The 60,948-nt window shown below is 38.9% G+C and overlaps 2 protein-coding genes across 8 annotated transcripts; both read left to right on the forward strand.

Moving 5' to 3' along the window:
- Nucleotides 1-539: 539 nt before the first annotated feature.
- On the forward strand, nucleotides 540-28,569 carry RBM25 (RNA binding motif protein 25). 2 transcript variants are annotated; one of them, XM_009948874.2, is made up of 19 exons: nucleotides 540-620; nucleotides 1,586-1,706; nucleotides 5,145-5,194; nucleotides 6,653-6,823; nucleotides 7,109-7,166; nucleotides 8,340-8,500; nucleotides 11,069-11,251; nucleotides 13,458-13,511; nucleotides 13,768-13,851; nucleotides 17,450-17,730; nucleotides 18,662-18,878; nucleotides 19,194-19,283; nucleotides 21,053-21,126; nucleotides 21,852-22,002; nucleotides 22,356-22,680; nucleotides 23,679-23,953; nucleotides 24,402-24,500; nucleotides 25,788-25,835; nucleotides 26,940-28,569. In XM_009948874.2, exons 1-19 carry the CDS (start codon nucleotides 585-587, stop codon nucleotides 27,030-27,032), a joined length of 2,571 nt encoding a protein of 856 aa, XP_009947176.2. In that variant the 5' UTR covers nucleotides 540-584; the 3' UTR covers nucleotides 27,033-28,569. The 2 variants fall into 2 exon arrangements, with proteins under 2 accessions (XP_009947176.2, XP_009947177.2); XM_009948875.2 differs by lacking the exon at nucleotides 13,458-13,511 and having other exon boundaries at nucleotides 541-620.
- A 2,672-nt stretch (nucleotides 28,570-31,241) lies between these two features.
- On the forward strand, nucleotides 31,242-60,706 carry PSEN1 (presenilin 1). 6 transcript variants are annotated; one of them, XM_086462032.1, is made up of 12 exons: nucleotides 31,242-31,280; nucleotides 34,021-34,164; nucleotides 36,013-36,051; nucleotides 40,119-40,375; nucleotides 41,699-41,840; nucleotides 45,557-45,624; nucleotides 47,383-47,603; nucleotides 49,885-49,983; nucleotides 52,824-52,910; nucleotides 53,783-53,956; nucleotides 56,034-56,152; nucleotides 56,476-58,487. In XM_086462032.1, exons 2-12 carry the CDS (start codon nucleotides 34,081-34,083, stop codon nucleotides 56,629-56,631), a joined length of 1,446 nt encoding a protein of 481 aa, XP_086318158.1. In that variant the 5' UTR covers nucleotides 31,242-31,280; nucleotides 34,021-34,080; the 3' UTR covers nucleotides 56,632-58,487. The 6 variants fall into 6 exon arrangements, with proteins under 6 accessions (XP_086318158.1, XP_086318161.1, XP_086318159.1 ...); XM_086462035.1 differs by lacking the exons at nucleotides 36,013-36,051; nucleotides 56,476-58,487 and adding an exon at nucleotides 59,943-60,706; XM_086462033.1 differs by lacking the exon at nucleotides 36,013-36,051.
- Nucleotides 60,707-60,948: the final 242 nt, after the last annotated feature.

A 60,948-nucleotide genomic window follows, 5' to 3' on the forward strand; every position in this document is an offset into this window, starting at 1 on the left:
CTTTTGTCATTTATGTAGTTGTAAGTGTTACTGTGAATGAATTATGCTATAGGCTCATATGTGTGTTCTTACACCAGAATAAATAAGTGGGTTTCACTTTCATCCTCTCCAGTCTGCTATATACATTTATCTCTTATAGTTGTTTCCAGACACTTTGGGAATAAAGTTCTGCTACGTGACGCTTTTACATTTGAAGGAGCTAAAAAATAATAGTATCTACTATTATGGTAGTATGATATTAGCTCTTACTTCTCGTATTTAAGACTTTCATTAACTGCTTGCTCTTGTACATGTATGGAAGGCACACCTGCCTCCAGCAAAGCTCCTTTCCTGTTTCTTGTGTGTTCAGTGCCAGGCAGCTGGGGAAAGCATCTTATAATTTACAGATCTGTTGTACATATCAGAATTTTGCTTGTCATAACCCTTTTTCTCAAGGCCACCTGCTTTGGTTTTAACTTGTGGTTGCCCATTTGGAAAACAGTTGCAGTGGAGATGCAGTACTGTAGGCTGTGAAGCGGTCTGGACAGTCCGTTGACAAACACAGATGTTTGCGCCAACACTGAACTGGGCTCCTGTCACTTGTGATGTGGTGTCTTTGGGATTCATATCCACCCAATGTGGTATGTTTGAAGTTCTGCTAGAGCTTCCTCACTGCAGTGTGAATGTACCTACATGCTCAGCATAGGTGACCAATTTTGGTTTTTTTAGAATTGAGGGCCAACTGTTTTGAAGACTCGACTGTGTAAGGTTGCTGAGAGAATACTGGAAGGAAGAATACATGCCTCGTTGGTTGTGTTGAGTGATCTTGAGTTTTTTGTTATTGGGTAGTGTTTTATCATTGGGATGTTACAGGGTCAGTAAGACGCACATAATAATAACCATCTGAATAGCAAATGATGTTACAACAATCTTTACTCTTCATGGTGTCAGTATGTCTCCATATTGACTCTCAGCTCACGGGCTGTCATCCAAGTTAAGCTCTAGAAGATGAGTGAACTGGGAAGTTAAAAATAGATCAGAGAACCCTCTTCCAAGCTTTTAACTGTCTCTGTGCTGGAATTTGGTGATGTCCCCAATGTCGTCTTAAATACAGTTCCCATTAACGCTGAGCATTGGGCTGTCCCAGTTCTTCCTCTTGTCTTGTTCCACAGTTGTATTGTGAATGATCATTTCTTGTACAAGAGAATTACTTGCCATATTGAAAATTAATTACAAGATCAGTTCTGTTTTCAGATACTGCAAAGATAGCTTTATTTTAAAGAAACCGTACAAATTCTTATATACGGTTTAATTCACACTGCTTATAAACCATTGTTATGAGGAGTCAGATATAGTTTTGGTTTTCACTTCATTCTGGAATAGTTTTGTAGAAGGGCTGTTTTTCATTGGGAAAGAAAATGTCTACTACATTTGTAACTTACTGAGTAGCTGGAGGGGGGAAAAAGAGTTAAAAATATTTTTAGCTTGCAGTTGAATGTCCATATAAAGATTTAAAATCCTTATGGACACTTATCATTTGTACTGCTTTTGTAATTCATGTTTGGGAACTGATTAGTACAAGTTTCCTTTTCTATCTTTCTGACAGATTGTGACTGGAAGAATGTCTTTTCCACCTCATTTGAATCGCCCGCCTATGGGAATCCCAACACTTCCCCCAGGGATCCCACCTCCACAGTTCCCTGGCTTTCCTCCACCTGTACCTCCTGGTAAGTTATGTTAGTATGTGGAAGTGTCGTAGAAATACATTTCCTTATATTATTCTGAATTTTATTATTTAGAAAAGTTACTGGCTCTTAATGTATTTTGGTAACTCTGATTCTTGTACATTGCAATGGAGTTTCTAGTTTACCCACAGATCTTGTCCTGTGAGCAAGCTCCTTTTGGTTTACCAAAAGCTGCTTATTTCAAATCATTAGAGACAATACTGGCCTTTGCCTTGGACCTTTCTTTCAAGGCTGAAGCTAGGTAGTGATTTCTGTTGAAGTTAGGTATTCCAAGAGCCACTCTTTAGACAGAGGACTATGATTTTCAGTTCCTTTCAAATAAGCTGTTGCAGTAGCCTTGGGAAACACTTGGATACACTGAGTAAGTGTGGTGTGAAAATACAGGAGTAACTTTCAGAGAAGCTCCAACTTCTTGCACTGTTTTTAGCCACTCTGTAAGTCCCACTTTCTTTTATTCTCCTTCTTACATACTTCCCTCCACACATCTTGAAAACTTACTGTTACATTCCTCATTCCTTTTAATCTTCCCAAAATTAATCCCACCTTTTTTTCTTTGTTCATCTGTAAGATCAGCCTCTGTGTTTTGCGTTCAGGCTTTAATTTGTTGATCTGGAGCCACCTTCTTTTGGTACATTGCCGGTATGGATACAGTGACTGGAGGCAGGAGACCACAGAGTGAGTGGGAGAGGGGAATACATCAGAGAATTACCCCTTTAAAATTCATCACAAGGGCTGCAGAAAATAACTCCTGTCTGTATGGTCTTAAGCTGTGTTGTTCACAAGTGTTTTGTAGACAATAAAGGTGTTCAAAAACCAGATGGCTGAACTTAAGAGTGGTTTATGCACATCCATTCATCAGGCTAATCCTTACTTGCATTAATTTTTCTAAACTTTTTTCCCTGAGATCCATGAGATGTTACCTATTTTCTCTCTACCTAAAGGCAGAGTTCTTCATTAAGTAGCATTCTGCCATCAATTATTTCAGGTTAAATTTTAAAACCATACCTCTTATCTTCACTGGCTCCAGTTTATATGTATTAGTGTGAAAAACACCAGATACTTTTAAAAATAACTTTCTGAAGAATATTTTAAAATGCCCGATACAAGTTTCTGCTCTGAACGTTTGCTTCTTAATATGTGTGACAAAGATCTTTTTGTTCTCTTGCTGTGTTTGACTTTTATATAAATAGTCTTGTTTCAGTATTAGTAATCCAGACATGTAGAGTGGAGGAGCCTGGTATTAGGCAAGAATTAAACTTTTCTCTGCACACCAGAAACATGATTTGCTCACCTGTGCAGATAACCTGTTTCAACCTGTAGAGGATGTGGATCTCTCATTTCTTAGCACAAGTGTATCAATAGAGTTGAGAACACTGAAAATGCCAGAGTGACTTTATGAAAGTCTACTCTGAAGTTGCTCCATATGTAAGATCACAATTTTAGTAGCTTGTAATGTTATCTGTAGTTGGCTGTTTGCCCAAAATTTCATGTTCTAGTTACCTTAGCCTATAATTTTTTGAAATGTTTCAGCTACAGTGGTTTGCTTGTGTGAGAATGAAATTAGGAAAAGTGTTTTGCTTTGCTTAAAAATATGGCTGTTAAGAAATTTTTTAACCTGCTGATACTATCCATTTCCACTGTCAGCTCTTGCACCAAATTTGAGAAGTTCATTAAACCACTGTGTAAAGTGCTAATTTCTTATGTCTGTGTTTAAACTCATTGCTTAGTGTTCCCCTCCTGCCCCAGTTCTGATGTAGGAGTTATGTTTTGTGGTTTTGTACACCTCAGTCATGTTCTGTGCCTTGCAAACCTCCACTGTTGGAAGAGTCTCAGCGTGTAGAGTCTTTCCTAATAAAGCAGCTGTTTCAACATTTAAGTCACGTAGTTGCTCTTTAAGGCTGCGTGTTGTTTTTGGGTTGCAGAGACCAGGTCTGTAGGCAGTAGTCAACATATAGGTGCACCAGGTTTTTGTATAGCAGCTAAATGATCGGTCTTGATCATCGGTATGTTTGCTGATGATACCCAACATTTTAGTGCGTTTTTTTTGGCTTCTGCTAAGCATTGGGCTGATAGTTTCAGAGAACTGTCAGTGATAACACAAGTATCTTTGCTGAGTTGTTACTTGAAAATCCAAGTTCGGCATCATGGTAATTGTAATAGTTATAGGGCTGCACAACCAGAGTTTTGGTTTGGAGTAGTTTCTCCAGTCTGTGAGATGCTGTGGTACATTAAAACTGAGAACATGGGAGAGCGATACACCTTTTTTATTCTCTGAATGGTTTGGAGGGATAGGAGGTGGTACGACTTTAATATGAAGGTATTAACATGAGGAAGAGGATTGAGTGATGGAGAAAATAGATGATGGAATCAAAGCAAAACGAGAGTGGATGAGGAGAAAGCTGGAGAAGGTGTCTGAGCAGAAGTGTTGTTTCAGGACTAATCACTCCCCCACTGGAGAAAGTGGGGGAACAAGTCCAGGAGCAGTAGGTTGCAGAAGTTTGATTAGGATTTTATGAATACAGCAGTAAGAAAGGTGGAAAAGGGAAGGATCAGAAGGGAAGGATTGAGAGCAAAAGACAAAGTTTTTTGTAGAATGAAAAAAAAAAAAAAAAGTCTAGGATCCCTAGAAGGTATTTCACTGAAGAACATGATGTTGACTTCATTGTTGAGTGTCAGTGTCTTTACTGACAGTAGTTTTGAAGGCAGCAAGTAGTTTTGAAATCCATTCACTGAATATCTTTAACCTCCTCTAGCAGTTGGCATGGAAAGATAAAGAGTCTTTATTACAATCACATGATAGTATTTAAAGTTGCCAGTGGATTTGGTGGTGGGAAAGAGGGTATTGCATGGTTTAACCTGATTAAATGTTGTTTTAAATTAAGTTTTAGAGACTGCCACGTCAAGTATTCAGCAGGTAGGAAGCTTCTGGGATGAGGAGTTCTATGCTACTTTTATTAAGCTATTCCATAAATAGTGACATGAAGCCTGGTGGCATTCTCTCTAGGACCTTATCCCTAAGCTGTATGAATTGATTGTGCTATGAGAATTGAGCAAGTCAGGAATCAGGTTATCCCATGTAGGACTTCAGCGCCTTTTGCTCTCTGTTTATGGGATTCACTGACTCGTTTATCACACGGCCATCTTCTAGAACAAAACTGTAGTTTGAATGTGCTTTGAAAATAGATTTGTGATGAACAAAGCTGAAATGGTAATATGATAAAAGTGACCAGGATGCACCCGGTATGTTAGCATACTCAGGCTGTGCTTGAATGCTTAAGGAATTACTGGTAATCAGTACGGTGAAATTCTTATTTGACCAAAATTGCTGTCAGGTTTGGAAATGATGTCTGCGATCAGTTCATTTGTATTCATCAGTAGTCTCAACGGGGCAGACTAATATTAATGTCTTGTCTTCCTCAGGAACCCCTATGATTCCTGTACCAATGGGCATTATGGCTCCTGCTCCAACTGTAAGTATTACAGCAGGGATGAGATGATAGCAAAATAAAATGGAGAGTAAAACTTAATAGGTGTCAACAGTATTTTTGTTTTGCTCTATTCCATCAGAATTCATGCTGTGAAAGGAGATGCTTTGCTTAAATGCAACTATTATGCAAATATTATGCTAATTTCTGACCTAGATAAAATTTGCAGTAATGTCTGGAGCTGCTAGCTGCAAAGGTGGAGCGATTACTGTTCTTGCCAGAAGATGTACTTCTCTCAAATACAATGATTTAGGCTTTGCTTTTGAGTCATGCATGGTCTTGCTATGCAGTACAGTTAGATCCGTTACATTCCGGGTCTCTGCTTTTGAGTTTGTTGGCCCAGCAGATTGCTCTGGAGGCATTACCTCATCCAGGCAGTGCTGCTGGGTTGGCCAGAAAGGTGTGCATTAACAAACTTACAAACAAGCTCCCTTTCCCCATGGTGCAGGGGAAGGAATAGTTGCATGTAATATGAGTCTATGGAACAGCATATAAGAGAAAGAGGTCTCTTTGTCTGTCTTACTAAGTTCTAGTTGGAAGGGAAGTTTTATGATACACGGGGTGGAAAAAAGCACTCTTTAAAATATAAAGGCTCCTCCTTGGTTTCAAGGTGAATTACCATTTCTACGATTTTGCAAAAGTGAAATCTCCCAAAAATACTGAATTTTTTGATAACTTGTGTTATCTGTTACAGGGGGATATGTTCGTGGTAACCAGTGTATTTAAGACAAAGATACTGGAACAAACACATTATTCAGTTTCCTGATTAAAATAATTTTTATTAAGTGGCACTTACAGAAGAGCGTTTTGAGAAGAGGGAGTCAGTGCATACATACTGTTAAATCTTAGGTGGAAGGAGAGGTGCTGCAAAATGGAACAGGTGATCATACCTATCTCTGCACCCAGAGAGGCTTTGGGTTGTTTATTGATTAAATAAAGCAGTAGTGTTTATTCACTTTGTGAAAAATTTAGGATCTGTCATGTGTTCCATTGGAGCATTTTGAGTCAGAGTTCCTTTTCTATTTGCAGCTTGCATTTTATGCTGTTAGGTAAGGTACTTCGACTTGCAGTGACTCAAATGTGACAAATTAGTTATTTGTAGAAGGAATAATACCTAATGTTACTGTATGCTTACCTTGACACCTTCCAGTAGCCATGTTCAGGTACACCTTGTTTTTCTGTCTGTCTTTGCCAGAAAATGTCAGTCTCTTTTGTGTTGTATAAAGTGTTAAAGCCTGAACTAGTTACTGGTGTCTCACTCTGTAAGCCTAACTAAGATTCGTATGAAAATTAGTTTTCAAATATATGTGCATCCCTAACTCTCCTGTCTTACGGCTTTAAATAAATTAAAAAAAAAAAAACAAAAACAAAAAACAACAACAAAAAAAAACAACGAACAACGAAAACCCCACTTTATTTTACACCCTCTCCTCCTCTTTCTAGGTATTGGTTCCTACCACAGTGTCTATGGTTGGAAAACATTTGGGAGCCAGAAAAGAACATCCTGGCTTAAAGAACAAAGAAAACGATGAAAACAGCGGTCCCACTACCACCGTTTTTGTAGGCAACATTTCTGAGAAGGCCTCGGACATGCTCATACGGCAGCTTCTAGCAGTAAGTACAGTGGGCTGCTTGTTAAATTTCATCCCTGGCTGATGAGTGAAGTAATGACCCACAGGCAGTGGATTGAAAGTGGAATAGTAGTCCATTACACTTGAGTTTAAAGTCAGTGTGTGAAGAGTACAGCATTCTTAAGCCGTAGATGTCAGGGAACGTAGACATATTTTTAGTAGTGGTTACCATTTTTACATGTCATCTTTTGCAAACGGTGGTTAAGTTTTTGTAATGTTTTGAACATAAACAGTAACATTTAATTAATAATATTTATCTTTAATGCAGAAATGTGGCTTGGTTTTGAGTTGGAAGAGAGTACAAGGGGCATCTGGAAAACTTCAAGGTAATTATTCATACTTTACAAAGTCTCTAGTCAGACTCTTGTTTTTATTATCTGACAGCTTTTCAAATGTCTGACACATTGCTTTTCTTAATATTTTTACATTTTAAGATTCTGTATATGATACTTAACTGCTAAATCCTTCCTACTAAAGGGCTGGTATTTCCTGTCCTTGGAATCAAGACAGAATGAAAAAAAAAAAAACCAACCAAAATTGAGAACGATTAAATGGGAAGATGTCTTGGAAGGGCCTAAGTTTGCTCACCTTTCTGTTCTGACACGGAGTCAGGAGTTTATAGACCATCCCTTTGGACTTAGCCTCCAAAGGAGCGTATTTGCGACACTGATAAGTCTCTTCTATTACTATGTATTATCCTTCTCTGTTATGGAGGTTTTCCTGATATAAAATTTATCATCTTTCCCAATCATCAAATTGAACTGATTTAATATTTCTTGTGACCCTTCTCCAGTGGATACAGGAAACAATTTTGGTTACTATTTTTTTGCTGTTAGTGTCTTCGTATCTTCCCTATGTTGTGGTTTTTTTTTTTTAAAGAAGTAATTCAGTTTTTGAGCTTTCTTACATATCATACTTTGTTTATTTTGCTCTCATAAGGTATTTTTCTCATTTTACAACTTTCTGTAACTGTTGTGAAGAATGTAGTTTGAAATACCCCTCCCTCTAAGTGAGCAGTGAGCTGTTGATTGATGTCCTTCATCTTCAGACAGTTGCAGATCCACCTGAGATGTCTTCATGTAGCTGGCATTCCTTAGTTAAGACAGACATGTCAAAAGATTTACAAACACAATCATAGAATAGTTTGGGTTGGAAGGGACCTTTAAAGGTCATCTAATCTGACCCCCCTGCAGTGAGCAGGGACATCTTCAACTAGATCAGGTTGCTCAGAGCCCCATCCACCCTGACCTTTAATGTTTCCAGGGGTGGGGCTTCTACAGTATATGCACATTGCTTTCACCTTGTTCACTGGGCCGTTAGTTATATCAGACTAGGGCAGTGAATGATCTTTCTGATTTTCTATGATTTGTGCTTCTGGTTTTAAAAAGAGAAGCACCTAAGTTCCAAGTTTATCAATTTAAAACACTTTTTTTTTTGACAATGTAAGTTACCTGAAGAGCTTTAACACTTCTACTTTCCATTTCAATTATCCATTTCAGCCTTTGGATTTTGTGAGTACAAAGAACCAGAATCCACACTACGAGCACTGAGACTACTCCATGACCTCCAGATTGGAGAGAAGAAGCTGCTAGTCAAAGTCGATGCAAAGACAAAGGCTCAGCTAGATGAATGGAAAGCAAAGAAAAAGGCTTCTAATGGGGTATGTATATAAGTGTGACTTGTGTTATTTTGGCAGGAGGGCAATGTAATGTACTTGCTAGATCAGATTGTGAGTGTTTCTCTTAGTTTCTATTCTTGCCTCTGCCCTTAATTCATTTTAGGAATTTGCCAGAATCACATTAGTGAGTCTGAAGATATGTTGAAAGGCAGTGAATTGTAAGCTCTTAATTCAACAGTATTCAGACTTATCTGTAAGCCACAACTGAATCTCTAGAATCAGTTCCATAATTCATTCTGAAGTGTAGCAATAGGTGCTATACCTTCTGATTCAGTTGCTTCATTTTTGTTTAGAAACTCTTGAAAGTGTGTAAACTCTAGAAGTAATTGTTACTCTGTCTGAGTCTGTAAATCAGCTGTCTGAGGAGAACTGGAGTTTCTTTCCCCTCCACTGATGATCTTCTAGAACAAATTAATGAAAAGAAAAGTAGATGATAATTCAGTAGATGATCCAGTTACCAGACAGTGGGCAGTGTACAGACATTTAGTTGATGGGGAAATTGGTTTTGTACCATTCTTTTCTAGAGCTAAGCACCAGTTCTGGAATAATTGCAGGTATTAGGTGTGTTGAATTCATGTGAGATACAAAGATACTTAACTGACAAATTTGTGTTAAAATGAATTTTATCTATTTTTTTTGCTAAAATAATAGATTTCACATCACAATTAATCATTTGGCTTGGTCTTTAACTGTTTTAAAGTTCTGCCTATGCCTTAAGATAGTACTTAAAACAATTATTTTCTGTACAATGAAAGTGAGAAGAGGCTGTTGTTCAGAAAACTGAAAGTACTAATCACAATGTAGCAGGTAAATTTTTAAAATTCCAATTTGGAATTGTTCTTCAAGGTATGTAAAACACAGTGGGAACCCAAGTATTTTTACTTAATTTTATTTAACCAGAACTAGAGGCATAATGATGACTTGACACATTTTTGACTGTGTACCCAGTGTGTGGGTTTAAATGCGATGGCTCAATAAAGCAGAATGATAACTTCATGGGTTTTGAATGGAGTAGCGTACTAGCTGTTAACCTAGATAAGGGTTTGGTTTGACTGCCCCTTCCATTCCATACTTCCTAGTTTCCTGTTGGCATCACTGATACTGTCCTTCACAGTTGATACTATAAACAAGCTTAAAGTATCAGTAGAGTTCTTGTGCATCTCTCGCATGAATTTTGATTTCTGTGAGCTCCTATGGGTTACAGTCAGTCCTGGGAGATTGATTGTAATAAAGCAGAGGGTGCTGTTTGTGGCTTTGGTGAAGATAGCAGTATGTGCTGATTCTGTTGAACTGTAGTGAGGTTAGCTCCAAATGTTTTGGGTTTTTTTATTTGTGGTGATGCAAAGAAAGTCTGTGAATTGACGAGGAATATTGATGAAGGATTTTGTAATCATACTGCGTGCGGTTGCTTTCATACCATCATTGTGGTGTGCCGGTGCCACTCAGATCCAAAACTTGCAACTTTTTTCTTTAATCTTTTTCATTAAGAAATCAAACATGTACACTACAACACAATTACTTATAGAGACACACCAAGCAAACCTTTATCTAATTAGCTCCTCTCCCTGGTCATTTCCTCTCCCTGGACCTCTTCAATTCCACTCCCTGTCACTGCCTTCTAGCTCTTTTCAGCCTGCTCCTTCTTGGCCTGGCAGCCTCTTCAGCTCCAACTGAGTCCTCCCTTCCCCCTCATTCTTAGCTGCTGCTCCATCAGACCCTTCCCTCCCCCTCACTCCACCCACCACCTATCGCTTGACCGGATACCCAGCTGGATTCTCAGGTGAGATTCCTTTTTTTCTAAAAGGTTCAGGGGATCAAGAGGCAAGCTACTTTGTCCAGGATGGAGATCACTGTTCTACCCTTTCATGTAACGTTTGGTGAAATGCACTTCTTTGTGTGTGTTCCCTTTCCCCTCTACAAGGTGGAAAGGGGCGAAAATATGAGGAACTACGAAGTAATTGATCAACAATAATAAGAAAATGTTTGCTGTGCAAGGAATGTTTTCCCTAACAATGATTCTTTAATATAGTACTCCCATTGTAGGTTGCAGCTTGAAAGGTCTAGGTAGACATTTGTATTGCATGGCACTTAAGTAGAAGGCTTTGAGGAAGTGATGTTGAAATGACTTGTTCTGGAGGATATAAGGCAGGAACTTTTGAGAGTTGGGAGCTGGACTATAGTGATTGCCTTTCTGTAAGCGTGTGTGCGCTTTCTCATTTCCTGTCTACCACCTTAGTCACCATTTATCTGTTCTACTTCATTATGCAATCCTACACTTGACCTCTGCAGTCGTACTACATGTAAAACTGTGTGGTCCCTATGGTGTTGCCAGTGTGAAAAGGTCTGACTAAAATAATGTGATTTATAACTACTTGTAGGTATTGTTGGGTTTTGTGGTTTGTGTATTGAGGGTTTTTTTGTTGTTTTGGTTTTTTGGTTTTCTGTAAATGCTGTAGGGGCATGAATGTTATAATCAAAGCTGAACTTCTGAAATAAAACTAATATTATTCTCAATTTATTGATTCCTGTTAATTTGCCATTTTTCCTTAGAACTCCAGACCAGAGACAACAAATGATGACGATGAAGCACTGGATGAGGAAACGAAGAGAAGAGATCAAATAATTAAAGGGGCCATTGAAGTCTTAATACGAGAATATTCCAGCGAGCTCAATGCCCCCTCCCAGGAATCTGACTCTCACCCCAGGAAGAAGAAAAAGGAAAAGAAGGAGGACGTATGTGTTTTGATTTTGGACAAAACAGATTTTTCTTCAACTTACCTTTATATAGTGGCCAAACCTTGTGCAAATACTTTAAACCTAAACTTCTGTTGAGAAAACAAATCAACAAGCATTGATGTCAGCAGCAGTTTTATTTTTTTAAGCTGAAAGCTAGTCAGTTATAGACACTGTCCCTTCAGGGATGGTTTAGGCATCTAAGCACGTAGACTGCTTGGAACAACAGGTTTGAATCTGGGCAGGATTGAACTGACCTTTCATCCCTCTGAAGGTGGAAATACTGAATTTAGTACAGTTTAATCTGTATGTGCATGCAGGGTTTTTCAGATGAGAACTTAACTGTAAAGAGTTCCTGCATACTGTCCATTTCCATTAAAAGATGCCAGGGCGCTTTTGTAATGGCAGGAATTAGCTCTGGTAGATTTTGCCAAAATTATTCTTCTCTCTATGTAAAGCATGCATTCTTGTAGTACACCTTGATCCAGCTGGTTGCAGCTGTCTCCCTGGATGTGGAAGCACTTCATTAGTTGTATATATGTATACCTCACAAACCTTGGAGGGATCCTTCAGGGATGAAAGGCGTATTGTAATCTTCCTGCCTTACAAAATCACTTTTAGATGCATGTCTCAATTTGGCTGGATTTGATCAGCTGGTTTTCATATACTGTGTAATGCAAAAAAAACCCAAACCCTGCTAAGCAGGAATGAATGTTCTTGTTTAGACCTGCTTCTGTGGATGACCTTTTCATGGATTAAAACAAACTGGAGAAGGGGGAATAAGAATGAGCAAACTCAGACTTAGCTTTTCCAGCCCAGTTTTTAACCATGGGAAAACGGGCTTTCACACCTACCAATCTGCACCTAATACGAAAGAGATCGGAAAATTGTTTGACCAAGATTTTTACCCACTTAAGTCTTCTGCAAAGTACCTATTCCAAGGCAGTAATGCACTTCAAATGCTGATGGAGTTTTAAGTGTGGTACAAGAAGCAACATCTCTCTCAGGGAAGCGAGTATATCTTCCCCACAACATTGTTAGTCATGGCTGGCCTGAGGTATAAGTGTGCTGAGCTGAGAATTTGTTTTTCTTTCCTCTCCCTCCTTTTGGGAGAAGATGCTGTCTTGGATGAGAATTTACAAATGAGTCACTGTCTAATGCTGTCAGCTGTATTTTTTTTTTTTTTTTGTTACAAGCATTGTTACAATATGTATTGTCCTGTGGGTACCTATATATATATATGTATATATATATATGGCCAAATAATGCCAGGTAGTTAAACATTGTAAGAGACCATTGCAGTCTTGGAAGAGCTGGGTGCTGAATATGTCCCTAGGACAGAGGGGTATTCTGCTAGCTCTGTATGATGTAGAACTTAACCAGTCTGAGCTAGTCAAGTAGACAAATAGTGCTTGTGGGTTGAAATTACACCCCATCATCCCTCCCATACTGGGAAGGAGAAAAGAAACTTGGAAGTTGCTATCCTTAGCCTGTGTGGATAGAGGTGGGAGTGAAGAGATGGTCCTAGCTCATTGCTCTCTTGTCCTTAAAGGAGAGGGGAGAGGAGGACTGTGGAGGGTGGGGGGAGAGGGAAGATGGATGCAGATATATGGTTGGGGGGTGGGGGGAACTTGCCAGCTTTGGGGCTGTTGTCCCCTGAAGAGCTTGGTGTGAAGACTCCTTCTGGTGTTAGCAGCAGAGTCTGTTAGTTCTTCTGGATGAAGGCATGACTGATGTGGGGGAGTTGAAAATGTGTGCGGGCAACTGAGAGTGAGTGGCATCTGGTTTTCAATTTCAAGCACGGGGGAACCTCGCTAATTCGCACTAACTAGTAGTTAGTAGGTGCAATCTACCAAATTTGCGAATTAGCGAGTAAATAAAATAAAGACATACCCACTGCAAATATACTGATCATTTACATTGGCAAGTGTAGCTTAGTCTTGTTTATGATGCTACTGTAGCATACTAATATCCTGCAGTACACTTGTAATTCAGTGAAGTCTTACTAATATGAGACGTCACTATGTATTTTAAGTAGTTCAGAGAAGGGAGAATTAGCGAGGTTCTTCTGTAATTTTGTTGAATCAAAGAAATGAGATCACAGCAATACAATATTGCTTTGTAGTACAAACATACAAAACATTGTTTTTCAGAGTAGTGTGCAATCTATTTTTAAAAAAAAAAATCTCCGTGGATTTTTCCGCAGATTTTCCGCAGATTTCCAGTGGCCCCACTGATACCTTATCCACTCATCACCAAGGTTCGTTTACATTGTAGGTTTTGACAATGACTATGTTTACTGCTAGTTGCCAGATTTGTGACTCTTGTCCATCTGATTTTTTTTTTTTTTTTTTTCACTCATTAACATCAGACTGTCAGGTTTGGTACTGCAGAAGGACTTTATTTATCTCTTACAAGACTGGTTGAAAACTTCTAACCTTCAGCTTTTCTCTTGTTCTCCTGTGTCTGTACAGATGGCTCTTAATGCTTTTCCTCCTGTCCCACTTGTTTTTTAGGAGGATATAAATGCTATAGAAATGGAGGAAGACAAAAGAGACCTGATATCAAGAGAGATCAGTAAATTCAGAGACACACACAAGGTAGTATTCTTGTTTTTGCACTTGATACAAATTAGGCTTTTTCAAAATCCAAAAAAACCACTATTATAAAATTTAGCAGTGCATTGCAATATCACTTAAAATTATGTTTATATTAGGTTTAATATACATATAGCTCTTTACAAGTCAAAAAAGACAGCTACCACGTTAAAGTGGCCCTTGACATCTTTATGCTAAGACTTTGATTGCTACTGAGTATTTTGCAGTCTTCTCACTTTAACATGAATAAAGGCAACTTAAGTTTCTACACATACATTAAGTCAAGATATTTATAACTAAAGGCTAAACGGGGCTGCAGTATAAGACATACACTTGAGTGTGTTTCTGTAGGTAGATTTGTAACATATTCCAAGATTTTATGAAGAGTTGAAGTTTGAATTAAATTTAAGTCTTTTATTTTAATAGTTCTAAGTTAAGAGTGGGGGAAGATTAAAACTAGGTCAGTGGTTACCAGACTTACCAAACTTTAGATGCATGGAAGAACTGTAAATTCCCATAAAGCTAATCTATTCATTGACCCCCACCATTATGATAGAGATCATATGGTGACTAATGCAAGATGAAACTCACAGCTTGGAAAGTAACATGGAATAGGATGTAAGTATGAGCTTCTGTTTTTTATTATACTTATGGATGCCCCCTCAGAAAAATATGCAAAGGGGTAACTGGCTTGGAAATGTTTGTACACGTCAAGTCCCACCTCAGGGTTCCCACTTAAAGAAGTTTCCACTAATGCTAGTGCATCTGTGAATGTTTCTGCTTTGTAAAATCATACTTGCGGATAGTAAAGCACAGCTATGCATGTAATGTTCTTATTTTAATGTTTAGCTTAAAGTTGGTATTACTTTTTCCCCAACAAGACTGGAATGGTCGTTGGCCTAGGGAATTATCGGCAAGCTCCTCTTTTGAGTGCACACTTTTATTTCAAAATACCCCCAAATCAACGTTAAAGAAAATGTTGACAGTAGAGAAAGGGGAAGTATGCCCGTGTTATTCAGCTTTACCACATGCAGTCACTGGGGTTGGTACCATGTTTTCACACAACTGTATCGTTGTAAACGCAAGTGACTACACGCTGTTGTATGTACATGTATTCAGTTTTTCTCTTGACTGAAGTTGTTGGAGATAAAAACCTGGGAAAAAATTTTAGAAGAAATCACCTGGAGAAGCTCAGCAATTGAACGTGAAACTGGTCAGTGGTGAAACTTCAGTAGAATTGTGTTCAATTCCGAGCCCCAAGTCGTCACTGGTACTATGATGCAAACAAGTAATAAGTTCTTTAAAAAAACAACAAACAAAACAAGCAGACAAAACCCATGCTTCATTGTTTCAGAAGCTGTTGGGCATTTTACTGCCTTTAATCTGTATTATTGGGGGGGTATTTTGGGTTTCTTAACGTTAAATTCAACTGAAAGTAGTCATTGTATATATTGGATATGTTTAAAAGGCGCTGTTGAATCTTTAGCAGCTGGCTAGTGAGCACAGTGAACCTTTGCATGTTTTTGGTATGAGTTTATGAAACAATAACCACAGACTGTCAGGGTATCAGCATTGCAGGGGGCGTCCATTTACAGCACGGACGAGTCTGAAGAGAGCTCAAGGTAAGATTTATAATTCTTCTACCTGTTCATTTCTGTTCATTACTTCAATTTATCTGAGACTGTTCCCATCCCATTACCCTTTCAGATCCTCTTACTTAGGCTGATAGAAGTTGATGAGGTCAGATTTTGATTACAAAATAGACCAATTTATTTTTTCAATTGGATTTTAAGAAAGTGGACCTATAAAATGGTTTTTAATACACCAAGACTTGTGTGTGTGTGTATATCTACACTTGCGTGAATATATTAAAAAAAACCAAAAAACCAACAAAAAACCCACTCTCTTGAGAAATCTCGCCATGAACAAAGTTTCTGAGAGTGGCAAAAAAGCAGGCGTTCAACCAAAGAAATTTCTATTGGAACATCTAAGATAACCTGTAAGTATCAACCACTTCAGTATGTAAACTTTTCTTTAAAAGTATTATGAAATTTGAGGTAAGTTGGATTTTGAAAAGTTGATGACCTAGTTTAATGTCCGACTGTACTGGGATTTAATTCTGTAAAGCTCCTGTAAAATACAGTCCTTTAGAAATTAGTTCTCAGCCAAGTGTATATTGTAGAATCTAAGTTTTGTTTTTTCATATCAGTTTTCTACCAATTCCTACCATTTTTAGTCCCTTTTTCCTTTTGTGATTTCAATGTATCCAGCATTGGTTTGCCTGTATTGTGCTATCAATGCAGCATAGTTCCACTGGATACATTAATCACTAGTGAATTAGCTTTATTTCTGTAATCCTTTGTTGGTTCTCTGGTCCCTGTGCCTATGGCAGAAGAACACTTATCAGGTAAGATTGCTTTTTAAAGTTGTCTTAAATGCTTTGTTTAAAAGAAAAGAAAAAAAAAAACCAAACCAGAGAAAATGCTGTTTCATTGTTCCAGTTTTTAATTTCATTTCAGTGATGGTAAATGTGGAGCCAAAGGGGATAAACCTGTTTATTCTGCTCAGTATTTGTTCAAAAAAAGTGGTATTCTGGCATCCATCAGGTTGAAATTTGGTATATTTGGTTGTTATTTGGTGTATTTGTGAACCGTGTACTTGCTCTTCCTCCCAGAAACATAGCTTATAGGCAAGGTTAATCCAGTGTTGGCGGTCCATGTCCTAGCACAGCATCTGTAAGTTAACACAAAACAATTGCTTCCAAGGATGGATTTATCTATCATTCTGTTGATGTATTTTCTATTGTCTTATAGGAATTCTGGTCATAGGAACTGTTTCTAATTGAAAAAAAAAAAAGTCGCAATTTTGTACAATTTTTAGTAAAACTGTAGCAGGTAACCCTTTAGTTTCTGTGTTTCAAAAGAGCTATTTCCAACCTTTTTTAACTCTCTCCATCTTGCAGTGGTGGAAGTTAAGGATTCCATTCTGCAGAGTCCAGTTCTTACCAATGAACTGTTAGAACTTTTTTAGGGAGGGAAAAGGGGAAAGGTTGCAGCTCTCTTCACTGTTTAACCACATGCACCACGTGTAAGTGGATAAATTTCTTTACCCAAGTTTTCATATAGGACGGTTTTGGTCTGACAAGACTTTTTGGGAAACAACTCGCTCTCCCAGTAAGCATTCCACTGAAATATATTGTCCTAGTTGAACAGAATTAATTTTATCAGCTAGAAGTTCACTTTGGTTGTACCCAAGTGGCTTACAGGGCCATTGGAATTTGTGGCCCACCTGAATCATGACTGGCAGTGCACTGTATATGTGCAGTTTACTCAGCTTATAATACGAGGCCAGCCCTACTCTGCTAAGGTTGGAGATTGCTGGTCTGTGTAGATCTATGCTTTTGCACGAAACTTAGTCTTGTGATTGCTGCATTTTGATTTCATACTTACGAGTTCCAAAAAATACCCACCAAACCCTATTTAATATTTTTAAATCAGTGGCGGTTTTGGTATTTCCATTACCAGCCTTGTGTGTTGCGCCGGGAATATCCAGTTTCTGTAATTGCAAAATTAACTATGAAAGTTCTCTTGTTGGTTTTTAGAAACTGGAGGAGGAAAAAGGCAAAAAGGAGAAAGAAAGACAGGAAATTGAAAAAGAACGCAGAGAAAGAGAAAGGGAACGGGAGCGTGAACGAGAAAGGAGGGAGCGTGAAAGAGAGAGGGAGCGTGAACGAGAGAAGGAGAAGGAACGGGAGCGTGAACGAGAGCGAGATAGGGATCGTGACCGAACTAAGGACCGAGACAGAGACCGCGAGCGAGACAGAGATCGTGACAGAGACCGTGAAAGGAGTTCAGATCGCAACAAGGATCGCAGCAGATCAAGGTAAATGCACTTGAGTTGCTGTTGACTTCGGTTTTAAATAGTGCTGTCTCCTAAGTGCGTGTAGTTCAGCAGATCAGCTGCCATTCAAAAGAGAATGGTCCTTTTGGAAGATCAGAGTGGAAACAGGAAACAAAAATTTTAGAAAATGTTGTACTTACACAAATTGGAAGAATACTTGATTCCCTCCACTGCAATAAGGACTGCAATGTGCAGTAAGAACCACCCATGACTTAAGCATACTGGTTTTGTTTCAAATTGTTCTTATTTTTTTATGGGTAGCTTTATTCCTACCTGAGGTTCTCTTACGTCTGCGGTATCTTTGACTTGAAGTAGGTTTTACCTTTTCCTTTGTTATGTGGGGGTTGGGGTTTTTTTGGTTATTTTTGTTTGTGTTTTCATTTTGGGGTCTTGTGTGTTTGTTTTTTTAATAAATGCAAGGGATTCCTCTCTCATTCTTAAACTGTGACTCTAGATGCTGCTCTTTTCCTCTTCATCATAGAAAAAACAGATGTTTCACTTTAAATCGTCTTATCAGTAGGGTTCAAATTGTCTGTAAGTCATGTCACACAAAAGATTTATGAAACGTACCCTTTGTTTGTGGGGGTTTTAGCTCCCTGTTTAGGAAGAACTACTAGGACATTCTGATAAGAATTGCCATGTGCTCACGCTTAGTTTCTGTAGATACCACTATTTAATGGTTAGTGCTCAAACAACTACTTTTAGGTAAATGGGCTTTTGAAAATACTCGAAGTATTGATCTATGCCCATTGCTAATCACTATGCTTAGCATATCAACTAATCGTCTTGTACAATTGCAGAAGAATAACTTGCAAGACGCTATAAATACTGCATTACACATTTGAAGATAAAGAATTTTCTTGAGTGGAAAGGAAGGCTCTGTACTTAACTTCAGACCTTTTCCTTCCTTCAGAGAAAAAAGCAGAGACAGGGAAAGAGAACGGGAACGGGAAAGAGAACGAGAACGAGAGAGGGAAAGAGAACGAGAGCGGGAACGGGAAAGAGAACGCGAGCGGGAGCGAGAACGGGAGAAGGATAAGAAGAGAGACCGAGAAGAAGATGAAGAAGATGCCTACGAGCGCCGAAAACTAGAGAGGAAACTGCGGGAAAAAGAAGCTGCATATCAGGAGGTAGGTTGGAATTTTTAAGATTCCCTGAGGAAAAAAATTGTTTCTGAGGGGTGATAAGCCTTAGACTGTAAAATACATCATTCCTTCTTCCTCTCCTTTTCCTATATACATTTTTAATTCTTTGACTACGTGAATTGGGGTGGACACTGTCAGAACAACTTTGGACTTTTTATTCTGGAGTTCTAGATTATAAATAAATAATTTGCTTAATTTTAATGCAATTGGTTTTAAACAATAATCCAAACCAACTTCACAGTAGTACCACTGTTCTTCATGTTCTTGAGATTGGAATGTGTGTGTTTTCTTCTGTTGTAGCGTCTTAAAAACTGGGAAATCAGAGAACGGAAAAAAAGTCGAGAATATGAAAAAGAGGCTGAAAGGGAAGAAGAAAGAAGAAGAGAAATGGTAAGGCTTATAGTTCTGCTTGTAATTTTTCCCTCTTATTCTTTGGGTCCCATTTAGAATGGAACTTTATATTGCTGTCTTTATGGATAGTGATAGAGCTCTTGTTTTGTATAAACACCATGTATGTTTTTATACAAAGAAGAAGACTTAATAGACTTGAAACAGAAGGATGTCTAATAAGTGGGAGTACTATTGAGAGTCTGGAAAATAAAGCGTAGTGGCTTGGTCTTGCGAAGGCAAAAGAATGAGAAGTAGGCAGATGCAAAATACTGTAGTTTGATCCTCATGCAGTATTACATCTGTAACCTGCATTTGTGTTAGATTTGTAGCAAAACCTACTATATGTTCTATGTCATGCAGGTGGAACTAGACCAGTCTTTTTACTTCCAACCTGCTCATGTGCCTGAACCTTCTATAATATAATATTCTGTACTATATCTACACACTTTGTAAATGTCTGTCTTTAGTTCATCAGTTGTGAAATTATCACAGTTATCAATGTAACACTTGGAAGTATTGTCCAAAAAGACACATCTGAAAGATAGATAATCGTGTAATCTCATAGTCTTGAGCTAAAGCATAAAGAAGTTATTTTAAGTTATGGTGATGTTCTTTCTTGTCATAATTCTCCCAAAGAAGGAGATAAGATATTAGAGAGTTCTAAGAAAGAAATGGGTTGATAATTGTATCAAAGCAAAATGTTCAGAGACACACAGGAAAGAAAAAAACAAAACAAACAAAAAAACCACCAAAAAACCCCAAACAAACCCAAAACAAAAAAAACCCCACCACAAAACAACAACAAAAATCCCACCATAGAAAATTAGAAAATACGTTGTTTTATGTGGAATCTAATTCTTCCCCCCGCTTGAGGCGGGGGGATGGGGAAAAATGGCTCAAGGACATTTTCTATTAATGATCCTTCTGGACGCTGGCTGTGGGTGGTAGTTGTGGAGAGCAGTGTTAAATTTTGTGCTGAATTTACAACCATAATCGTAATTCGTTTCTTGAAGTCATTAGCATAGAAATACCTTATTGTTGGTTTAAAGATATTACTTAGATACAGATTAGAATCTCCTAATTTATATTCTCCTTAAAGAACTGGCTGTTGGGGGGTTTTTTGTTTTTTTTTTGGTTTTTTTTCATTTCATCAGAAGGTGGGGGTGGGGGCAGAAATCTTCTCTCCACCCCGCTTGCCCCCTTCGGTTTTAGGCCTGTGCATTAGTACAGTGCCGCATGGTTTGGATTAGTAACACAGCAGGAGAGTGCTTATCCTAGAAGTATCCATTAGATTTGTTTCTGTGCATGACTGAATCTTTTTAAAAAACACAGCTCTTGAAACAGAACAATACCAATAATATACACTTAAGCTGCCATGTTGAAATATCCAATACCAGACTTATGATATACAGGAACTTTGATCCTCTGCTGTGATGTTAAAAAAAAAAAAAAAAAAAAAAAAAAAAAAAAAAAAGAGGGGAGTATGTTTGAAAACTCTTCGAAATGCTAATAACAGAACAGTAGTCTGCCAATCAGAGGCGTGGTCCCAGTGGACATAATGGATGTACCGTCTACTGTTGAACATATGATAGCAAGTTGAGAGATTCCTGAAATTCCAAAACCTTTCATTTTCTGTCTGGAACAGTATTTTTTACTTGAAGCACAGTAGATATAAAATTAACTTACTAATAATATTACTAAATTTTAAGTTCTTGGAAAGAAAATCAGAAATCATTTTATAATATTACTTATGTTTCAATTTCTTGCAGGCAAAAGAAGCCAAACGGTTGAAAGAATTCTTAGAAGATTACGATGATGACAGAGATGATCCAAAATACTACAGGTATGTCTTTGCACTGATTCCTAACAATAAAATCTTGATTGTTTGTTTGAACACAACTGTGGCGTTTGTTGGCAGAGGCTTACGGAGTTTTTATTTGACTGATTATGTGCAGTGTAAGGGTTATGTAAGTATTTAAATTATTTCAGTGTCACTTAAGTGCTAGAGGGAAAAGGGAAACTCCTTAGTGCTATTTGTTAATGCTTGGGAGTAGCTGCTCCTTCCTATCAGTTAGCTGGTGGGTGAGGCAGAGTAGAGGTCAGTGTAATGCCAAAATAAGGTGGTGGGGCCAGGGAGGAAGGGGTCAAGCATGCCTCTAGCAAAAGTTGCTGCAAGGAAGCTGTAAGTCGTACAGAGAACAAGCTTGTTAACTCTATGAAGGATGGGGAAGATCCTTCATCATGGGACTCACTAAAATTTGCATCGAATTAATTTAGCAGAACTGGTTCTTTTCAAGTAAAAACCTATAAAATAATTTGATTCTTTTTCTAAGAAGATTGGCAGTCACATTCTGTACATCTGTTTAGTGTGATGGTGTAAATTCTGTGTAGTAAGGTTGGAACTGCTATCTTAGATTCTTACGTTACAAAAAGAGAGGACACCAGATGCTCTTATGAATCTTATTTTCGTTTAGTGGAGGATAACATCTGTATCAGCCATTTCTTGTATTGTGGTACAAGGTTCTCACTGGAATGTTCTTTGAAGTACAACATCCATATCTTTTGTAGGGGTAGTGCTCTTCAGAAGCGGCTACGAGACAGGGAGAAAGAGATGGAAGCAGATGAACGGGATAGGAAAAGAGAAAAGGAAGAATTAGAAGAAATTAGGCAGCGCCTTCTGGCAGAAGGACACCCAGATCCAGATGCAGAACTCCAGAGGGTAAGTAGCTGTTATTCTGACAGGAAAAAAAAAAAAGAGCCCTTGATATTCTGGTGGTATTGAGCAAAATTGTGTAAGAGATTTGATAGTTAATATTTGCTCTGTGCACTCTTTCTTAAAAAGAAGTCCAAATAAGGATTAAGAACACTGGAAACAAAAAATAATTTTCCAGATATATGTTTGGATGGAGTTCAAAAACAAACTTGTACTAGTTAGTATTTCTGGTCATAATGGCTGTCGTTGCATCTATTTGTTCTTGACTAACAGAGACTTCTTTAGGAAACAGAGGATCTCTTCAAACAGTGCTGGTTTTGAGAAGGCTTTTTTTTTGCTAATGGTCTGTTTCATTGTAGATGGAGCAGGAGGCTGAGCGGCGTAGGCAGCCACAAATAAAACAAGAGCCAGAGTCTGAGGAGGAAGAGGAAGAAAAGGCAGAAAAAGAGGAAAAAAGAGAAGAGCCAGAGGAAGAGGAGGAGGAGCCTGAACAAAAGCCCTGCCTTAAACCAACTTTAAGACCCATCAGTTCTGCCCCATCTGTTTCTTCTGCTAGTGGAAATGCAACCCCTAACACACCTGGTGATGAATCTCCCTGTGGCATTATTATCCCTCATGAAAATTCACCTGATCAACAGCAGCCTGAGGAACATCGGCCCAAAATAGGACTTAGCCTCAAATTAGGCAAGTTTATGTTTTGTTTTAATGTTCTGTATGGGATCAGAATGAAAAAAATGCCGAGCTGAGTAGCCACGCAGTTTTCCAAATATATTATATGTATTGATGTACCTATATCAAGCTGTTGTGCTTGATTTCTCCTGTCCAGAAGATATGTTTTATAGATCTCTCTCTTCCAAAATCTGGAGGGGAAAAAGGAAGGGAAGCTTTGGCATCCTTAAGCCTTAATTTTTTAGGAGTGCTCTGAGCTGGGATTAGTTATTTCCACGTGCTTTTTCACCTTAATAGATCTCTAAATATCTCTCTTAAAACTCATTGCTACTTCTAGTTGATGCAAGAATACGTTAGATTTAACCCTAGATAATTATTTGGTTTATTCACTTGAGACCCTTTTGAAAGAAGAAAATAGAGAATTAGGTTACTTTTTCTTCCTCAGAGTAGCACAATTGATGACAATTGCAAATGGAACGAGTGTAGAGCTCCTTAGTACTTTAGCAATTTCCTGATGTTTCTAAAAAAATTTTGTTCTGAGCAGCACAACTAAGGATATTTGTGTTCCAGAAGGTCTGTGCGTTTATTTTTTTGATTAAATTATACTGTGGCTGCAGTTTGAGCTCAAACTGTGTTGAATCTTGAATGACGAGAGACTCTGTGGTATTAGGCTGATGAACGCTTTTCCTACAGCTAGGTTCATTGCAGCCTTTCACTTCTGTGCTCTGCCCCTGCTAAGGTTTGAACTCATGCTGTAGTCCACCCTCAGGGAGGGTGCTAATTGGTTTCAGGGCAGAGAAAGAAGACCCTGTTTTTCAAAAATCTCAAACAAACTCTGAGCTCTTTACCTCTTTTGCCATTTTTATAAAGAGTTTGAGAGATTAAAACAGTGATGCTAGGTGTTCACAGGTGTTTCTATAACATACAAATCAATATTCCTCAGGAAATGTGTGAAGAGCAAACTAGCTTCAGTTGCAGTTTAAGAATATGTTATTCTGTCTTTTGGGTTGTAGGTGCCTGCAATAGTCCTAATCAGCCCAATGCTGTAAAAAGGAAGAAGCTTGCTGTGGATAGTGTTTTCAATAAATTTGATGATGAAGACAGCGATGATGTGCCCCGGAAGAGGAAACTTGTGCCCCTGGATTATGGAGAAGAAGATAAAAGCAATATCAAAGGCAGTGTCAATACAGAAGAAAAACGCAAACATATTAAGAGTCTCATTGAGAAGATTCCCACAGCAAAACCAGAGCTCTTTGCTTATCCTCTTGACTGGTCAATTGTGGATTCAGTAAGTTGATTTCTTTTAACCGTTCACAAAAAGGCGTAATTTTTCCAAAAAAACCCTTGGAATTGCATAGAAAAACAGTGTTCCTGAGGCCCCAGTAGATTGGAGCGTTTTCATCAAAAGGAATCAAACTTGAGTACTGTATTTCTTGTCAATGCGGAATACTTATTCTAAGTATGCCTGCTTATTTTTGTTTGTTCTCTACTGAATTGGTTCTACAAATTGTCTAGCAGTTTTATGTAAGGAGGAAAAAAGGTCCTGTAAAAACATATTTGAATGGCTGTCAGAAATACTTGAAGATGTCAAATTGTTAAGGGTTATCTCATTGATAGCAAAATGTATCTTCTGCTAAATAGTTGTTTGGGTCTTCTAGTGGCCTAGCTGGCAGTATTGTTTCAAGACAGTAAAGTTTATGGAAATTATGTTTTTTGTTTTTTCTTTCTTTTTCCAGACACTAATGGAACGTCGAATTAGACCGTGGATCAACAAGAAAATAATAGAATATATTGGTGAAGAAGAAGCCACGCTAGTTGACTTTGTGTGTTCTAAGGTTAGTATCTTCCACTTCCTTCGTGAAGTTTGGGTTTTGCTCCCTATTTAAGCTGCAGCACTGACTGCAGTATCTGTATTTGTAGGCAATCTGGTCTTAGCTTCTCTGTCATATACGATACTGGCCAACAGAGACAGTTGGTGTTCTTGGAATCAATATCTACCCTAATGTTTTACAAGTTATCTCCTTCAGTACTTATGCACAATAAATATGTACAAGCTAGATGCTCTTTGTTGTATCTTGGATAAACATATGGAAGTGGATAAAAATGAGCAGTTGGCAAGAGCAGCTGTTTTAATTGATAGTTTTATCATTAGATTTCAGAGTTAATATCTCATTGGCCAGTAACATCTTTAACTTAAAAACAGGATTTGTGTGAATTCAGGAGGAAGAAAGCCAGTAGCTTGGTTTTACATATGTTTTTGGATTAACTAGATTAACTTCTTAAAAAGCTTTTTAGATGCTGTTGTAGCATTAGTAGTAAGCAAATACCGAGGTTTTGGAGTTAGCATTAGAAGTCATTCTGCTATACCTTTTAGCCATTGCATCACTGTTTAAACTAAACTGCGTAGCTTCTTCCATCAAATTACAGACTAAATTCTAATAACTTGCCTTTTAAATCTGTCCTGACAACTCTCTGGCTTTTCATCAATGGGGTATTTAAAAAAATCTTTCAGCTTTCATGGTACTCATGTTCATAATGGCTTGTCTCGGTTTATCTTTTAAGGCTACTTTTTGAGAGGCAAAGCAAGTGACAGTTTCATGGCACAGGTGGTTAGCAGACAGTCAAAAGCAGAAGGTGAATATTTGCCAAGCTTAGATTTTTATATATATATAAAAAAGCCCATTTTCTGGTATTGAAAGATGATTTATTTGGTTCTGAAAAAAAAAATTGGAATACTTGACGGATGGAAAATTCAGTTATACAGGGAGAATTTTGCCTTTGTCTTCCATTAGGAATTCACTGTTGAAAGAAGGGGAGCTTATTCCTTAAATTAGGAGAGCTTAATTGAATATGCAAGAATAGCCAGGAAATAGAGGACCTGTTGAATGGAGCTTCCTGGAACTTGTTCCTGAATAACTAGCCATAACCCAGCACTGACTATGATGGAATCCGATGTAGTTTAATACTGATTTTTGCCCTGACTGATACTGGGAACTAATGAACTGCAAATACTTTTTGCATGTGCAAAGCATTCAGAATCCTTGAAAAGTAACTGGTTTTTGTCCAAAGATGTTTATGTGGTTTCTCTGAGTTTTCGGTCTGAAAACGTTTGTTTCTTCCAGGTTATGGCTCACAGCTCGCCACAGAGCATACTGGATGATGTTGCCATGGTAAGCAGAAATTGTGTAAATGATACCCTCTCTACTTTACACTGAAATAATAGTCAGTTCTGCAAAATAGTAGGAGTCCATAGCAGAAGTACTTGGCATTCGTAGAACGTGCGTAGAAAACATGCATTAGATACGAAGGCTGTTTTAATTAAGCAGATCCTGCCAGCCCAGGCATGATCTTGCAGTTACAGCATCTAGGTAGAAATTACTGATCCCTGTCCAGAATTACTCAGTATTCAGAAATGTGGAACAAAGATTCCTGACAGTAGAGGTAAGAATCAACAGTAACAGAACTGGATCAGAAATACAAACTTTTACTCCTCATTCTTATAACTAGATTTTTATAATTAGTGGTTTAGTGGGTCTGTTCCTAATTAATGAGAAAAAGGTGATTTTTCTCTAGAAGAGTAAATGCTCTTTTTTGCCTAGTGTTGGAAGAGAGAAACTTTATAAAATAATGCTGCTGTTTCACCATGTTTTCATACACTGAAAGGTGAATAAAAACTAATTGTTCACTCTCTTCAATAAGGAAACTTGGAAGCAAAGTTGGTAGAAGCCAGATTCATAGCAGAAGTTAGTAGGCTGTTCTTGGTGTGACTAGTGGGTGATCTGGGGAACTTCCTGAGAGATGTTGTGCATGCTAAAAGTTTGCATATATTCAGAAAAAGCCTGGATAATAAGTTCAAGGAAGAGAAATTTTTTGAGAGATTACTTAATAAATATCCAAGGAAGTTCCAAGCTGAAAATGAGCAGAGCCTAGGAGAGAAGTAAAGGAAAATACCACACGCATATGTCCTGTTCTTCCGTCTTCCGAAGTCTGCCATTTCTCTGCCTCTTTCTAGGCCACTTTTGGAGACTAGCATACTGATACTTTTATCTGTTAGTGCTCAGGAGCTGCATTTACAAGTGTATAATTAAAGCCTGGTCAAGTCGGGTGATAAATGCAGGACAGACAAATTCACCAACTTTTATCCAGTGCCTCCCTCAAAGGCTTAACTTGGATTACACTACCTCCACTTCATAGTTGTGGTGTGTCTAGAATTAGTCGTTATAACTGAAATGCCTAACCTGAAAAATAATCTATAAAATGTGTATTTCCTACAGGTACTAGATGAAGAAGCTGAAGTTTTCATAGTGAAAATGTGGAGGTTGTTGATATACGAGACAGAAGCGAAGAAGATTGGTCTAGTGAAATAAAGCATTCTCCTTGCTTCTAGGATTCCATTTCAATTTTGGGCTTTTTTTTTTCCCCTCATCGTTCAAAGACTTCAAATTTTCTCTGTTCTCAGAGACTTGAGACCTGTATTTTTTTATGTAGAAAATGTGAATTTTTTTGTCCTCTGCTCTGAGGCCCCATTTACCCTTTGCAGTTAGTTACCGAATCCTGCATTGGTTCTCTTTATAATTCACAAGGTACAACTACCGGTATGTTTTATAAGCTGCAGCTACTGTACATGCTCTCTGGTAATTTTGTTATGTTACTCTGATTCTTGTAAATATTAAGAAAAAAAAAAAAGCCCCTGTTTTGCAAAACATTTGCACTTAATGTGGAACTATATCATTGGTTGCTTGGGTTTTTTTGCATACTTTCCCTCTTTTTATTTAAGGAATGATCAGAATACAATTTAAAAATAAGTGTCTTGAGCTGCTTTCACAGAACAGCTTTGTGTGTTCATTTGGTTCCCTCATCTGACTCTGGAAAAAGAGTTCCCTCAGGCTTCTCATTCTGATGTGAACCAGCAGTAATTGCGGTACTTTGTTGCCCATTTAGAATTAATAATGAAGGTGGGAACTTAATCTCTTGCAGATGCTTTGCTTCTTTCCTAGCAAGTGCAAATTGCAGGAAGCTTTTCTTTCTTTGCTCAGTTAAAACAAGAGCAGGACCTCAATTCAGTAAATGCTATTTAATGATTTTTTTTTTTTTTTTAAACCTAGGGTATCTTCTGCTCAATTTCATTTTAGCCCTTCCCTATTACCCTGCCTTCAAAATAATCACATGGATTTTTTTTAAAAGAAATTATTTTTTAAAACATTTTTTAGTATTTAGGGGAAAAAAAAACCCTCTTTGGATGTAACTGACCATAGCAGTTGACAGAAACTAAACCATAAGTTTTCAAACAAAGCCGAAGTCTTGTTTTTATCCATCCTGTTAAACTAGCCCCAACTTTTGTTTTCTACTGTAAGCAGTCAATTGTCCACAAAAAGAGGGTGATATTTTCCTGCCTTGTTTGTATGGGTTTTTATAAATAGGCTGATATGGTATAAATGATGAGATGTACTGTAAACTGCATTTTTTATCTCATACCTGGGTAAGACAAATTGATAATGTGCTACGAGCTGTTTCGACTGCAGGAGGACTGTGTTCCAGGGAGCAAACTGTCTCAAAAACATTTTTAATTTTTAAACACAATTCTTAATAGCAAACAAATTAAGTAAAGGTGTTCCAGTATCTCTATATTGTATTTAACTGAAGGATACAGGTTGACCTGTTCAGAAAACATAACTGTGACCTTGAGTTACTCGTTCTTTGTGTCTGGAGAGGACACTTGAAAACACTGTTCTTAACAAACGGGATTGTGTAAAGGTTCCACCATGTAAATATTTCAGATATTAAAAATGTATATATTTGATTTAAGGGCTGACATTCTTTTGGAGTCTTGTGCAGCATGCAATTATATTTAACACTGCTTTCTGAATCAACAAGTGTTCCCAAATAAAGGGTGGGTTGTTTGTTTTTGGTTTTTTTTTTTTTTTTTTTAGACTACCTGCTGCTTTGTCAGGTCGCTAGAAGCCTACAGATGCAGATGTGATCCCAATATGTTCTTTCTCATCCCTGTAATACTACACACCACAGAATGTTCTTTTTTAACTTGAAGTGTAATGCTCCGATGTTACTGTTCTGTTTTGCTTGACTTTGCCTGAGAATGTTTTGTTTTACATACTTACATGCTACAACCTTCCTCTTTTTTCTGCAACTTGATGTTACCCTAAGAAATTACTTCCCCATTCTCCCCATACAGTTTTGCATCAGCACTTACTAAAAATTCTCCAAATTCGAAATAAATTCAAAACTTCCTGTTTGTAAGTAAATACAGAGAAGAAAGAGAGTGAACTTCATGAGTGCTTTTTGTCCTGATACGGCATTCTCTCTCTGTCATTAGTAGTAGTTAAACAGGCCAAATGCAACAAATGGGTTCTGACACCACTAAGTGACAGATTGCCTAATGTCCTTGTGGAGACTCTTCAGTGACAGCTCAAGCTGTGAAACTTGCGCTTATTTTCTTCTGCCCTGCACTAAAGCTGTATATTCGTCTAGTATATTTTTTATGCATTGGACATAAGCTTGTACTCTTCCTAAGGAGACCGAAGGTGTCTGGGTGAGGAAGACATCTAAAATTTAAGCTGGAGTGTTAAATATCTCAGGTAAGTAAAGTATTTAGAAGCAGTTGTGACATACTAAAAAGAATTAATTCTATGGAAGTCGAGTTTTTCTTCAGCAGTGTAAGGAGGAAGGAATGTTTGCTGTAGCATTGGCTTGGCTTGGGCAAGTACTTCAACGTTCAGTTTTCCTCTTTCGGAATGGAAAAATGTTGCTTTATGAAGTCACTTCTAGTGTTTACATCTTACTCAAATTAGTGCTACTACTTCTCAGTGATAACAATGTATTTTGTGTCTGTGATGCTGGGGGTAGAACACTAAGTACTGCTGAGAGGCTCTTAATATAGAAAGAACTATGTGTGTTACGTTAGTGAGCGTATTGAGAACGAGACCCATTAGCAAAGTGTGTGTGTTGCCACTGGGTACTCAGTGCAGCATGCTGCAGTATGATCCCTTCTGTGACGGAAGGGTACTTCAAAGGTTACACACAGTGCATGGAAGGCGGGGGGTGTGTTTAAATCAGTATTTTTACAGCAGAATGGGATATACTAGTCGTTGATCTGGACTTTACTGTGGAACAAGGCATTACACCTTAACCTGACACACGGCCTTAGTCTCCTGATAATCATTCTGCGTAACTGCCATTCATATTTGGAGTATGTGAGTACAAAATATGAAGTATCATTGTTTTCATTAGTGTGCGCAGAAAAGAAATGAGAAACCATGAACAAGTGAGATCCATTACCAAGAATGATATATTTTTATGTTACTGTTAATTTGATGAGAGACTTATTTTGTTCTTGGACTGTTTAATCTGTTCACATACCAATTTGGTTTTCTAATTTTGGGAATTTCCTTTCTCCCTTCTCTTTAAGCAGGAGCCTGCACTGCAAATAACCATCTAGCTAGATGATTATGGCTAGATGTGGGCAGGGGGAAGGCCCCAAACATAAGTTTAGTTTCTTTCTGAATTCTTATGTCTTGCTATTAATGCTTTCCTGTTAACTGAGAAGAGAGCACTAGATGTTTCATGCTATTACTAAATGGAGTTACTAGATAGGTGCTTTCAGGAGTAGCACTTCAGAAAGTGGATACACTTAAAACTGGAAGCTGCTGGCTTTTATATTACAGTAGGGTCACACTTTTTCATATCCTATACGTTTTCCTGTGTAGGAACATTGGATGTCATACCTGCACTTACGAATTGGTACCCAGCCATGTAGTGTGAGCAGTGCAAGGTGGTGTTAAACTGGCATTTCATCCTGCATCAAACTGATACCAGTAATATAAATAAGAGAATAGTCTGGTACAGCTCTTTGTCTGTATTTTGTTTTTTCCTCTTAAAATAACATTGTTTTATTTGGTTAATGGTTTGGCATCGCTTTCGGTTTAAAAATACCTTCTTTTAAATGCACTTCCCATGCATATGACCTACTGAAACTTGTGGTTTTTTCTGTCAAAATGCTTATGGGAAACCTAACTTTTATGTGCAATACTCTTGTGCCACTTCCCTTTCCCCATAGACCTTCCTGTAGCGTAGTTGAGTAGTGAAATACACCATGTTTCAAACATGCAGAATTACATGGTCCCTCAGAGATTTTACTTTTGTATTTTGGATGATTACACCTATCATAGCATTTCCTCTATGTTAGTAACTCAAGAGGGTTATGCATTTTGAAAGAGAAATTGTGCGTCACTCTTCCAACTATCATGGACAGCAAGGTAAAGCTCAGGTTTCTACAAACGAGAGGCTTCCTGAAAGGATGCCCCGCTGACTTTAAGTTTTAATATTGTTTTTATTTTAAAACGCAAAGATCCCATCAAGTTATTTTCATAAGGTACCGAAACGGCCCGCCGCCGCTTTGAGGGTTTGGGCCGGTGCCCCGAGGACGGCCGAGGGGAGGCCTGGCCGCTCGGGATATCGCCGCCGGTTCTCCCGTGCTGCCGGCCGCCACCGTCGGAAGTGAGATCGCGGAGGAGGGCGGGGCCCCGGCCGGAAGCGAGCGGGGCCGGGCTGCGGGGCGGCGAGGAGCCGGTGGCGGAGCCCGCGAGAGGGCAGCTGCGCAGGTCGGTCTGGCAGCGGTCGTGCGAGGGGGGCTCAGCTCGGGGCGGGTAGCGCGCCGGGCTGCGGTGGGGCGGTGACGGGCCGGCAGCTTCGGGGGCGGCCGGGTCCGGTGTTTGTGCGAGCTCTGCGCCACACGCCCGCGGACCGGGCGGGGTGCCTGGCCGCTTCCCCCGGCTGGGCGGAGCGGGGCTGGGGTGGACACGAGGCGGGCCGCGGCCGGTCAGGCTGCATCGCGCCCGGGGAGCTGGCCCGACCCCTCACCCCCACCGCCGCGGGGGGCCTCCGCGCCCTGTAGCCGGCTGCGGAGCCACTCGCCCCGCCTGGGACCCGGTGCGGGCTCGCCTGCGGCCGGGGGAGAGCGGGGCCCACGGCTGCGGCGGGGCGGCTCCGGGCCGGGGCTGGGCTGGGGGCGAGCTCGGTGGGGCCCGGGTGTTCCCTCAGGAAAGCAGCGGCTGCTGTTGTCGCTCACTGGAGAGATAGAGCGCGGCTTAACCGGGCCGCACCGCGTTCGCTGTGGCCGATCGACACTGGCTTTTCATTCTTCGCCGAGTAGGGGAAGCATTATAGAGCTCACTTGTGTGTTACCCCTGTTTGTTCGGCTCGATGTAAACGCATGAAAACTGCAGTTGTAACTCCGGCTGATCTTATGAAGGAAAGCCAAAGGAAGCAAGGAAGAACTTTTTTAGACGGGCTATTTTAATATTAACAGCTTCATTAGAAAAAATGTTTTGGTGAGTCCCTTGTCAGGTAAAAGAAGTAAGCATTTCATGTGTGTCTGTTTATGCACAGTTCACTTCTAGATCTCATTCATTCATAGTTAAATTTCAAACTTGGGAGTGTTCATTTATTTAAAAATAGAAAATAAAGCTGTTTGGGAAGATGTCCTGAATCCATTTTCTGAGCTCTTGAGTCCTCAGAAGGGATTGTTTGAACAAACTCTGAGTTTTGAGGCCCGTTAGACACTGTCATTCAAACTTTGGTGCAACTCTGCTGTCAGTTACTCCTCCCTGTCTTCGGTTTCCCTCTGCTCCTTAGTAACTGTTGTTCTGTTTGGTGAGTTTGTGGTGGTTTTCCTTGATGGTCTTTAAATAGGATTTTGCAGATTGGTGTTTTGAGTGGGGTAGTTTTTTTCCCTTCTGTAATTTAATTAGAATTTTGATATGCCACTATGTGAAAAATCTCATTCTGATACTTCTCATTTCGGTAAAAATACTAATTTTTTTTTTGTCTGTGGTGGCCCTGTCACTGAGAATTTCTACTAATAGCAGCCTTAAAACATTGTTTATATTCTTTAGCTCAACCAAATAATTAGAGCAAAAACTTTAAAAGTAAAAGCAGCATAATGCCTATTTATTTTAATCTAATCTTACATTTCATTATATTTTAAATTGGATGCACTTTATTTTTAATTACAAACGTAGAAGAGAGCCATTCTAGTGAATACTACATTGTCTTTCTTTTTTCAGTCAGCTTGCGTGCTCCCACTAGACTTGTTAAATTGGTGTTGCTTTCTAATGGCTCTTCAGTGTAAGCTACCTCCCTGCCGAGGTTAGTAAGCACTGTGCATGTCTTGTAAGATATGTTTGTATTTGTAAGTCAAGAAACAGCTTCTGCATCTTAATATGTGTGAAAATATGCTTAACTCTCTCTGTAAGTAAGCTGCTGTCTTGCAGCGCTTGTGGCTTGCTGCTGCCAAAAGTGAGAGGCCTTTCTTTGTGATGTGCTCCCTTGTATGAATTTTTTGAGATCCCTCCGTACATTAGTTGAGTATACTAAACCAGCAGAAAAATACTCTTGCTTTCTTTTCCTGGATTTGCTTTCTTCCATTTTAGTGAGTAAAAATTACTGTAAAGAGGACTGATGAGTGCTGGAGTTGGCACAAGGTAGGAGTAGGAGTCACTTGGGATGGAAGTGGGGACTAGCACTCTGCCCTTGAGGCACTGGTTTATTCACTTACCTATGTTTTGTGTAACCAAGCTGGTGATTTATCTCAGCCTACTCATTGTTTCCTAATATTATGTTTTTTTTTCTGAACCTTACATAGTTACATCACCCTTCTTCCTCTTCCCGCTACATTTCTGTATCCTCCTTTGTTACGCAGCACATGGTTTATTCAAGTTTGCATAGGAAAATTTTAGTGTGTGACTTTTTTAATGGAAGAATGTGTAAGGTTGTTCCAGGCATATGGCGGGTTTACGTACGTTTAGCTGGTACATCAAACCTACCACTGGGGGAAGTGAATGCACATTAGTTCTTGAGACTCAGATGAAATGCTGTTTCATGTAGCTCTAGGTCGCTCTTAGGGCATTACAGTATTGAATATATATCCAGGTTTTAAATGATCAGGTGTAACACAGTCATCTTTCCTTGAAGATTCCCCTTGAGCTTACTTGCAATCCAAAACCGAACAACTTGGAGCAATTGTACTCTGAGTTAAAAACTTACAAGTTGTGCTCTGAGAGATCGTGCAGTGCTTCTCATTTATTGCACAAGAAGGAATGGAGAACTGTTTTGAATGATTAGTCCGTTGCTGGCTTACTTCCGTGATTGATGAACTAATTTGATAACACCTAGACACTCTTATTTTTATGCTGGAAAATCCCTATTATGACCTCTTAGTAGATGTCATACAGTTTGGTGTCATGGTGTAGGTAGAAGATGGTTGTCTTTGGTCTGTGAACTCTAAAAATTGAACCTGGTCATGTAAGAACAAAGGCTTTTTACACATCTTTTTCCTTTCAGCATCTCAAGACGAAAGATCCGCTTTGTGTAGAAATAAGTGATTTCCAGAGGACAGCCCCAATGACAGAACTGTCTGCACATTTACCCCAGTTTCAGCATGGGCAGCTGACAGAAAACTTCCCTGATAACCACCTCAGCAACACCGTATGTAACAAAAAATTTTATTACCTGGTAGCAGTTAAATCAAGATGAATGATGAGTGTGGATGAAAATACAGTTCAGACCTCTGGAAATCTGTTTGCTGGGAGTCATTTTCTCTGTCTGGACTGTTGTGGTGATAAGCAGTGCCAAAAGAAATATTCTCTAAAATATCTGATGTTCTAAACTCATTTTTATATGCAGATGAGACTTCCACCAATTTAAAGTGGTGTTGGAGTGACCAAGCCCTCCAGAAAAATAAGAAAATGGGGTGGGATGCTCCCATGTCAAACATTGACCTTTAGAGGATTTAGTGAGCTCTCTCGATTTAGCCTGGCTGTGATCTGCTTGATTCACAGGTTTCTCAGTCACAGAGTTAAATTTTAGTCTAGTTAGAGCTTGAAGCCTGGGGTTTGTTGTTGCTGTTGCTGGAGGACTACTCTTGTGCAGGAAGAGCAGCACTGCCTTGTTTTGTGAGTAATTGTCAAGGTGCTCTCAGAGTTCTTGAGGTTTTGTGGGTGAGGAGGAACTCAAACCATAAAGTTTTGTATGATTGATTTGAAAGACCTAAGCATGTAATTGTCAGTAAAACTGTACTGGTTTTAATGCATGTGGCTGGGTAAAACCAAGTTTAGATGATCTGCTTGGGTGTGGTGCTCAGGCTCTTGGATTTGTCACGCTCAGTTCTTTGTTCCTGCTATAGCTCTTGAATATCAGGTTTCCTTGTGACACAGAAATGCCATTGTGAGGCTGGGCCACTTGTAAGTCGTGCTTATGGCAGTGATTCATGAGCATGTTTTGATCCCTGCTCCAACTCTTCTATACAATCCAGCAGTTTAAGTAGAATTATGAAAAATCTTTGTCTTTATCTCAGATCAGCATCCTGCTATATCAGTAAAACTATAAAACATTTGAAAGTTTATTTTTAAATTAAGAAGTCAGTCTGACTTAAGACCTTACTGATTATAGAAACTTAATAAAAATAGGAAAGTAGAAACTTTCCTGCTCCATCCTTTGTGTTTTTACTTCAGAGGGCATGAAAAAGGTTTCTTTTCATCTTGGACAGGTGACAGATTAACTTTTATTGAACACTTCTGCCAGATTAAAAAGGCAGAATTCAGTGATAAACTCGCCATCCTTACAGATAACTTGATGGTGTGCCTTCCCAGCAATGGGGGATGGATGGTTCTATTTACTTCTCGCTAACAGACTGTACTGATGAATAAGTACTACTGCTGCTTTTTCTTTCGATGTTTAAGTGTAACTCTAGGTGTAGTTTTAATATTCAGTTGTAATGATTTTTCTCCCCTGCACACATCCAGTTTGGTTTTGTGCATATGTTCAAAAATCCTTCCCTGCTTAAGCATATCTGGCTTCTGTGGCTAACAGTCAGCATGTGAAATCACTAAGTGCTATCATTTGCCATCTCTTCTTCCAGTCACACACCAAGAGTTCAGCCCAGTCTTCAATATCTGTCGCTGCAGAATGACCTTTGTTTATAAATGGTGTGTGTGAAAACTAGTGAAGTTTGTGCACAGTCAGGCAAGGGGGTCTGCTCCTGATGTATAAATGTGGATTTAATGAATAAAAACTGTGTATCAAATATGCTCATTTTTTATCTCTTGGCTCAGCGGCATTGCTCTAGGTTTGCTATTAACTATTTTCCTGATACGAAAAAAAAAAACCCACAATCATTTGCTTTTGATATTGCTTATTCACCTGAAAGCGCGTAGTTCATGACTTACGTTTGCTTACGGTGTTACAACAGGTGTTACTGACTTTTTAGCTTCAGAATTTTCACTTTTAACTATGTCTGAGGAAGGTGAAGAGTCTGTTCCTTTGCTTCTACTTCAGCAAGAGTCCATGGCCTCTGCTCTGTTTAATGCTGATCAGGTAGGATATGAGTGCACTTTGTTCTTTTAAGCAGCGGGGCACGCGCATGTCACATTTAGCTACACTTTAGTTGCCTGAAAGGACAATGTTATTCTCTCATTGGCTGTTAAAACTAGAAAAAGTCTTAAAACTCTTTTGAAGCTGATCTGGTTTTCGTGCACTGTCTTTTAGTATGTGAAGACATTTTGTGATTGTGTCTTTGTTCCTAACTAGTGAAGGGAATAAAATGGCCCATATTGGTCTAATTTCTTAAATTTTTCTCTCTATGTTTGATTTTGCAGATTTTTGTAGCTGTGTGCTAGTTAATCAGGCTTTTCCTTTGGCTGTTTTTGTGTTTGCTTTGCAAAGCTGTAAATTTTTATTTTAGTTTTTATATTTCTGTGCCTAAGATAGGGGTAAGTGCTCGCTCGTGCAGGACTACAGCAGAGGAAGAGCAACGTGTTCTGCAAGTGTGCAGAAACCTAAATACCAGGTCTGCTTTACTTGTGAAGTGTTCCAAGGCTCTGATCATCTCCAATGTAGTGTTACTTATGATCATCTTAGGCAGTTTATTTAGACAAGTAAGCTTATTATGGTCTTGTGTTAGAATGAGAGAAATGGACTCTTTTACTATCAAAGTAAAAAATGTTACATTTGAGCTATAGTCTGTACAGAAAGAGGTTCAGTTGCAGCCAGCATTTCAAAATAATTGAACATGACCTCTTTATTTTCATTCTCCCATATTCCTGATTCTCTCTGACTTTTGATAGTTGTATGTGAGGACTTCGTGCAAAATGCAAAGTGATTTATAATGAATCTTTCATTTAGTAAGAAATAATATTGAACCCATGATGTTTTTCAGGACATACTTTAAGTTAATGATGCTAAATTCAAATTAAGGTTAAAACCTTCAATTCTAAAAATTTGGTTTCCTGCTAGTTTTAATTGTTTAATTCAGATAGTTTTAGATAATTTTTTTCTTCACCTTATGTTCAGTTTCTGTTTTTGAAAAAATAAAGCTGATTTTCTTAGAGGGTGATTCTTGAAACCCTGAGCCTGAGGATACCACAAAAAAAGAAGTAACTACACAAAGAGTTTCGTGTGTGTTGTTACTTTGTAATGTTTGGTAAAAGCAAATTTTTCATTAGTTGGGGAAGTTGTAAAGCTTCAATCAAAGTTTTAGCAGTGTCAGTATTTGCAGTCCGGAGTCCAGGGACTTGTACTCCTTAATCACGTTAAGTGCTTTTGAAAACCTCACTGTGAGTTCCTGGGTGGATACTTAACATCATACCTTTTCTGAGGGTGGGGCTGGGAAAATTGTGTATAAAGAATCTCCAAAATTACTGATTTATGAAAAAACAGCAGTGAGTTAGTGAGATACAAGTCAGCAGTTATGTTTGGAAGTGCTATTAAGAACAGGTAATGAGATTTTAACATTGTGTGTTTGAGGAAAAAGTTACCTGCATAAGAATACTTAAGCAGAAATTCATTAGGTTATTTTCAATGCCCTATCTTATGTCTACAGAAATAACTGAGTGATATTTTAAAAGTATTTTAAAAGTATTGCAAAAGGTATCTTCCTTCAGTTTATCGTACGTTTTAATCTAAAGCTGCTTTAGTGCATTTACTCAAACTGAACTGTTTGTAAATGAACTAATTCTGAAGTGAGATTGATTTTGTAAGGAATCAAAAATCTTTGTATTACATCTCTTTTATGTCAAACCTCTTGAGTGGAGGGAATGGGAACAGTACAGTGTTGACTTTGGGCATGGTAATACAGTAAAAAAAAAAATAGTAGTCTGCGTAAACTGTTGCATTTTAGGGCTTGATTAGAGTGACCTGTAACCATTAAGTGGTTTTGTTTCTTTGTAGTCCAGAACAGGTGGATCACAGCTCACTCTCCTGTTGTGTTCTCTGTATGTGCACACAGCATATAAAAAGCTGAAAAGGCCCCTGCTGACAGGGCTTTTTGGAGAGGGGACAAAAGGTTTGTGATCCCAGGTGGAGTGCAGGCCAGATCATTTACTTGCAGGTGTTCCCGGTTTGTGTTTTTGCTTGTGGTTAATTCTGTTGAAAGTTTACTGCTGTCCTTGTGTTTGAATTATACCCTTGATGTTTCAAGTAGCAGTATCAGGAAGGCTAGCAGGCTCTTTCATATTTGTTGACAAGAATGGTGGAATTCCATGAGTCAGCAATGTGCCCTGTGGCCAAGAAGGCCAATGGCATCCTGGGGTGTATTATAAGGGCTGTGGTCAGTAGGTGGAGAGAGGTTCTCCTCCCCCTCTACTCTGCCCTGGTGAGACCCCATCTGGAATAGTGTGTCCCGTTCTGGGCCCCTCAGTTCAAGAAGGACAGGGAACTGCTTGGAAGAGTCCAGCACAGAGCCACAAAGGTGATGGAGGGGGTGGAACATCTCCCTTATGATGAAAGGCTGAGGGAGCTGGGTCTCCTGAGCTTGGAGAAGAGGAGACTGAAGGGTGACCTCGTTGACAATTATAAATACGTAAAGGGTGAGTGTCAGGAGGATGGAGCCGGGATCTTCTCAGTGATGGCCAATGATAGGAGAAGGGGCAACGGGTGCAAGCTGGAGCACAGGATGTCCACATTGACATAAGGAAGAACTTTTTCACTGTGAGGGTGACAGAGCACTGGAACAGGCTTCCCAGAGAGGCTGTGGAGTCTCCTTCTCTGGAGACATTCAAAACCTGCCTGGATGCATTCCTGTGTGATCTGCTCACTCTAGGGAGGTGATCATTCCCCTGTACTTGGCTTTGGTGAGGCCACACCTTGTGTACTGTGTCCGGTTTTGGGCCCCTCTCTAGAAGAAGGACTTTGAGGTGCTGGCGAGGGTACAGAGGCGGGCTACCAAGCTAGTAAAGGATTTGGAGCATGTCTCCTATGAGGAATGGCTGAGGAGGCTATTTAGCCTGGAGAAGAGAAGGCTGAGGAGAGACCTTGTCGCTCTCTACAACTACCTGAAAGGAGAATGTGGCGAGGCGGGATCTGTCTGTTCTCCCTAGTAACAAGCAATAGAACAAGGGGAAATGGCCTTAAGTTGCACCAGGGGAGGTTCAGGCTGGGTATTAGGAAGAATTTCTTGACTGAAAGGGTTGTCAGGCATTGGAACAGCCTGCCCAGGGAGGTGCTGGAGTCGCCATCCCTGGGGGTGTTAAGAGACGGGTAAATGTACTTAGGGACATGGTTTAGTGGTGTTGGTAGAGCTAGGACAAAGGTTGGCCTCGATGATCTTGAAGGTCTCTTCCAACCAAAACTGTTCTATGATTCTACTCTAGGTGATCCTGCTCTGGCAGGGAGGTTGGACTAGAAAATCTTTCAAGGTCCCTTCCAACCCCTAACATTCTGTGATTCTGTGAATTTTTTCAATGTCGGTGGAAGTATGTGGCAGTAGTATCCTTGGAAAAGGAGAGAAAGAATCTGCACATGGTGCTCATCACACTAAAACTTTGGGATCAAATCTCAGCATAAAGACTGAGAATTACCGGCGTTTGATCACCAGTTCTGTGTCGTTCTTCTTGCTAAAAATGTGGGAACACAATACCTCATGAAACTCCATTTTAAGATATGTTCTAGTTAGTGTACTGTAGTGGGAGTAACATGGTAGAGAAAGTAGAAATTTTCTTGGGATTTTCATGCAGTTAGGGTAATAAATGTCTGTTTGGCATTATTTCTAGGAACAGATATAGTTAATAGTTGTCAAGCTGTGAGTAATCTACTGTCATGCACCCTTTTATTAGCTGTAGTTTGGACCAAGGGACAAAGCTGTCTGTCTTTATTCAGCTTTTTAAATGCTATTTAAAGGAAAGGGAACATAGGCAGTTAGATGCAACCAGCCTACTTTCAGATGCTGCTGTTTTTAATATAAATGCTTCTAACAGAACCCTGTGCTCCTGTTCTTTTGATAACTACGTGGTGCAGTTGATTACTAGTGTTTTAAGTTCTGGCTGCAGCAAGTGTTCTTGACAGTAAATATTACCTTACACGTTTTTCCCCTTGAGATCATCTTTAGCTTAGTGTACAAGAAGGCAATTATGGTTAGTTACTTAGGAAACTTTTTTTATGTATTGCAGAATGACAACAGCGAAAGACGTCGCCATGATAATAGTGAGCGCAGAAGAAATGACAATCCTGAGTCTGAGACCAATGGGCAGCCACAAAACAACATTCAGCAAGTGGTGGAACAAGATGAAGAAGAAGATGAGGAGCTGACACTGAAATATGGGGCAAAACACGTGATTATGTTGTTTGTACCTGTCACACTTTGCATGGTGGTCGTTGTTGCAACCATCAAGTCTGTCAGCTTTTATACACGCAAGGATGGACAGCTGTATGTATCAATTTTTTTCCCCTGACTTTTCAATGGATTCACTTAGATAATTTTCTTTAATCTCCATTTCTTCAGGAGTCTAATTGAAGCAGTGAACTCCCTCTTGCCTCCCTTTTCCCCTCCACCAGTCCAATGATAGTTTTGTTTTATTCCTTCTGGAAACCAGGCTCTGTATTCGTGGTACTGTTGACATTTGTTGTCTGTCTGGTGACCAGTCAGATTAATATCTTGGTTGTTACTTCTTGATTCAAATCCTAGTCCCCATTTTAATACTTCATTGTACCCTGCCCTGTGGTATTTGTAAAATAAACTCAATCCTGAGCCAAAGCCTTTTCAGTTGTACTCTGCTAGAATACGAAGATTTTGGAAAAGGAAAAAAAAAAATTCTAATTTAAATGAAGTGACATATATGCCAAATTCTGGTTTGCCTATGCCGTTTGATAAAGAAACACAAATGAGGAAGATAGCTTTATGAGGTTCACTTCTGTTGCAGTTACAGAAATCTTCCTGTCAGGTTTCCTGTATAGATTTTATTTTTATTTTTATTTTTTTTGCAAAATACTAATGTTGCCAAAAAAAAAGCAATATCAGTGAAAGCTGATTTGAGAGAAAGGAGGTAAAGGAAGAACACTGAGCCTTTCAGAGCTTGCAGCAAATCAGCCTGAATGTTCCACTGTGAAAATGTTTAACAAAATGATTCAAAGTGTTCTTGGCTTTGAAATGTTTGTATAATACAAGCATGCCATAAAATGTTTCAATAAAACAAAAAGCTTTTTTTCCACTATCAAAGTTGTTGATCAAAGAATTATTTTTCTTGAGATTTTATTTATGGTAAGTGCTTTCCCCTGCCCTCCCACACACCCCCCAGTGAAGTGAGTTTTTTCCCCAGGTGGCTGGCTGTCTTTAAGAAAAAGAGAATTGAGCCCATACACTGAAATGACAGGGGATCCTTGTATTGTAAATCCACTAGATGGTGTGCTTATAAAGGTCTAGCTGCAGTGATAGTCTAATGATTCATAGCATGTGAGTAGTTGTATCAAACAACGTGGAGTGCTGATTTTGTTTGTTTTACAAAGTAGAGAATAGCAGTAATCTAAGAATGTGAGAAAGGAAAGTCTCCTAAGGAAAATTTTTTTTTTTTTTTTAAAAATTAGAGTTTGGCTAATGTGATACTATGCTGCCATTCAGATTTTGCCTGAGTAGAAAATAGCTGTTGCTTTTACAGCTCTCATCTGAGAGTACTGCAGTTTCATTTGATGTTGGTCTCATATCAGAAACATCTGTATATTCAGTGGCATTTCAGTTGACTCTTTGTTGTCGTAGCATCTACACTCCTTTCACAGAAGAGACAGAGACAGTAGGACAGAGAGCCCTGAATTCGATTCTCAACGCGGCCATCATGATCAGCGTTATCATTGTCATGACCATACTCCTGGTCGTGCTTTACAAATACAGGTGCTACAAGGTGAGTATAAATAGAACTGGCTTGAGTAATTGTGCTAGCTTTGTTAGTACAGATTATCAAGAATGGAACAAAATGAAGGTTTATCAAGGATGAGTGAGCAAAAGTAGTAAATTGGTGAATCAATTCACTGTCTCAGTTTTGTGGCTTCTGTTCCTTTGACACAATGGGGAAGCAAAGGCCCAGCGCTAAGACTGCTGGGTGTTTGTCAGTTAGAATTAGGGTATGAAATGTACCATATAGTGAGGTCTTTCTGTGGGCAAGAACTACGAAGTACAGACCTGGTTATACAATTTGAAATCTGTTCAGGGCTTCAGGGGCTTTTCAAGGGTTCCCCTTGCCCCACCCTGCCCCCGGTGTAGAAGTCTCCCAACAGTGCAATGTGTGCATGGCTGTACACACCAGGCATTGTCCCCATAGCAAGCACAGAGACTTCAGGGCTCTTTTGTGAACGACTTCAATCATACAGTGATGTAATCTAAGCAAGTCCAGGCTTAGCATAAATAATTGCAATGTCACCTGCCTGGGAGAGGTTGTTCATGAAAATTCCTGGTTGTCTTTTGGTCTGAATGACCCATTTGACAAAGCTTGGCTAATAAAACTTCCCAGTGTGCAGCCAGAACCTTGAATTCTGTTTCACAGTTGTAAAACTGGCAGTGGAAATCACTGGCACAAAGCTTTGCTCCGCTTTATTTTGTTTTCAAAAGGGAAAAATGTCTGTGGGTAAAACCCCTTTACAAAGTGTCTGTGTAGCAACCGGGGAAGTTATTTTTGCCTGACTCTGCATACAGCTTGGAATAGTGTTTTTTAAAGTATGGACCTTTTGTTTTATCACAGTGTGGTGTTAAATCTGAGCGGACAAAAGTTTTCTTTTTGAACTGTCAGTTGTGTTCATTCTAATGAAGTCAAATAACTGACGTACTTCAGCTAGATTCCTTAGCAGCCAGTTGGTTCTCCTCAGGTGCTAAAGGCATCAACTAGTTTTTACTGAGCTTTTCACATTTCTGGCTTCCCTCTTGACCTTACAAAGCGCTGCATGTTCTCCTTACAAAAATAACTGTTGTACTAGAAAATTAGAATGATTAGACAACAGAAATTTCCTGTAGTTATGCTTTATGCTAATTGAAAGAATAATTAACTTATTTTTAGAATTGCTAACAGAGTATTTCTATGCCGCTATACCAGAATGCTGTAAAATGCAGTTACCTGTCCATTGAATTCTATTTTATGTGCAGTTCTGCATGTAGAACGTAGTCCAGATTACAGGGAATAGAACTTATAATGAAAGAATGTTAGGCCTCCAGCTGGTAGTGATAATTTGCTTATCTTCACAAGATTTTTATCTGAAAACGCCTTTGAAGAAAGGAAATATTATTTCAGCTTTACTGCTGTTAGTTTCCTGTATTTCTTCTGTATGTCATACGTTAAGCATGGGCTTGATTCTAGCTCCTGAATCTAACCAGAAACAGCATCTTCAAAGGTGGCTGTATTTGGCTAGCTTTTTTTGCTTTAACACATTTTATTATGCTCTGCATTCTTCATTGTTGTAGTCTGCCTAACCAAAATCTGTCTGCTATAGCTCATTTTAATTCTCTGCATTCTGCAATGCTTAGTTTACATTGAATTTGTAGCAGTCAAAGCCAACTCTATACCAGCAATCAATTAGTGTTGAAGCTGTTGTCAAGTGAAGAATGAAAATTCTCTGATCAGAAGGCAGCAAACCTGTCATGGTATCCTTCTAGGAAAACGCTGGCCAAAACTTACAAGAAATACTTTAGAAAAATCGTTTGTATGAAAAGAGGCCGGTGATCTGGAAAACGCTATAGCGAATGAGATACATGTGGAGAATAAAAGAAACACTTGTGTGTAAAATATTGCCTTACATCAACTCTTGAAACTACCTCCTTGAGTACTGTTGATAGTAGTTATGAGAAGCGTGTGTAAGCATTTGCTGGACTGTGGCCTTGGTGTTTGACATTGTTAGTATTTTACTAGAATGAAACTTTAGTGTTCACATTATTTTCTTCAGTGGTAAGAAAGTTTTAGAGCTTATACTACAATTAGGAAAACTACAGATAGAAGTCATGTTATTATTAAAAGAAATGACTCAGCTTGCTTTGCCGTTTTCTTAAAATAGTTGCAACTAGTTTTACAGAGAAATAAAATTACTCTTGTTGGGTCACTGATTAGATCTATAGGTAGCTTTACAATGTGTTTAAAATGTGGATTCCCTTTCAGGTACCTATCAGTCTTCTGCTTCTACTGTGGTTTTTTTTTTCCTCCACTTGCTATGAATGGTGACAGTTTGACGGACAAGACAGATACTTTGGCAGTTTTTCTGCAGCATCTTTATAGGCACTGTGCTTATTCCATGTGGAAAATTCTTAAATCTTTTTGAGAATACATTAGCAAGTATGGAAAGCCAATCTGTTAGATTAGCAAGTTAAATGACAGGTTTTATTAGGTTGAAGGTTAAATTTGAATCTCATTTGAAAGATAGTGTGAAGGAGGAGAATGAATGTTTCAAAAATTGCTGAGAATTTTAAAAATGCTTATGAAAAATTTAGTAGACAATTTACTAAATTACTAACTGTGATAGCTAGATACTTAATTTGCTGGAAAGTCCTGGTTGCTTCATGTAAACGTGATTCCTTTAGTCTGTGTGCATATGGGCTTTACTTTTAAATTAACTTTTGTAAAATATTAAAAAAACTGTGATATAAGATGCATTCTGCTACATATCTTTCAGAAGATGAGAAATGGATAACAAAATTTCTAAACAGTTTCTGAATACTTTGATCTGGTGTACATATATAGCTAATTTAACCAGTTAATTCTCCACTGAGCATGTCTAGTCAAAGCAGGATTTCTTATGCAGCTTGAATCTCAAGCTTATTGCTTCTGACTGTTTATCTACTTGCAATGTTGGTGTCTGGTTTTATATACAAGATTCTGTGGTGGGAATTTGACAAATACATGTTTTGTTCTTAGTTCAGAGATTGCCAAAGTTACGAGGCTCTTCAATCTTAGTTTTTAACTTTGCTCGGTAATATACAAGAGTGGTATGCACAGTGTAAAGTCTGAGTGCCTGTCATTTTCAAGTTTAAATCTATGCATGTCCATGCTGAGTCCGACCCTGAACTGTTTTGGTTTGGTTTTTGTTTTTTAAATTGTTGGGCATGTATATCTGTTCTCATATCAATTATGTCTATAGGTGATTGATAGGGAATATAGAAATCCTCAGATAGTCAGGCATCGATGACATGCCAATTCTGAATTCTAACAGATAAGCTCTGAAGGTTTTTCTGTGTTCCAGCATTTAATTCTATAACTGTATTCTGAAAATTATTTGGAATCAGAGCAGGCTTTTTAATTGTGCAAAAATGAATCATGTTTTCCATCTGCGTTATGCTGGATACTTCTGCTATGTTGTAATGCCACTGTTACCAAAATGGCTTAAAAATATATAAACAGTGGTTTTTGTTGAATAGAACCTGTACTGAAAGGCCACAAAGCACTTAAAGTTCGTAAGTGTAAATTGAAATCAATAATGTGTGTAGACTAAGTATGAATTTAGCAACAACCAAAGAGAGAGATAATCTGAATATCATTTTCTTGCTTTAATCAAAAGGGAAAATAACATTAAAAGCATTTAAAAATAAATATTAATTTTAAGATAACAAATATAAAAAAAACCTTTATTGATACCTTTTCTCTAGGTGATCCATGGCTGGCTTATCATTTCTTCTCTTTTGCTGCTTTTCTTTTTCTCGTTCATCTACCTGGGGTAAGTGAAGTAAAGCATTAATATACTATTTTTCAGGTGTCACTTCGGGTATGTATTTATTTTAGAACTGGCCCTTGAATCTTTAGAAGAATGATAATGAATAAGCTATTATAATAAAACTTTTCATTTTATATAGATTAATAGAGTACACATAAAAGAGAGAGGTATTTATGGGTTTATAGTGCATCTGATATTGTGCAGAAGCTGTCCATCGCATGCATCACCAGAATAAGCTGTCTTCCACAGGGTAGCTTATTCTCCTAGTGTATCTTCTGATAACTTAATCTTTCATAGCCATATGAATGAAGGGCTGTTGTTTACTTCATGGCTTTGATGGTGGGCTGTTTGCATGGGAGTGGCAGAAAAGAATCAGCTGAAAAGAATCTACTCTCTCACCAAAATATATTCAGTGTTTTTCTTTTCAAATTTGGAAGCATGCCTGTATCCACACATCAAGAAAGGTTGTACATAATACTCTGTATTCTCTAAAACAAGCAACCTGATCAGGGTTTGTAACTAGAGTTACGCCATGGAATTATTATACCGTGTATGTTTTTGTACAACTTGATGACAGATACACTTCTCTTTGAAGAATCTTGTTTAATTTGGTCTCTGAGGGGAGGAACTAGTGTTCCTTCAGTCACTAATTTTTGCTAAAAGTGCTGTGTTGCCTTTTTTGGTCAGTATTTTCTTTAACCTTAATAACGACTTTTGAAGTACAAGGCAATGTGCGCTGCACAAGTGCAGTGCAGGCTGGGTGGAGAGAAGTTGCCAGGTTGACTTCCTTTGGGTTTGGGTTGGAGCTGGCACTCTTCCATGAGCATGTGTGAGCAGAAGGACTGAAGGCTTTCCTGACACTCTGCTTTCCTTCACCTGTCCCTGCTGCTTCACAGCAGTGCTGGCTTCCTTTTCCAGAGATCCGGTGAGTGAGGAGGGAGCTTGTAGACCAACTAACTATACGTGATGGTGGTAAGGGGCATCCTGTTAATGCTGTATATGTCAAAGGCCAGCTAACAACTACAGAAAACAAATATCCTGCAGGAAAGAACCATGCAAATTATGAGGTTCTTAGTCACTTGATGAGTTGCTGGCAGCAGAATTTGCAAAAAGCCATCACAACTGTTTCCTGGGTCAGTGGAAATCACCTGTGAGTTGATGACAACATGTTTGTCTATTTTGGTTTTACTTATTGAGGGTCTTAATTATAGTATTTGGGGTGACAGAGTGACACAGTTCATCCAAGAAGAAAGCTTTTTACTTTAGTGTTTGTGGTGAAGAATAACATGGAATGACCATGTATATCTTTGAAGTTAGCAAAGTGTTTCCATTCCACAGGCAACAGGTAAATAGGGAGATCTGTTTGCATGCCTTTAAAGATCCATTATAACCTCACAAGTTCTTATTCTTCTGATTTTCAAAAATCATAAGCATAATCAAAATGACTGGTTTTGCAGTTAATGTCCTTTCCTGACAATTTCTGCTTTGATTGAGAAGGAAATAGAACATTAATGAAAATCTCCAGAAAAGTTAAAAAGTTGAAGTTGGTGCGAAGCAAACACTGGTAAAATTACAGAATTATCCTGTTTGTGAAGAATACTTGAATACTAATTGGAGATAGAATTTTACATTTGTGCCACTGCATTGAATATGAAAATTTTAAAAAATAAAATATTCTGAAGCTTTCATCTGTAACTTTTTTCCATTGCTTTAAGCTCATACAGTCCATATTCTTTTCCCTTTTTTTTTTTTTTTTTTTAGTGAGGTTTTTAAGACTTACAACGTTGCCATGGACTACATTACGGTGGCACTCATTATCTGGAACTTCGGTGTTGTGGGAATGATTTGTATTCATTGGAAGGGTCCGCTTCGGCTCCAGCAGGCATATCTCATTATGATAAGCGCTCTCATGGCCTTGGTGTTCATTAAGTACCTTCCTGAATGGACTGCGTGGCTTATCCTGGCTGTCATTTCAGTGTATGGTAAGGTCTGGGGCAGGGCCCAGTAACAGGTATTATGGTGGGAATTTCTTCTATTCCCTGACTTTCCTGTTTGTTTGACTAGACCTTAAAAAAATAGAAAGTGGGGTGGGGGGCTATCATCCGAAGTAGTGGAAAGTGATTACAGACTTGAGAAACAGAGATCGATTCTCTGCATCTAAGGGCTTTGTGTGACTGTGCGATGCCACTTTCCTTCATATTTTCTGGACTATCTTTGGGGATAGATTCTTTGGGGAGGAGAATTGAAGTAATTCAAGAGAGGAGCAGATAAGAGACCTATGTTGCCATTTTGATCTCTTCTATGAAAGTGGAGAGCTTTTGGCTTCTCATTTTCCCTAAGAATCCTCGGAAACTATTGTACTTTCAGAATTTAGAAGCTTGTTATTTGGTGTGTAGATACACACAGGTGTAGATCTGCCCAACCTACAAATTACTCAGATTTGTAGACATAGAAACAACACCCTAATCCATGCCTAATAATATACTGAGAAAGAATCAAGGAAGGATTAAAGGCAGTTTTCATTGCTCAGAGTCATTTTACATTTTAAGGATATGGTTTTGAGATCTGTTTCCTTGATTATTTTTTTAACAAAAAAAAAATCGTCTGCATATTACATACTACACTTTTTTAGAATGACAACTGAGGGATACCTAGATGTAGTTTTTTCATAAATCTTTAGAGGGCACTGGACACTTTTGGTACAAAGATCACTCTATATCCCAAATACTGATTTAGTTCCCAGGCAAGACTAAAATCCAGTTACTTACACTTAGTGATAATGATTTAATTATGTCTATCCATGAAGATGTGCTCATAACTTGAATTTTTTGGAAGCATGTATGATGAATGTGTACTCTGAAAGTCACTGATAATGATGAAGCCTGAGAATCTGTCCAGTTGTGGAAGTGCAGGGGTTAATAAGGTTTGATTAGCTCTGGTAGGTCAGGGTACTCTGGTGTCCTTTTCCTTTAGAGGGAGGAAAGATGTCCCTCGTGTGTATGCTTATGGATCATAAGGCACATCAAGAAAACCTTCCCATCCCTCCTCCCCACTTCTACCCTTAGTCTGACTGGAACAAATCTGAATATTCCAGGCATTCAGCCTTCATTCAGATCATATTCCAAGAGCATAACGTGGTTGTTCTGAGTGAAGGAGAGGTAAGTTTCAAAGCCTGTGGCCCCATGCTAAGCATGCTTTACTTGAGCAGGACCAGCAATGGTGCTAGGGCAGTTAGCTCAGGTGTGGAAGGCCTCCTCTGTGCAACGTACAGCTCCTGACAAGTAAGCTGTTGCTTTGGTGTCAGATTTTGTTTCAAATTTATTTAAAGACATATAGTGGGTGGACAACTGTAAAATATAATAGTAAGGTCAATATGTAGATGTTACAGCTTTCTGTCTAAATATGCAAGACAAGGAAAAAGTAGCTGAGGTTGGTTGTGGAGTTTCAAATTTCATTAACAAACCATCAGCATTCAGATGAGAAAGCAAATGGAGCATCTGATAGATCAGTTTTTCTTAATGCTGTGCTTTGATCTGTATGAGTAACTTGTACAGTCATCCTCTTTTGTAAATGGTTGCTTTTCAGTTAATTTTTACTTGTTCACCCAGTTTCATATGCTGTCCCATGAACAAGAATTGAGGGAAGTAACAAAAAGCTGCTATTCTGTTCTTACGCTAAATATGCCTTGAACACCTCTCGAATCTATGCAAACACAGCATTTTTCCACAATGCTTAATAAAACTGGGGTTTTTTCCTCTTCACATGCACATTCACTTTTTTCCCTCTTTAAGTGGGAGTAAACTGACAGTCATGCCTACTTCATAGGAATTATGCAGTCACTTACCTGTTGTCTTAAAATTTGTTTTAGCATTAAACTTGGGTTAAGAAAAGCTTTGATAATAGAAGGCAAACTTGGATATTTCCAAGATATTAATTGAATGGTAGCTTTCATTAATTATTTGCTTTCAACTTGCAAGTCAACATACAGAGACAGATACATTTGCAGTTGCATAATATCTTAAATGAGGAACGTAATTTTTAATTTGTATACATATTACAGTAATATGTAAAATAGGTTGTATAACTGAGAATATTAAAAAATTACTCCTGTAGTATACTGACTTGTGGCCAATCACTCTCTTGGAAGTCTATGTTCAGGGTAGCATTTTATCTTATTACCAGTCTCTGCAAGTGTTATTAAAAAAAAAAAATTATTATACATATGTCTGCAGTGATGTAAGATCTGTTTGCTCTTCCTTTCAGATTTGGTTGCTGTCCTGTGTCCTAAAGGTCCTCTTCGTATGCTAGTTGAAACAGCTCAAGAGAGAAATGAAACTCTCTTCCCAGCACTTATTTACTCCTGTAAGTATCATAGAATCATAGAATGGTTTGAGTTCGAACCCCCCTGCCATAGGCAGGGACATCTTCCACCAGACCATGTTACTCCAAGCCCCATCCAGCCTGGCCTTGAACACTGCCAGGGAGGGGGCAGCTACAGCTTCTCTGGGCGACCTCTTCTAGTGCCTCACTGTAAAGAACTTCTTCCTAATATCTAATCTAAATCTACCTGCTTTCACTTTGAAACTGCTACCCCTCATCCTATCACTGCCCTCCCTGATCAAGAGTCCCTCCCCACCTTTCCTGCAGGCCCCCTTTAAGCACTGGAAGGCCGTTAGAAGGGCTCCCCGGAGCCTTCTCTTCTCCAGGCTGAACAACCCCGGCTCTCTTAGCCTGTCCTCCCAGGGGAGGTGCTCCAGCCTCCTGATCATCTTCATGGCCTCCTCTGGACCTGCTTGAGCAGGGACTCCTGTTTCTTGTGCTGGGGGCCCCAGAGCTGGATGCAGCACTGCAGGTGGGGTCTCATGAGAGCGGAGTAGAGGGGGAGAATCCCATCCCTTGACCTGCTGGCTGCACTGCTTTTGATGCAGCCCAGGATGCGATTTGCTCTCTGGGCTGCGAGCACACATTGCTGGCTCATATTTAGTTTTTCATCCACCAGCACCCCCAAGTCCTTCTCCCCAGGGCTGCTCTTGATCCACTCATTGCCCAACCTCGACCTGGGCTTGGGATTGCCCCAACCCAGGTGCAGGACCTTGCACTTGGCCTTGTGGAACTTCATGAGGTTTGCACAGGCCCACTTCTCCAGCCTGTCAAGGTCCCTCTTGATGGCCTCACTTCCCTCCAGCCTGTCAACCACACCACACAGCTTGGTGTCATCAGCAAACTTGCTGAGGGTGTGCTCAGTTCCACTGTCTGTGTCGCCAACAAAGATATGAAATGACACCGGTCACCATACCAACCCCTGAGGAACACCACTCGTCACTGTTCTCCACTCAGACATCAAACTTGACCATGACTCTTTGAGTGAGACCATCCAGCCAATTCCTGATCCACCGAGTGGTCCATCTGTCAAATCTGTGTGTCTCCAGTTTAGAGAAAGGATGTAATGCGGGACAGTGTCAAATGCTTTGCACAAGTCCAGGTAGATGACATTAGTTGCTCTTTCCTTACCCACCAATGCTGTAACCCCATTGTAGAAGGCCACCAAATTTGTCAGGCACAATTGGCCCTTAGTGAAGCCATGCTGGCTGTCACAAATCACCTCCTTATTTGCCATGTGCCTTAGCATAGTTTCTAGGAGGATCTGCTCCTTAATGATGCCCAGCACAGAGGTGAGACTGACTGGCCTGTAGTTTCCCAGGTCTTTCTTTTTTCCCTTTTTAAATATGGGGGTTATGTTTCCCCTTTTCCAGTCAATGGGAATTTCACCAGACTGCCATGACTGCTCAAATATGATGAATAGTGGCTTAGCAACTTCATCTGCTAGTTCCCTCAGGACCCATGGATGCATCACATCAGGTCCCATGGACTTGTGCACCTTCAGTTTCCTTAGAGGAACATATGTGGCAAAGTACATTTTGTTAAATACTTTAAACTTACAATCACCCACTCAGCTGAAGTGATTTTTTCATTTTTCTGTGTTTTAACATGATGCGTGTCATCTGGAATTCTTAGTCTCTTTGCTTGGGCCTCAGTTTTCCTTTCACTGTTGACTCAAAAATTTGGAACATCATCTGGCTAAGATCTTTCAAGATAAAAGCTAGCATGTTTTGTTACAAAATACAAACAGGAAAAATGATAATACGCCTTGTTTTGGCCAAAGTAGTTATGTCATTAGGCTGTGAATTAAGCCTGTTCAAAGGGAGTACTTGTTTTCAGAAAATATTTAGAAGTTTTCATGCTTAAATAACCTGTGTGTTACTGGAAGGAAAGGGACAAATTGCCAGGAGATTCATTTACAGAGCTATTTTTCCAGGGCTTGTCTTTTTTGATACCTTGTCTCTCCCTGCAGTTGCAAAAAACAACCTACTGAATGCAAATTGCTGTTATGACCTGTGTATCAATTAGTACAGAATTCCACTCTTTCTGAAGTTCCATGTTGTTAGTCGTAATCCTGTGAATAAACAGTAAAATAGGTTAATCATAAATCATTATGTTACTGGTGCTCAAGAAAGGCCTGAATTTGGAAGCAGGAAGTGTACTGTAGACTGGCTGCTTCAGGGATGAGTTTATGGTGGAGGAAGGGGAGAGTTGCCTTTATCTGTCACTTCTGCTCCATTTTACTGATACTGCTCATAGCTGCCTGTTGTTCTGTTTTGTGGAAGGAGAGTTTAATGCTGAGAAACCACAAACTTGAATTAAAATACTCCATTTAAGTGTGACATTTTGTTACCTCCAGATTGGAGAGTTCTTTGTGATGGTGGGGGCAGGGAACAATTAACTTTGATGCAGACACTGCCTCTGAATTGAGTTACCTCAGTATCAGTCTTAATAGACCTTTTTACTTGCAGATAAAAGAACTGATTAATGGAAAAAAGTAAAGAAATTGTTGATTTGGATTTTCAGAGTGGGCCTCCTGTAGGATGTAATTTCTCTGGCAACAGCTGTTGCCATTTTTTTCCAACACCTAGTAGCAATAAAACTTTTATTCACCAAATTTTATAAAAGCGTGTTGTAGCTGGTACTGGCTATGTTCCAGATTACTGTGCTTTAATGACAGTAAAATTGCCTGTTGCAAAAGATGGTTGTATAAAAAAAAAAAAAAGGAATGGATTGATGCCAGTGCTATCTCAGAATTGCATACATCTGAAGATATGATTAGCTGTGCTGGGTTTTGAGGTTTGGGGTTTTGTTTTTAATAGCAACAATGATATGGCTAGTGAACATGGCTGAGGAAGATCCAGAAGCCCAACGGAAAGCTTCCAAAAACTCCACTTATGATAAACAAGGTGAGCTTTTCTTTGACAAGCCTTTATAGTTGTCATTTTATTGGAATACATGTTTATGGATACTTGGTTTTTAGCTTTTTAAGTCTCCTGGCTGCTGTAGAAGAGTGAAAGCATGGAGGCCTTATTAGGAATGGTTAATCTGTCAAGACTTCCAAAAATTGCTTGCTTATTGTGCTGTTAATGTTCTTGCATTTATTTTTGTGGGATCCAAGATGTTGGTGGTGAAATGCCTCTCAATAGGCAACTGTTGACTGAGCTCAGTTCCTTGTCAAATTAGGATGATAGAGTATAATGATAACTCTCTTATATTTGTATTAAACAGGAGTGGGTCTGGCCCTCTTGGCTATGCAGCTAGTGTTTAAAAATGTGGTGTTTGTTTACATGCATTGTTAAAGCAGATCAGAGTTTCTGAATTTAGCATGCTTGAAGGGGTATGTATGTATGTTTGTAATTTTCAGTAACATTTTCTATTTTACTATTCTGTTTCTATTTTACTGGAAAATTAAGCTGTCAATGTTGACTAAAGAAGCTAGTGAAGTGTTAGATGAGAGTTTATTCCTTAAACTGTGATCTTTAAATTAGGTCACCACGGAACTTCCACTCTGTTCTGTTAAAGTACTCCTGAATGCTAGGACTTGAGTGCAATATGTAGATGCTGTGATTGCAGAGTGCACATTGACTCCTGATTGTTTAAATAAGTATTTAAATCCTAAGTGAAAATGTCTTGTAATGGTGTGTACCAATGTTAGATGTTGCTAAATATTATGGAGTACCTCTTTTCTCCTCATTCTATGATCTTACATGGGGAGAGATTGTCATGTTTTAGAAAGCACATTTTTGAAGGAGATCTTAAATGCCTTTCTTCCTTTGAGCTCCGGCAAACCACACTCGGAGTGAAGATGCTGAAGCAGATGATGGTGGCTTTAGTCAGGAATGGCAGCAACAAAGGGACAATAGAATAGGACCCATTGAATCAACGCCTGAGTCACGTGCTGCTGTTCAGGCTCTACCCAGTAATTCTCAAACAAGTGAAGACCCCGAAGAACGTGAGTATGGAGTACTGTGTCTGAAAGACTTTGTAAATCTGCAGCTAGTTAATCTTAGTCTTAGTCATCCTGACTGCAGAGATAGAGTATGCTGTGAGCTAATAGCAAGCTGAAGAGCTGCTCTTGCTCATAATCAATACCGACATGCCTCATAGAAATAGATGGAGTTGCTTTTTTGGTAGCTTTTGGTGTCGATGCAGGAGTGAGTGATATTGGCCGAATTGGATCTTCAGTTTGATACACAGACTCAAACCTGCAATAGCACGAGCTGCTTTCAGACCATTACACAGTCAGTTGCATTAGCTTTTCTGTTTTTCATGCAGTGTTCTGCTGTGTGTCACCTCTTTCGGATTTAAGGCCCCGTAAATGCACTCATAAATGTTTTTGCTTCAAGATTAAAGTACTGTAATCCACTCTGTAGAAAGCAATGTTTAAAACCTAATTGGAGACTGAAATGAATGCAGAATGCCATGAACTTGCTTAGTTTTCTCCAGCGTCTTGCTGAGGTGCCAGTATCTTTGGAGAGCATAACAGTCTTGTGATTTCCAGTTGGAGTTTAAGCTGCTATTAGATTTGCAAAGCTCTAAACAAATTAGGGTCTGCCTGTCTAATAAATTGCTCACCGTATGTGGTGCTGCCGTATTTAGGAGGTGCAACTGCTTCCTCTGATTCTCAGGTGCTCCTCTGAAAATTCAGAGACTTCTACTTTGAGAACAATTTTAGCATTTACCAAAAGTTCCAAATTCAGAGTGTGTTGCAAATCCATTTTCATTTCTAGAGCTTAGAAAAATAACATTAAGATGCAAAAACTTAGAAACTGTGCCTTTTTAGTTAGTTAACTGGTTAAATAAATCTCTTGTCTGGGCAGACTAATAGTTTTCTCCTTCCTGTATTCCTACAGCAAATAGTAATGACAGATGTGCGGTAATCCAGTCAGACTTGTCAGCCAGCATTAGCTTACTAGAAGTTTGGAGCAGCTGATTAGAAATTTGGAGGGTTCGCTTGTGTGGAAGGAGTTATTTGGCAGTTGCCTTTGCTTATTGTTGCTGCAAGCAAGCACCCAAGTTTTATTTCAGCAGTTGAAGGGTGTTTTAGTGCTTAGAGCTTTTCATGAATGCACTGTTTTAGGCCATATATTGGAGGCCTGCCAAAAGAGAGTAGGGTTGTCTTTTTTTTCTTTTCTCCTTTTTTTTCTTTTTTTCACCAATGATTAGCCAGGCATACACCTCAGTTTTGATGCTCTGAGTTCCTCTTAGAACTCTGAAGTGAGTTTTGGGCTGGACTATAATCAGGTGATAAAGTAAATCATAGGCCACATGAAAACAGCTGGTGACCTGATGTTGGCCTCTCTGACTTAGGATCTTGGACTGAATGCTTAGAAAGTGAACTGGCATTCAGGAAATCTTTGTTATTTTGTTTGCAGAAACTGATCCCACAGTAGTTGTTGCGAAGGTGGTAATTGCTATTTAAAAGAATAAGATATTGACTCGTGATTTTTTCCGAAACCTCATATCTTGGACTAAATATGTTGGGTTTTTGCCTCTGTGATATGCTCTGTAATTACACACAATGCTTTTTAGAACTACCTTAGTAAGAATTCTGTAGGAAAACTGGGAGGGCAGTGGAATATTTTGCTGGGTATAGGTTTCTAACTGGCAAATACAACACTACCTGCAAGGGACAGACTTGTTTTCCCCCCTCCCTTGGCCAGCTTAAAGGAACTCTACTTACATATTCTGTTGAATATGACATGACAACCAAAAATGGACACTCCCCCACGAAGTATAATTACTGAGTTTGTCTGCATTGCATTTTTGCGTACAGGAGGCTAGGGATATAGAAAAATTGTAATTATAGGATGAATTAATTGGTGGTGTAATGTTCCTAAGACATCTTGTCTCACAAAAGTTTTTCTTCTTCACTTGATTCAGGAGTGGTACTAGTTTTGAAAATAAAATGTTCTTATTAGCAAGTCTTGTTGATACTTAATGTAGATCTATTGTTCTCTGACAGTTACTGATATGTAATATTAGTAGACTGTCTGATACTTAATGCTGCTGTATATTCACTTTTGCAGGAGGAGTAAAGCTAGGTTTAGGAGACTTCATTTTCTACAGTGTCCTTGTTGGCAAAGCCTCTGCAACAGCAAGCGGGGACTGGAATACAACTTTAGCATGTTTTGTAGCCATACTAATTGTGAGTATAATGTAGTATTATAATAGGGATAGTTTCTATTGTTCATCAGGGACAAAGTCGTAACTGCTACATTTTTTTCTTTGGAATTCATTTGTTTGGTGGCCAGACTGAAAACTGATGAGGGCTTTAGCTGTGATCTTCATTGGCTGTACATCTGTCACCTAAGCCTTTAGTTTAGGAAGGCATGAAGTGTGTCTTGTATTTCTGTGGGGTTAATATTTATATATATGTATATATATATATATAAAAAAAATCTTTTGCTTGTCAGAGTTCCCTAATTTCTTCCTGTGTTTCTTGTTTGTTTTTTTTTTTCTTCTCCTCAGGGTCTGTGCCTTACACTTCTGCTTCTTGCCATCTTTAAGAAGGCCTTACCAGCTCTTCCAATCTCCATAACCTTTGGGCTAGTTTTTTACTTTGCTACAGATAACTTGGTGCAACCCTTTATGGACCAGCTGGCGTTCCATCAGTTTTATATCTAGCACACTTGATGCTTGTATTCTATGGATATTTGTAGCAAATCTGGGAGGAGGAAAAATGTTTTTCCCTCAGTTCTCAAGTGAGACTGAAGTTTAATACTCAAGATTCCAAGCCTGAATTATTACAACTTCCTCCGATGGTGGGTTTGTTGTTTGTTGTATTTTTTTCCTGAGATAACTGTTGCACTGGGCACCATATGAATTTTCCTGTGTGAAAGTGGCTTCTTCCTGATGGCCGGTCTAAACCGGGTGCTATTATATCAGAGGTAATCTGATACACATGTCTCTGGTAAGGACTACCTGTGTGAAAATTGCTAATGCTTCCACCAGCAATGTGATCTCTTACCACAGGTTGATTGTTTTCACAGCATTAAGGGTACTCAGGACTTCCTTGGTGTTAACAGAGGAAGCTGACAAACCACATGGAACTTGTCCCTGTAACAGCTTGAAGAGAGGGAACCCAATTCAGACTTCTTCAGCAGTGATTTTTTGACAGCGGAGTCCTGACTCTACTTTGTGTAACGAGAAAGGACTTTGTAGCAATTCAACAAAGGGAGAAAGTACTGTCACTCTAAGAGTGCTCCACCACTTCGTAGCCTCTGTGCCTGAGTGTGCTTGGTTTAGTAAATTTAAAAGCTTTTTTTTTTTTTTTTCCACACTGGAACTAAAGCCTCTTCTCAGTTTTAACACTTTATATCCTCAAGCATGGAGTGCACCTTCTGTACACCTGCTCCAGTTTATGTAGCTACTTAAATCTGGACTGAATTGTTTGGCATTAGTGGGTCATAAGGTCTTAATTTGGATCTTGGATTCTAAAAGGTTAATAAAATACATTAAAAAGCAATTTCAGGACTTTGTGCTCTTGCAAATCATTTTGCCAGAACACCGTTTCAAACCCTGTGTTTGAGAATAGTCACTAACAGCACGGACTGCATTGTTGGTATATGTTCCTTTTATTGAAATTATTATGAAATAAGTAGACTTTTACAGCAATCCCAGATGAAGTTTAGCTTGCCATATCTACAGGCCAAAGTGCTATTGGTAGCACTTCCAATGCATCACTGAAATTTTTCCTCTTCAAAAATGTGGTTTACAGTTCTGTTGACCTGAAGTGTTGGTCACTCAACTGTCTAACACCTCAGGTTGGGCAGGGATTTTTTTTTTTTGGGCAGTATCTTTATCGGTGATGATACTTAAGTTAGGTGAGACATTACTTAATGTTACCAAGGAGCAAAATTTGTGGCCCTCTTCACTTTAATTACCTCTCCCATGAGGAACCGAAGACCGGAGAAATTAAAGACTAATTCAAAGTCGCTGAAAAGAAGATACAAGATTTTTGGACTTCTTACAAGAAAATGAATTAATTCGAACCTTAAAACTGCTAAACTCTGTTTTTGTCTTCATTTGAAAGAACTCGTTTCTGAGTAATTGCTTGGAAATGAGACTTCTGTGAGATGAAGTTGGTTTTGCCGTAGGCTCTTCTCTGTACAAGTAATTTTTTTTCTGAGGGAAGCAAAGGGAGTGGATACTATTGACAGGCATGCCATTTTACTTGCATCTTGATACTGGAGTCCTTGCCAAGTAGAACAACTGTCAAAATCCTGATGCAAGCTCCTCTTACCTTTTTTTGCTGGGGCTTTGTTTCAGTGCCTATAGATTCAAAGGACTGAGACATCACAGATGCTCACCAACGATTGCCCAAATAAGGGAAGAAAGGCTGTGATGTATAAATCTGCTTTAAAACCAAGAAAGGCTTGCTTTGATTGTCCTTGGAAACGTCTGTCTTTTCCAGTATGACTTGCTAACTGTAGTGTTGGCATTTACATTTTCATAAAATATATTGTCTTGTCTCCTCTAAAGTACTTTTATTCATCTCATTTTTGTGCTGATTCGTCATGGATAGCATTAATAAACTAACCATATTAAAATTGGTAACTCTGACTTTTCAAGTCAAGCTTGCTTGTGTTTTCTAGCTTAAATCACTGTTCCATATTTTTCTGCAATGAACCCAAACTTAAAACAGGTTGGTTGTTTTTTGGTGTGGTGGTGTTTTGGTTTGGTTTGGTTTTTTTAACAAGATTTTGAGTTGGTTTTATGCTATTGTAACTTGTCCCTTTCCTGAGCATTATATCTAAGAAAATTCCCTTGTGTGTTTTGCTGGGCATCCTAACTTGTGTTTCATTGCATAGAACATGTTTGCTATGAGTTGGCATCGCTAGCATCTCTTTGCTTATCTGAGCCGACTCTCAGTCAAGAGTCATTACTTAAATGCGGCAGGCATCTTTATTGTTTGGTTTTTTGGCTTAAATATGCACCATGGGAGCACTAGCTCCATTAAAATTTGCTTTAGAATCTATAGAAATGCACAAAAGCCTTTCCACATACTTGAATGGGTGTTAGATGTACAACGTAAGGAAGAGCTCAGAATCTTCAAACACTACATTGCTGGTCTTCCACTCCTCAGAGCTGCTTCTGCTATCATGAAGTTTTAATTTCTGAGCTAGTATGGAGTTACAGTGGTGGAGAGTATAAAATTTATATTCACAGAAAACGTTCGAGTTTATGTATTTGAATCTCAAAATAAATGCAGAAGGGAAATTGCTTTTCAAGCCCAGGCCAATATATGTTAAACTACACTGCTTATTACCAAGTCTTACATACACTTTCAAAAACCAATTTTCTAGATTTGCCCTCTTACATCAAGTCATGGTAGGTTATGTTTCAAATGAGATCTTGCAACTAAAGATCATCTCAGTACTTGGGTCGATAAAGTTCAACTGAGAACAGGTTTTGTTTGTATTTGGGTTGTTAATACATAAGCGTGAAGGTTGTGTCACTTTTCTCTCCTTTGTCTTGAAACAGGAGTCTGACTTGAGATTGTGAACCATTTGAGTTTGGTTAGCTTGGTATAACTGGAAGACTTCTAATATGTAGTCTACATTTTTCAAAAGGGTTTTCATTATTATTAAATTAGTGTGTTAATGACAGCACATTAGACTGTAGCTCTGAAAGAACTATTGTGTAACCCTAGTAGATTCATCTCCTTTTGTGCCCAAGCAGACTGACTGCAAACTGTTGTGTGAATGTTTCCGTAGTCATACTTTGAAACTGGGTATCATGATAGCTTTCTCTCCCCTTTCAGCTTACATCAATGATGTCAGTCCCCTTCTTTGGCTAAGCTTCAAATAAATAAATGAGAAAACATTATGCCGAGTTACAGGTTTGCCTGAAAACCAGCTGCTTTAATTTCTCTCTCTCTCTTTTTTTTTCTTTTTTTTTTTTTTTTTCCAAATCTGTTGGGGGATTTAATCCAGAGCAAAAAAGACACATCCCTGGAAGCTGGCCTTATAGCAAAGGTGTATAATGCTGTCATATCTATGTATGGCTATTATGGTGGCACTCAAATTCGAACGTCATCTGTGTGAGGTGAGTCTGGAAGGTACGCACATGATACTGCAACACATTCAGAATAGTTCTGACTGGGGAGATGATGACTTCTTTGAGCCAAATAATCAAGGGCTGTGCTCTCCAAAAATTGACTAATCTCCTCAATGTACAAAGCAGACCCAGACTATTTCAGGCATAGGAGACTGGTGCTTCTTGGATGTATAGATACGTATCTGTTCCTGAAGTGATGTAGATACCTATTATATGTACTCTGGGCCTGTACATGACAGCTGTTCTACCATTAGTGCAGTCAAGAATTAAATATGCAGAAGTACATTCTGGGCAAATGGTACTGTATGACAAAACTTCTCAAAATGCTTTATTTTAAAAAATTACTTTTGGCAATGATGCTGTTGAAATGAGTTTAACAGACTGTGGAACGTGTCTGCACTGTGATTGCATCTCAGTGGTAACTTGGTCATTGGGAACGCTGAAACATGAACTAGAACGGAATTCTTTTACACTCAAAGCGTTTGCTGGTTTCTTTTTTACAAACACTGGTTTGTACATAATTTGAATTGAATGTGAATGTTTTTTAAACACCTTTCTGGTTCTTGATAAGATATGTTTTTGATAGATTATTGCGAATTTTCCTGTATTTCTCTAATTATTAAAATAAAAGTTGCATGGATCCTGACTTACCTTGCCTTTACTATATTATTTTAAAGCCAGCACTTAAAGCTGTTGGAGGCCTAAACACCGTAGCTGTTTTTACTCAGCATTCAGGGAGTAAGATTCCTGTCTTAAGTAGCTGCATTATTTCCTAGCAGAAGAGCTTCAAACTGATTTCTGTAGAAGTACTTTCTTCTAAAAGCTGCTTACTGTGTTCACTTAAAGAGTTGGTCAAAGCCTGTTGCAAAAGCACCCATAAGA

The sequence above is a fragment of the Leptosomus discolor genome, chromosome 3 (genome assembly GCF_034619465.1).
Source record: "Leptosomus discolor isolate bLepDis1 chromosome 3, bLepDis1.hap2, whole genome shotgun sequence".
Taxonomy (NCBI): Eukaryota; Metazoa; Chordata; class Aves; order Leptosomiformes; family Leptosomidae; genus Leptosomus; species Leptosomus discolor.

Coding starts and splice junctions, on each gene's coding strand:
- RBM25 (XM_009948874.2), top strand. CDS start 585: ATGTGGTGTCTTTGGGATTCATATCCACCCAATGTG. Junction 8,501..11,068: donor AGAAAAAGGCTTCTAATGGG/GTATGTATATAA, acceptor ATTTTTCCTTAG/AACTCCAGACCAGAGACAAC. Junction 17,731..18,661: donor AAGGATCGCAGCAGATCAAG/GTAAATGCACTT, acceptor TCCTTCCTTCAG/AGAAAAAAGCAGAGACAGGG.
- PSEN1 (XM_086462032.1), top strand. CDS start 34,081: ATGACAGAACTGTCTGCACATTTACCCCAGTTTCAGCATGGGCAGCTG. Junction 40,376..41,698: donor ACACGCAAGGATGGACAGCT/GTATGTATCAAT, acceptor TTGTTGTCGTAG/CATCTACACTCCTTTCACAG. Junction 56,153..56,475: donor GTTTTGTAGCCATACTAATT/GTGAGTATAATG, acceptor TCTTCTCCTCAG/GGTCTGTGCCTTACACTTCT.